Source organism: Mustela nivalis, assembly GCF_964662115.1.
Source record: "Mustela nivalis genome assembly, chromosome: 3".
In the NCBI taxonomy this organism is placed as follows: Eukaryota; Metazoa; Chordata; class Mammalia; order Carnivora; family Mustelidae; genus Mustela; species Mustela nivalis.
In genome coordinates, this window is record NC_139022.1 from 118,090,890 (window position 1) to 118,162,978 (window position 72,089).

The window sequence follows — 72,089 nt, forward strand, 5'->3', positions numbered from 1 at the left end:
GAGCCTACTTCTTGCTAAGGGAATGTTAGTAAAGCTGTGACCCAAGATTCCTGTCTTGCAGCGGGCTCTCAGCCCAACCGGCATCATCTAGCGACAGAAATGATTGTCGGTATAACCCAAGTCCTTCCTTGCGTTTGTCCAGTGTACTGTTACCCCCCGAAGTCTCTGTCCCTTGTTCCTTAGCCCGCTCTCCGGCGTCCAGCTCCCAGCATCTCCAAAAAGCACCTCCCTCTGCCCCTTTTTGTTCTGTGTTTTTTCTCTCCTGTCCCCTCTTCTCCACATCTGTGTTCTGATTTCTTGACTGAAGTGAAACCACAAGGCAAAGCCACGGCGCTCTTTAGTGGCAGGGGCCGATGAAACCCGAGAGTACGCGGGTGTTAATCCTTTTTGTCCCACTCCGGCGTGGCAGGGCTGATTCGATAAAAGGACAATGGCAAATGTCAATATGATCTGAATTTAAATCCCCAATCTGGCAAACGCTAGCTGGGCAGGGTACTTAGCTTCTCTGAACCCCTGAACGCTTATCTGCAAAAGGGGGATCCAAATGCACATTTCACAGGGACACCGAGGATTAAATGAGATCACGAACGCAAATCCCTCGGCAGTGTCCCATCCTAGTGGACACATGGTCACTATCACTAATCGCCACCAATTTGTTAAACAGGCTTGAGTTGGAGGATACCGGCAGAACGCCTCGTGAGTTTTTTTGGTGGTGTCCCTCTACGTTTATCCTTTAGGGCCAGTTCTTTCCCTGTCCCTGGAGGAAATTTGGGACAGACTCCCAAGACTCAATCTGGTCATTCTTAGATCACAAAATTCCTTAAATCCGTCTGCTTGCCCAAACAACCTTGTTACAGTAATTCAAATGCCTGGGTCTGGTGTGGAGATGGAAACTTCTCCCTCTGCTCCGACATCCTAGGCCCCTGCGGTGGGAATCAAAGGACAGATTTCTTTCATCTTGCCTGCTCTATGCTTCTGTGCCTTTCCGGTCTGGCCAAACTAGGCTTCTAGGATGGGACCTAGTAGAGGAGGAAAGAGCAAGAAAGGTATTATTTGACGAGAAAAGTCATGTATCCGCTGCTGTTTCCAACTGACACTGGTTCCCATGATAATTCTTCAGCTCTTCCCCGACCCTGGATGCTGGGAGTCAGTCTTTCCCCAAGATCCAAAGACCTTCTAGGACCTTCCTAAGGGGTAAAGCCTGGAAGCCACAGCCTCGCCTTCATGAATCTAGCAGGTGGCCGCACATGCCCCCCCTGGGCTTCACTCTGGCTTGATCCCCTCTCGTGTCCCCTGGTCCCTCCACTGCCGCCTCACAGAAGTTCCTGGTCTTCCCAGAACAGGAGGGGCTCTTTTTCACACTGGAGGCTGTACACTTGCAGGTGAAGACCCCTCCACCTAGGACCCACTTTTCTCTTTTCTGTACCTGGGAAGGGGCTGCCTTTCCGTGAAAAAAAGGTAAAATTACACACCGTGTTGACAAAGGGGCTATTTCACCAGGGTGGGAATCTTCAATAAATAGTGATAGGGCAGCTGGCTAGCCATTTGAGGGAAAAAAAAAAATATATATATATATATATATATATATATATATATATATATATATAAGTTTCTACCTCACCTCACACCTCAATGGGTGTGAAAATAGTATGTAATAGTGGACTGTTTTGTTTTTCTCTGACTAGGATGTCTTTGCTACTGTGAATAATGCCACAAGGAATGCTGAGTCGTGCAAATATATCTTTGAGACCCTGATTTCATTTCCTTTGGATATATATATACCCAAAGTGGATTTGCTGGATCATAGGGTCGTTCTATTTTTAATTTTTTGAGGACCCTCCATACTGTTTTCTGCAGTGGCAGCCCTGTAATTACTTGCTTGTGATTCTTTAATTCATCAGAGCTGGAGGCTGTCGTAACAGAAAACCCTGCCAAGAAAATAATACTCACCATACGCACAGAGCCCAGCACATTAACAGAAGACCCCAGGACCAGACCCAGAAAAACAGATCAATTAACAGGATCGGGGTGACCCTTAATCCTGGCCATGTGGGAAGTTGTGAAATATGAATTTACCTTTCCTCTTCTACCATCCCTGTCCCCATCCCAGTCCCAGAAATGTTAGAAGAACAAGGTGTCCTAGATGCCGACCACCTACCCATTCCTTGGCCCTGCACAGAGAGGGGGGACAAGTCGAAGAACAGACTCTGTGCCCATTTTCACCTGAAGCATCTTACGTCACAGATCTGGCATTGAAGGAGCAGGAGGCTGGCTGAGGACAAAGCAAAAGCTGGCGCCTTGCACCCCCCCCTTCACCCGCTCCCCTCCATATGTGTAGCATTCCTCAGGCACCCCTGACTGCCATAAAACGATAAATAGTTAACTTGCTGAGATCCTGCAAGACAATCCTGCAAGACAGGAGTCTCCCCTGGTTTGCAAATGTCCTTGAGATTTACAACAAAGAAGTTACCTTATCGATAGCCCTAATGTCACCCTCCCCTCCATAAAAAAAACGAAGGAGGCGGAGGTAGAAGGAAAAGTAAATAAAGTTAAATTTCTTATAAACCTAATTCTCACTAACAAGGATGCTTGATAGCAGGAATGTAACATTCCACCAGGAGACTCCCAATTGTCTTTACTTGATAGTAACCAGGTCTTCAATATCCTGATAGTGCTTTTTTCGCATGCGTGGACTAACCGGCCAGTTCTGCTTCTGTAAGATTGCTTTGTCTGCTTTCGCGCAGGGTCCCCTGACCCAATTCACTGACGCCAAGTATGCCTGTTCAAACTGTCAATCAATCAGCTCAGCCCCACCCGAAACTTGTTTGTACCTGTCTATAAAAACCCTGCACCAACCCAGCTCTGGACCTCTCGGCGTTATCGGCAATGAGCGCCGCAGAGGTCCAGGTTCGAACCTGCAATAAACGACCCTTGCTGATTGGCTTTGACTCACGTCTCTGGTGGTCTTTTAAGGTGGGGGTAATATTCAATTGGCATTTCAGCATGAGTGGGGGTGGGAGGCAATTTTGAACCAGCCATTATATTGGAGTTTTAAAATGGACTGGACTGCGTTTTAATAAAGGTAGGTTACAGAGCAATTATGTCATCTGCCCAAATCCTCTTGCAAACATAACCAGCAGGAAGGGAGACTTAGAGGCTCTCTGAAAAATGACAGCATTTTATTTGCATCCTTCCATTAATTAATATTCTTTTTTTAAAAAAGAGAGAGAGAGAATACAGTGCAAAATGACTAGTTTTCCAGATTTCACAGGCACACCCCAAACTGTGCACAAAAGAAGAAGAGGGATTTTTTTCCTCCTCAGTTATTAAACAGAAATACTAGGCTTCACTCTGATTGGATCAACTCAGATCACTTGCCTAGCCCAGCCTGAAACACCCACTGTTGCAGGGGTGCAGGGAGTGGGGAAGCTTTGCCCTGATTGACTTGAGCTGGTTCTTAATGTCTCTGAGCCAATCACTGTGATGAGGAAGATTGCCTCAGTCCAAAAAAAAAAAAAACCAAAAACCAAAACCAAAACCAAACAAAACAAAAAAATGGTCTTGGCCTGCAAAAGGGGTCGGCTAATGAGGAAAAGAAAGAGGGTCAATAAATAGAATTATCCGCTAACCTTCCTTCTGGTCAATAAGGTGTCCTGCCTTTTCATTTGCATTCAGCGTGAGGCTTGGAGCACATTGTAAATCTCATTGAAATGCTATTTAGAAAGTTGTTTATTTAATCAGTGGGGAAGTCAGCTATTTAGGAGCTAACAACCCAGAAAAACAGCTTCTTTCCCATTCAGATCCAATAAGCCTGCCAAGGGACGCTTCTCTGGGTCCTTAGGCCTTTCTTCCCAGCCCTACCCTGCCCTGCTCTCCGCAGGCAGTGGAGTCTCCGTCTAAGCGATAATAGTAGCAACTCACATCTCTAACCTGCTTTGCAGTTTCCAAAGTGCTTTCCCATCCATGAAGCCATTTAATCCACAAGGGGTGCTGGGGTGGGTGCTGGTTTCCATGCCACTCTGTGCCTTTCATAAGCATGTTGTATGAAGGATGGAGAGGAAGGATTATGAGCCAGAGGCTCTGTGAGGCCAGAGCAGTTTTTGTAAAGAAAACCAAACCAAACCAAACCAAAAAACCACCAAAGGGAACAGAAAAAATAAAAATGGCCCCATATCCCATCCCATCTGTCCCCAGAGAGATGTCAGCAGCCCCAGTTCCAAGAGGCAACACCAACATCGGGGACCCTGACCAGGGCGGGGTCCGGGGAGAGAAAACGAAATCAGCTTTTCTAACCTCCCGGGGGCCCGGTTCCCCCCACCAGCCAAGGGTAGCCCTCGGAGAGGTCTTGGTTTCTGGTCTTGGTCTCTGGTATAAGAAGAGAAAGGTAGGGAGTGAAATACAGGATTTGTGAACATTCACCCTGGGCCACTTCACTTTTAAGAAAGAACTACATTTTAAAAAAGAAAGAAAGAAAGAAAGACCTACATTAGTATAGGTTTTTACTAGGAAAGAAATCCAAAGAGGATTTTGCTTTGTTCAGAAAAGGGGCGAAGCACAGTGTTCTAGGGTTCAGTGTTTCCATTGAGCTTTTTATTCTTATTTTAAGATTGTATTTGTTTATTTATTTGACAGAGATCACAAGTAGGCAGAGAGAGAGAGGGGGAAGCAGTCTCCCTGCTGATCAGAGAGCCCGATGCAGGGCTCGATGCCAGCACCCTGAGATCATGACCTGAGCCGAAGGCAGAGGCTCAACCCACTGAACCACCCAGGGGCCCCTGCAATAAGCCTTTACAAGGGCAGTGAGAGCAGCCCCGCAAGGCTCTTCTCAGGAGCCACACCCCCATCTCAGCACCAGGCTACCACGGTTCTGAGCTGTGTCTGTACTCATCTGTGCTTTATCTCGATTTACTTTGTGCATCTATTAGCAAGATGTGGCCTAAGGTACCAGAAAAGCCTACAAGAGGCTTTTTGGGGGTCAGTCTGGGAATGTTCACATTTTTTCCTTATAGATTAATGGTAATTGTTTCTCCATTTTATGCCAACCTGTATTAAAGGTTTCCTAGGAGCCCTCTACTTTCAGAGAGCAGAGGACAGTCGCATATAGAGAAGTAGAATTTCTGTCCCCGCAACTGGCACTTCTTGTCTGATAACGAAACTAATCTCTTCCAAGAGTGCCATTCTTTACAGTTTACAAAACGCTTTCCCTTTAACCTGCAAGTTGTCTATTGATTTCTGCCTAAAAGAAAGTATCTTCTGATGTGGCAGATTTCCCATCAAGCAGTCCAAAATGCTGGACTTACGGAATTCGCACCCTATGAACCCGACATCTCTCAAAATGTTTTTCTTCTTCAAAAATGATAATTGCATATCATTGCCAGCCAGAATTATTTGGACAGCAATTTGCACATTAATATCTACTCAATTATCATTTCCTGTGGCTATAATCCTAACCCAAAACAAAGCTCAGAAAGATGTATTTTTCTCTCTTCTTAAAATTGGTTCTTTTTGTTGTTGTTTACTTATTTTTCACCTATTTTTACTCCACGTGGATCCATCAAGCTCCAAGAGAGGAGAGTAAGCAAGACCTGGACTAGCTTGCCTAGAACAGAGGTTCATTGCTTTACTTCCGAGCAAAGTGAAGGTCACTACATATGCTAAAGTCACATGCGCAAGGGAGGCTACGTGAGAATTCATGAAAGGAAGGATAAGAGCTCAGCTTCCACTGGAACCCAAACTTTCCTTCTGATCTTCCTCTTCGGGGTGTCAGGGTTGATGTCAATCAACCATGGAGGCTGGGGAATTTCCAAAGCACAGAAGGTACCAAGGAACTAGACTTCTTATCATTAGGAAGGAGAGGCTTGGCCGGGAGATGCTGTTAGGGCAAAGTGAGGGAGGAGACATAGCCCACATGGCCAGTTCTCTCCTCCCACCCCCGCCCAGAACTCACTAACTGGTGCACTTCTCCAACTCTTTCAGCGAAGTGCTACTTATAATTTCATTGCCTTTGGGATGTATTTGGTTTGGGGGAGATGAATGAGAATCGCTTGGAACCAATAGGAGACGACCTCTTTCTGTGTGCATGTCAGCAACATGTCCTTCAGCTGGGATGGTTGGGATCTCTCTTGGGACCTCATGCAAGCATTTCTCTAAGATGGTGATGTCCAGTGTAGTTTTCATTAGGCATAGGTGACTCATGCACTTGAAACATGGCTGGTCTAAAACAGAGATGTGCTGGGAGCACATAAGATGCACTCCCCATCTTGAAGACTTGGTTCAAAGAAAAGAATGCAAAAAAATCTCATTAGTGATTCTTGTAGGCATTACATGGGGAAATGACAATGTTTTTGGATCTACTCTGTTCAATATTGTGAAAAACTCATTTCACCAGTTTTCTTTACTTTTAAAGGTTGCTTCTGGAAAATACTCAATTACAAATATGGCTCACATGTGTGGCTTGCTTTAGATTTCTGTTGGACAGTGATACTCTGGAAGTAGAATTCTTAGATCAGATGCAATTTTAGTTACGGCTGTAATGGGAGGTAGATGACATATTTAAAGGGGGGGTCATCGAGGAGGGTTAGGGAGGATATATTCACCATCGTGGGGCAGAGGTGAGAGAGCCGATCCGGGATGACGAAGAGAGCTGATTGTAACAGGAGTTGCCGGCACCCCCAGACCTGAAGGAAACAGGGAAGAAGCAGCTCCCCAGACCAGGAGTAAGAACTGTGGAAGAGTCCTTCTGGGCAGAAGTGTGGTCTTTAGTAAAAGAATGCAACCACTTCCAGACCTTGTCCAATACAGGGAAGATGGGGGAGGGGGAAATAAGTGTCCTTCTCCAATTCGCATCCCACCTTCAGATTGCTGCTGGAGTCTGTCCTTGCCCAAACTCAACTGGAGTCAAGCAGGCGGTCCCTGATGCACTCCATGTGGGTCAGACCCAGAACAGTGCAGAGTAGAGCAGAGCGGTCTGGGAGGGCAGATGGAAAACATCCAGCATATAAAGATTGGGCCTTGTCAGCTTTACTCCTCAGGGTTAAGATGTTTCCCAAAGTGGTTGAACCAGTTTTCCTCTTGTTAGCATTTGGAAAGGGGACCTGTACCTCCATACTGTTAGGAGCACTTGGTATTGTAGACTTAAACACTTTTTCAATCCAATATTGTGGAAATAGCATGTCATTGATATCTTAATTGGGATTTCTCTGAGTTGATAAACTTGAGTGCATTTTTACATGCCTCTTGGCCATTTGATCTTCCTTTTTGATGAAATATCTGTTCACGTCTCATGCTTATTTTCAACTGGATATTTTGTCCTTTCATTATTGATTTGTGAGCATTTTTTATATTTTCTAAATGTCAACCCTTCGTTACTTATATGTTTGTCTCTATTTGTGGCTTCCATTTTGAAGCTTTTAAACAGCAGATGTCAGTTTTAATATTAAAGAGTTCATCAATCTTTTCCTTCATAGGCTGTGTTTCTAGTGTGTTATTTAACAATGCTGTACCACTTCCAAGGTAAAAATGTGTGTGTGTGTGTTTGTGTGTGTGTGTTTATAACCAATATGTCTTACTGTAAAAAGTATGAAAACCGAGAGATAAACAAAAGATAAAAAGAAAAAAATTACCCAATTAACAGAAATCACCATTGGCATTTTTAAAAAGAATTTAAATTCAAGTTAATTAACATATAGTGTAGTATGGGTTTCCGGACCACAGGTGTTAATTTTCAAGTCCCAGGCTCACAATAAAAAATTTAGGTGGTGCTCATATAATCCTCATTACAAACAAATAAACAAAAAAATCTGTGATCAGCATTACATTCTTTCTAATAATCTCCTGCCAAAACATCTAATCCTATAGCAGTAATATTCAATATTGATTAATTCTTATTTCTTTCCTTGAATTATTGGTTTTTGTTTTCCTCTAACCTAGCTTTGAATCGCAAGGACTCTCTCGCTTTAGGCAGGAAGAAGAAATGTTTGAGTCAAAGGTGAACCAAATGAAGAAAGTCAAATGTTGAGGTATGGCCTCAAGGCATCAGATCACAGTGAAGTCATCTGGAAAGTACCATATGAAAACATAGGCCAGGCCTTCTGCCCAACTCCCACACCATCCACCAAAACTAAACCAGACAGCATCTTGTTTACAGCAAGAGGGAATATTTCTCCCTGCTGTTGAATAAAATCTGTAACTCTTATGGCTACCCTGATTTGATTCTGTGAATGTCACTCTCTTAACTAGTGAAAAGTAATCTTCTAGGTGAAGACTTATCTCATAAAGCAGGTGTCCCACATATTTATTACTATGTAAAATATCAGCCCAGACTTTAGTGACTTGAATTAACAACCATTGTATTGTCTCTCCTGTTTTCTATGGGCCAAGAATTCAGTGAGGGCCTTGGACAAACAGTTCTGGCTCAGAATTGCCCATATGGTTGCAATTAGATCCATAGGCTAGGCATGCAGCTGAGACCTGACCAGAGGTCTCTCTCTCTTTCTCTTCATGTATTCCCAGAGCCTTCTCCTGTGGTCCCTCTCTGTGGTGGTTTCTCTGTGTGGGCTAGTTGGTGCTTTCTACTAGCATGTTGGCTTCAGGGTAGTTGGACTGCTTTTCGAAGAGTGAGTGTCCCAGCACCTAAGGAACACCCAGGCTCAGAAGTCATTTATCAAGTGTTATTTCCACCATTAAATGGTTGCAGAGGCAACCCCCCTTCAATTTCAAGGAAAAAGGCCATAGACTTGACTTCACAAAGGGAAGAGTAAAAAAGAATTAAAGGATATGTTTTTAAGTCACCACAACCAGCCCTTTAGGCAAAAATTATTTGCATACCTCCTACATGTAAAATACATTCACCTCCTCCAAGGACCTCCACCCACAGAAGCTTGACCACATTTCAGCATCAGTCTCAGGCTCATGGTCTGGGATCTCATCAACCATTATCAGGTCTGGGTGCAAGTAACATCATCATGCATGGTTCTTCTCAATCAAAAGATCATGATCTGCAGAGACAAACTATCTGCCTCCCAGGTGGCCACACACCATAGTGGGACAGACATAAGATAAAGCTTGGTGCAACGCCTTGAGTGATGTTCTCCATGAGTCTTGACTTTGACCGCTGGGTTCTTGGTTCTGCTAACTTGCTTTCCTTCCCTTTCACAAGATTAGGCTCATGTTTGCAGACTGCTTCTTATTCTGAAAAGACTGGGGAACCAAAGATCTCTTTTTTCCTTAGGCATTCACTCTCTGTTCCTTTCATTTTAAGATGATGCAATTCCTTTAAAAACTTGGTGGGTTTCCTGCATACCCACTTGCAATCCACTCTATTAAATAGAAGAAACACCCACAAATGTCTTCTAGGGAAACCTTTTTCCTATATTGGGCTTTCTGTGAGGCAAAAACAATAATTCCCTTAAAATTCTTATAAATTCTATTGTTCTATGATTCAACAAAGAGGGCTTGCAAAGCCATATCCGTAAGATTCTTAGGAGCATATTTGTCTGTTCATAAAGGTCTGTAAAGTACCATCTCAGATCCTGGAGGGATCCTAACAAAGGCTTTTACACCATACCCTTATCTTCATCCTTACCTCGAGACCATATTTTCTTGTAGGTGCTCTGGATTTTATCTCTTTCCTGAAGTCTTTCATTTCCTTAAGAGTCCTTTGCTGGCTGGAAAGATCATCCTGATCCCTGTATACTCGTATGTATTCTCCAAAAATAAACTCAAAAATTGAGTATTCTGTTCCTTAATTCATCTCTCTCTTCTCACATTTCACTACAGGCCGCTAGAGGGAGTCAGGTGGCCCCCTTTGACACTCTACCCAGGCACTTCCCCGCTAGATCATCATCAAGTACATTAAGTATATTTTATGTCTTTCCCATTGTGGCAGGTAACAGGCAACAGTATTGCTAAACTTTCCATGTACAGATCAAAGTTCATGGGCAGAGACATGAAGCACCTTAGTGTGGACTTCTCACTCTGCTTGAATGATGGTGACATTCACTAAGACACACAAGAGAAATTAAGATGAGTTCAGTTCAAGAGGCATTGCCATTTTCAGGTGCTACTAAGATATTTGAAGGTAAAGGACCAAGGGGAGCCCTAGGCCCCCTAAAATACAACCTGCTGATGGGCTCCTTCTTTCTCCTGCTTCTTCTTTATCCTAGTCTTACATGCTCCTGCAGGAGACTCAGTAGCTCTCCTACCCTTGGTTGCTCTAGCAGGTACAGGCCAGGACATGAATGAATGCTCTAGAATAAGACCTTAGCTGTGACTAACAAGCTCACCTGAGATAATGACCCAACCTGAGAAACGTAGATTCTACCCTGGAGTGGCTGTAAATAAGTCTCCTGGGCAAACAATGATTCCAACCTATCTACTTGGACATCTCTTCACTGCCTTGGGCTGCCTTGGCCTCTGTGTGGTCAGAGGAGAAAGGTACCATTAAGATCAGCTCCCCCAGGGCTTGCAAACTGGTAGCATGCAGGCTGAAACTGGCTGGCAGAGACTGTTTATTTAAAAATGGAATTAATTGACAACATTAACAAATTGAGAGATTTTACTTCAAGTGTTTGGATTTCAGCTTCTTTTGAAAAACCAGAAGTTTTTTTTTCTTTTTTTTTTCCTTTTTTTTTTTTTTTTTTTTTGCCACCAGGCATAACTTCCCACATGGCAACAGTCACTGGCGCCAAGCGGGGGCTGTGCCTCCAATGTGTCAAGGACTGAGAAGAATGTGGGGAAACCTTCTCATCCCCCCCTGCTGAATTGGTACAGACAATTTGGAGGACAATTTGTAAGTTTCTATTCAAATTAAAAATTTACATTTTACAGAAATACTCAAATGTTGAGCACAGAGTTAGGGTGTACTGTAATATTATTTGTAGTTAAAGAAATGAAAATAACCTTAATTTCTCTCTAAGGAATTGGCTAAGTAGATGAAGATACATATATCCATTCAATTGAATATTATGTAGCCATGGTGGGAAGGGACAGTGAGAAATGAAGTGGTTCTCTAACAAATTGACAGTGAAAGATTCTGAAAATATGTTAGTTTTTTTTTTTTTAAGTCAATCACACGATCATATGGATAGCGTGATCTCATTTAGACTAAACTCAAAATTGTACTGGCAAACAGTGTAGCAAATGGCAAGGTGTAGGGCTTTAGGCTTAGACAACTTGGATGCTGTTGAGCTCTCCAAAATATCACTGAACAACTTGTTAATAAGGCAAAGCTAAATATATAAGAATTCACTGTCAAAACCTTAGTCTCATCCCAGAGGGAAATTGGCGGCATGATCTCTGTAGGACTCCAGAGTCTGGGCTAAAATGGTCTAAGGCATTTTTCAAAGACAGGGGCTGACTTGAATTGGAGAAAGTTGATGATACCATAGCTTAGTTTTGCGGACACAATAAGGGGAGAGCAATAATGTGAGGCTTGGTTGGTAGACTGTGGGCTGGTGAGCAGGGCAATGCTGTCTTCCATAACTCGATCTGCGGAAACTTCCTGAAGCAAATAGTGAAGTTATTCACTAGTGTGCCCTTTCATCTTTCCCAAGCAAAAGTTCTGTTGAACAATCAGCCATCAGGCTGACACAGATGGCCCATATATCTTCCCTTTCCTATGACTAAGTGGGAACTACACAGATCATCTTGGATCTTCTGAGCAGACCTCAGCTCTACATTTTCTAGCTGGGGGAGTTAGGACAATTGATTTAAAGTTTCAGTTTCTTTATCTGTAAGTAAAGGTTGATGATGATAGCAACCCCATGGGGTTAAGGTAAGGACTAAATCCTATTTTAATGCCTAGAATACAGAAAGCTCTCAGATGTCAGCAACTTAAATTACATCTGTATACAAAGGCATAGGGAAAGGGCTAGCATGAGATTTCCCTCCTTAGCACCTACTGGTATTTTGGGCCAGATCATTCTTTGTTGTGGGGGTCCATCCTACACCTTCTAGGGTATGTAGCACCTTTACCCACCAGAAGCCAGAAGCACCGACTCCTCTTATTTGTGACAATCAAAAACATTCTCAGACATTGCAAAGCATCCTTGCTAAGAACCACTGACCTCTAGGCACCCACTGTGTGGGCCCCATAGGGGAGATCATGAGATTAATAACATGAGGGATTACAGCCCATATTGTAGCCTGCTTTCTGTTCCTGGAGTGTTTGTCCTGTCTGCTCAACTAAGTTGTAGGCTACCAGTTGGCAGACTCAGTTATACATCTCTGCAAACACTACTGATGTGCAGACAGTAAGAGCTAGAGAAATATTTGGTGGGATAGAATTTTGGTAGTTGCTTTCAGACTGGGTAAAAGGCTATGCCTACTGACCCATGTATGGGTCTTGGAAAAGAAAAAGGTCAAATCCATTCATTTTAGAGATGAGTTCAATCAAACATTCAAATCTGAAGACGCTTCTTAGCCTGAAATGTTCTGCCTTTAGGCTTCAGATGTGTTCCAGAGAATTCAGAATGACTGCAAATGATCAGAGAGGGCTATGGGCCATGGGAACCTGAGTGGCAAACAGAAATCATTTAAAAGAGCCTCTGTGTGGGAGCTTTGGCCACCATTGTCCCCCACTCAGGGCTGTCAGTCTTTGCCCAGGTCTGGGAGAGATGACGAGAGGCACGTGTGTCCCAATGAACTGGCACCTGCTCTCAGGGCTTCTAGAAAAGTGAGCCACACTCAAGATCCCACTATTGGTTTTTGGTGGCCTTTAGGTAATTTGAGACTGCACGGTGTTTGCAGAACTGTGGACAGGAGGTGAGAAAGCTGGGTCAGCCCTCACTCCTGAAAGTGGTGTGCAGCGGGAACAACGAGGCCAGATGCCTCTTCCCGAAGTACAGTCTGATTTAAGAAGTGGACCAACATAATTCCCTGTACCCGAGGTAGACAATTCTGGGACTGCACATATTTTCTTGGTACCATGCCAAACAAGAAGACCGAGAACAAGAAAAACAAACAAACAAAAACAAAACAAAAGAGAAAAAACAAATAACTTAGCTACCCGCTTCAAGAAGTTCCTGCTCCTAGACTTAGGTATTTGGACATGCATCTTCATGTTATTCCTAACAGCCAAGAGACACAAACAACTCACGTGTTCATTGATGGATGAACAGATAAACGAAACTGTGGTATGTCCATAGAATGGAGTATTATTCACCCTGAAAGAGAAAGCGCATTCTGACACCTGCTACCACGTGGATGAACCTTGAGGACATGACGCCAGGTGAAATAAGCCAGTCACAAAAGGGCAACTTTGTGTTAATTCCACTTCTAGAATTATCAAATTCAGAGACAGGAAGTGAAACACTGGTTACCAGGGGCCAGAGGAGGGAAGGAGTGGAGAATGGGGAGCTGGAGTTTAATAGGGGCTGAGTTTTCATTCGGGGAAGATGAAGAAGTTCTGGGGATGGATGGTGGGATGGCTGCACAGCAATGTGAGCACCCTTGAGGCGACTGAACTCTACACTTAATGACGGTCAAATTGTAAATGTTATGTTATACACATTGTATTACACACACAACACAAAGGAAGAAATATGTGCTTCTAGATGATAAGTCTAGGAACTAACTATAGGAGCTTACTTATAAGAACCAATCGTTTGGTCATCAAGGCTCCCTTCCTGGTCCCCACTGTGCACCTCAACTCAGTCCAAACCTGTTGGGTTGTAAACACTGCCCAGCCTCATCCACTTTCCTTCTTTGCAAGATCCATCTTAAAATCAACCAGCTTGGGCCCTAAAACTATAAACATCCCCACCTCTTCTCTATGTTTAAACACCACCAAGATTTTGTTACCCCACTCTTCCCTTTTAATACAGCAGGCTTAATAAACTCAGCTTTGCTTTGCCCACAAGTTTTTTTTTTTCATATTTTGTGGGAAGTTAACAGTAGATAGGGCATGGATTTCCCTGCTTGAAAATCTTCTGGGATCACTCATCACCAAAATCAGAATTTGCAAATGGGCATCTGGCATGGCCTCCAGATATGTTTTATTCTGCTTGCAACGGGGATCAAAAACAATTTGAATTTTCTGCCAAATGTTCAATAGTGGGAGTTTTCCCAAACAATATGACTTTGTTACTTCTCAGGAAAATTCAGAACAAAATCCACGTGCCATCCTTGTCTCAGACATTTGGGCTGATCCATACAAGAGTTCTCTGAGCAAAGATACAAGACTGAATGTGTCTTGACTCTTGGCATGCCCAGCACAGTGTCAGGTACTGGGTATTTCTTAGTTGTAGGAAAACATCATGTCACTCAGAAGAACTTATTCCAATGAAATGACAAAGGTCTTACAAACTGTGATGTTGGAGAAGGGTGTTACCACTTTGGAGCAAGGTGGAGCCTGCACTCTACCACTTATTTCTAATATGAAATCACACTATCCCCTAGCCTCCACGAGCCTCGATTCCTCCCTTGTAATGTAGAAATAATACACAGTTGGAGAAGACGTACTGAGCTAGTAGATGTCCTGGGACACAGTGAACCCATGGTAGATAGAGGCTGCCGTGATATTATTTTAATGACATGCATGAAGCCTTTTATTTCTGTGAATTCTTTCTCATTTTCCATCCATTTTTGGCAGAAGACAGTTTCAGCCCCACATTCTAATCGCAAAGTGTGACTTGGAGCTTTGAAGACAATGACCGTTACCATGGAAGTGTTTCTAACAAAAGGAAAAAGGAGGGAGCAAATTTCAAAGCTTAGGAGAAACCTTTATCCCGAGTGTCTTTAAATGACTTCTAAGACCCATGCAATTAATTGTTCCAAGATTCTTTGTGGAGAACATTTTTGGCTCTGGGTCTCCATGAGACGCATACGTCGCTGGAAAACATATGGACATGAAGGACTGCAAGCTCAGTGGGAGGTGGGGGTTTCAGAGGGCCCGAGAGTGAACTGCTGACTCTGTTTGCAAAATATTTCTACTCTGGCTATTTCTAACAGAGAGAAAGGGAAAATAACACAATGAGTGCCCTGGTTTTAGCCATATGGTTTTAACACATCTTAGCACTTTATCATTTACTCAGATCTTCTTACTGTTTAAGAAAGAACAGTTTACAGGGCATAATGGAAGCATCTTGTATATCTCTTGCTGATTTCAACTCTTTACTCCTTCCCCAGAGAGAACCACCATTTAGAAATTACTGGGTATCATTTCAAGGCACAATTCTGTACTTCAGCTATGGATAGCATGTAGCTATAAAGAACATACTGCATTGTGTGTGTGTGTGTTTAAACTTCAGATAAATGGCAGGGGACTATAGGTTTTCTCTTGCCATTTTCTTTATATCTCTTATGTAGCTCTGGTTATATCATTTTAAGTGTTTTATAGTCATCCATCACTTTTGATGCTTCAATTACTTTTGATTCATGGCAGATTTGTATCAACCTCAGGAAAAATAGAATGATCACACATCTTGCCTTTCAGGGGCTCTTCGCCCCCTATAGTATGAAGCCCAAATTAAGTCTGGCATTCTAGACTGAAAATCTTGTCTCCCCAGATTACTCCTATTCATCCCTCAAAACCCAGTTGAATTACTGCTATCTCAGGGAACAATTCCCTTTAGAGTAAGTTAGGCAGTGTTTCTTTGGCTTCCCATAGCCATGATTATAATTCTCAACTCATACACTGTCACTTCTCTACTCCCCTCATACATACCTCAGAGTTTCATAACTGATTTATTCATCTGTGTATCACTGACATCGAGCACAGCTCCGGAGGCATAATGGTAGGTGCTCAGAAATGATGGTGGCATTGCAGGAAATGGTGGTGCATGCCCTTTTTGGTGAGAGGGGATCTGCCAGTGCCTGGGAGAAATAACGTTTTGACCTCCTCCTTAATAAGCTTGCTTTGATCATCTCCTCACCTTCCCATTCCTTGATGGCATAAGTTAACCCTTGCCTCTGGGGCTTAACCCACCTTACTCCCCAACAACTCCAAGGAGTCCTTGCATTGTGAGCCAGATACTGAATGTGACGGTGGCCAGAGCTCAGCTCACCACTTGGAGACAGGTCGCACTCAACTTTGGGGGAGAATGGAGAATGTTTTTCAAATGATGGACTCCTTGGATCACAGGTTCTCCAGCTTGGTTCTGCACTGGGAGCCTGTGGGGAACTTTCAAAGGAAGAGATAAGGGTCTCACCCTGACCACCCCAGAGTCTGCTATAGCAGCTCTGGGCAGCTCAGGCCCCAGGGCCTGTTCAAAGCTCCCCGGGCAATTCTTGTCCACAGTGAGTTCGCAGAGCTTTCTAACTCATGTGCCACAATATTTACCCTCACCTCTGGAGCAGCTGGGAGAGGTTGGGGCAGCTGGGGCGCCCCCTTTCTTCACCTCCCCCAGTTACCCTTGGGAAGTCTGTTCTAATGCACTCACTGCTCTGAATTAACACACTTTGTTGCCTGTACTGCATTTTGAAAGTCTGGGACACTCTGCTTCAGAGACCGGGACAAGCCTAAAACAGCCTTGACATTCTTCAAGAGCCCAGGGCTTGGTTCCAATGCAGCTTCTTCCCCTCCGTGATCCTCTGGTCTGTGGAAAACCCACATTCCCCCGGAGACTGGTCTCCAGGGGTTTTCTTCATCATCATCTTACCGAGTCAGCTTCCTAACAAGCCTGGGAGGTCAACTCAACAGCCCCCATCTGACAAGTCAGGACACGGGGTTCTTATCCCAGCAAAGATGTGATATGTGGCAGGCACGGAGACCCTCGCTAAAGGTAGACTCTCCTGGAAGAAAGTGAAGGCGGAAAGGACGGGGGGGGGGGGCTTGAGGGTGTAGCATGTCAAGAGCGTGGCCTGGGGGACGCTCCCGACAGGAGACTTCAGAGTTGGGGATCCTTATAGACGCAGGAGTGTGGGTCACGAGTTCAAACAAGGCTTCAAATCCCTGCACTTCTTCTTACTGTTTTTGTAATTTGGGCCAGGGGTTTGCACCATTTTGTGCCTCCATCGCCTCATGCGGTAGGTGGGGAGAATCACGTGAGAGATTAAATGTCTAGAGCCCGGAGCGCAATGGCGGCCGCCAGCTTCACCTCCAGACTTGTCACTTCCTGACTGTGTGATCTTCGGTGAGAAAGTGCCATCTCTCTGAACCTCAGCTCCCTCATTTGGAAAATGGGTATAGGAATATCCCCCTTGCGGGGCCATAGGAAAACTGGAGAAGGTAGTTCCTGTAGAGTGTTTGGCGTCGTGCCCAGCAACCTGAGTGCTCAGTGGATGGTGGTCACTATTACGACCTGTGGAACCAGGGACAACACATCAGCTCTGCCCATTTACCCGTACGGTCTAGAATTGGTCTCACCTGAAGTCACTCTTCCAACCCTAAGCAAAAATCTGACGGGCCAAGGCAGGTCTCATGAGGTATCACTGTGGGGGTAAATCCTGGGTCAAAGGAAGCCGATTACTTTGGGAAGGCGATCACTTAGGGCGAGTCCATAAAGAGCCTGGGTCTTCCCCTTGGGTAAAATGACCTGTTGGGCTGACGGGTTCAGGAATGGTCTGGCTGAACCTGTAATTCGTTAGACATAGGCACGGTTGTGGTCAGGACCGGACACTCTGGATGCCCAGACCCAGGGTGGGTTCTATGGTCATCATCATGATACCCGCGGTGTGGAACACTCCACATAAGTGATTTCACACAGTTTTTGCATGACCCTGTGAGGTGGGTGTCATTCCATGTGAAATTCCAAAGAGATGAAATTTTCTGGCTGAAGACCCCATGGCCAGGCAGCGACAGCTCTGGAAACTAAACGTGAGTCTGTCTGAGGGTAACCCCTGAGCTCACCGCTGTGCCCCGGCCCCGTTCAGGCTTGCCCCGCTTCTCTGATGACAGAGGAGCACCACAGAGCATCTTGGAGCATGGGGAGCACCATCGCGCTTCTCCTTCCCTTCTGAGTCTTCCTTTCTAAGCCTTCCTATCTAGCTGCCCAGAGCACATTCTGGAAGAAGGCAGAGGATGAATACATCTATTCATCTTTCTTCCCAGCCCTCTGTCCCTCCCTTCCTCCCAGATATGCCCACTTCATCTCCCCCTCCCCGGTCTGTACATCTACGCGCCTACCTGTAGCCCTAGCCTGACTCCTCGCCCAAGTCCGAGCCCTCCAAGTTACTGCAGAATAAAGCAAAATGAAAGAAGGCAGAACAACCCGGCATTCTTTTGAAAGTGCACTTTTGATTTTTGAATTAGAAACAGGATCCTTAGAACCTTCCCACATCCCCAAAGCCGTTTCAGCCTCACGGCAGCCTCCACTGCAAGTTGTCAGGTAGCTCGTTATTACCCTCAGCTGACAAGAAGAGCAAAGCTGGAGAAATGGAGGGGCTGCCTGTTGTCACCCCCGGAAACCCACAGTCTGCTGCCTGCACAAAGGCTCATCTCAAAGAGACACCTACCCCTTGAAGTGATCAAGATAATAAGATTCCACATGTGAGGAGACTTATTTGATATGTTTTTAATTTCCTGTATTACATTCGTTCTAGTTTCTTTTTCTTCCGTTTTTTCATCAGATGAGGAGCCCCCCCCCCACCCTTCTCCTGGCGCTATGGAGAAAACCGCCAGAGATGCTAGGGCCCATTCCAGACAGGTCCATCCGGACCCTACTTCCTCTGCCCGACTCAAAATTCACCCTTCATACCCAGATCTGCCCTCGCCTGTCCCACTTCCCTCCAGGTTTGCCGCTGTCTCCAGTGAGGACGCCTTTCTTGAGCCCCTGTCCACGGCCAGTGTGGGGTTCTGTGAGCCTCGGCTCGCTCCCAACCTCCAGGTGGAGGAGTGAGTCTGCCCAGAATCTGAGTGATGAGTTGAAAGGTAAGTTCACGTGCATGCCCCCAGGGACGAGAAGTAAAGAGACCCAAGGAAGGAAAGCCTTGGAAGAAGACCCATGGCAACAGTGTTGAGATTCAAGCAGGAGGAGAGACTGCGGGGCGGGCTCAGAGAATGGACACCATCCCAAGATCTCCCACGGCACCCAGAAGAAAACTCTGTCATAGTAACAGGCCTCTGCCTGACCCGCCCCCTGCCTGGCTCTCTGTCCTCCTCTCCCACTTCTCTCCCCCAGCCGGAGTCCTGCTTTGACCTCACTATACTCCTCTCCTCTTCAGGACCTTTGTATATTGTCTCCTTTCTGCCTGGGAGTCCCCCATCCCCATCCCAGTTAGTGCATTCTTCAGAAGTCATGTCCCTGGGGGTAATGTGAGGCTTTCCCCACAACCATACCCCAGCTTGTGATTGTCTCTTTATTTGTCTGATTGTTGGTTTAATGGCTCTCTTTCCCCATTAGGATGTAAGCACATTGGGAGTGAATTCTGGGTCTGTCTGTTCACAGCTTTATCCCCAGTGCTGAGCAGAGTCTGGTACACACCAGGAGCTCACATGTATTTAGTGGGTATATGGAAGGATAGATGGATGGATGGATGGGTGGATGGACGGGGGGTGGGGATAGATAGATCAGTGGATAGATGGATTGACCAAAAGACGTTATTCAGAGGAGGGAAATGCCAGATTTGTAATGAACAGTGGTTGCAAAAAAATTTATTTAGAAGGGAAAGTTCTTTTGCCTCCAAACTTCAAAGCTGTCACAAAGCTGTCACAGCTGTGACAAAGCTGTCACAGAGAGGTCTGCTGTGACCTCAGAAGGACTGGAGAGTCTGGCTCTGGAGTCCGTCTGCCCTGGGTCTTTGGCTTTCCAACTCCGCCACCTAGTGGCCAAGTTGTATTCTGCACAGGAAGGGATGTTAACCAGGAACTTGAGCCTGTCCTTAGAACAAAGGCACCCTGTTTTGCAAGAGTCCCTCTTGCCCCTTCATCTCCCGGAACTAGTTTGCACCTAGGGCTCTTAATTCCTACAGTTATCACATCTTCCTGGAAGGCACTTATGAAAATGGAAATGTGTTGCTTTAGAAAAATCGTGGAAATTTAGAAAATGATCATCTTCTAAGTGAGCAGTGATTAACATGGGCCAGTCATTTGGGGGTCGACTTTAAGGACTTAGGTACAGCTGTCCATTAGTACCGAGCGGTAATTCTAAGCGGTAAATGCTAAGCATGTTAACTTGGAGCCAAAGTTGATTGCATGGGCAGTTCAGCATTTTAAAAAATATCCATGAAAATGGGCTGACCCTAATTTCTTCACTAGGTTAGTGAGCTGCGGGGTCCCCCGTGGGAGCCACCTCCTTCCATCCCCACAACATTCCATAACATGTCCTCCGTGCCATCTTTGTGTTGGGTTATGAGAATGGAGAGGAGTAAGGCAGGGACACAGGATAGAGGAGTCTGGAAACCATATGGGACTGAGTGAGAGAGGCCAAGGTTTGGCTCCCAGCATCACTTCCTACCTCAATGACCTTGAGCAGGACCCTTAACTTCCTGGAGACTTGTTTTGCTCATCTATAAAATGAGGACAAACAACATCAGATTTAATGGGACTCTAGATGTCCATTTTACAGCTGCAGTAAAGACCCAAGGAAGGGAAGCTACTGCTGTGTCTGGAGGTAGTCAGGTAGAAAGTGCCAGAGCCAGTAAGGGTGGCTCTTCTGAGTGGCTTCCCAACACCCAAGGGCAGAGCAGGTCCTTTGCACCCTACTCTGCATAATAGATGTGCACATTGTAAGAACGTATGCCTTGTGCATCATTCTAGAAAGAGTGTGCCCTTCTGGTCCGTCTGAATGTCAGCCTCAGCCCCTCCAAGGATTCCCTGCAGCTCCTCAGGGCTGACCTGGAGCTCTTTCCTTTCTCTGAAAGAGGTAAGAGTTTGTTCTTTCTCCAGGTGAAAGAACCTCTTGAAATACCACTTATACTTCCTTCAGAATCCCTGAATCCTTGTGTGGTTCTTTGCCTTTGTAATTCACTTGCCAAGCAATGCTAACGCAGGCAGCCCCATTCTTTGATTTCTTGTTTGTAAGACCCAAATATTTCAGATCCTATTTGTCTTACCTCCGTATCTACATTTCATTTCCTGCTGTTTCTTGCACTGGCTCGTCTGCTTATTTGAAGTCATTCTTATTAGATTTTAAATAATTTAATCAGGAATGAAATGTGGAGGATGCCCTGTTTTCCAGCCCAGATGCCTCCCCCTTTTTTTGTAAACCTATCAAAATGCAAAGTAAAGATAATCTGCAAATTAATATTCTCTGCTCTCTGCACATAAGTTATCATGTGCTCTTTCTAGGCTGCGATCTGGGTATATAATGCCTTCTGCCTCCAGTAGTTCCCAGGCTCATTTTCTCACTCATGCGTTCACTTACTCTCTCATTCATTCATCAAGTATTTATGAGGGCCGACGATGCACTTGGCTGTGTCCCAGACCCTGAACACCCAGAGATGAAGAAGACCCAGAGGAAGCACCAAACAGCAGGAGTTTGCAATCAGACAAATATAGATTTATTTATTTATTTATTTATTTATTTTAAATCTGGGCTTTACCATTTTCTGGCTATATGACCTTAGCAAGTTGCTGACACTGCCGGAGACTTGACACTCTCACTTAGAGAACAGAAGCTGTCGGCATGGTTACATAAGCTATGCAGGGGCAGGGGGGTGTGTTGCTGAATGAACAGAGGGGATGATGCCTAACTTTGTGCAATTGCTCACGGTTTCTGCCTTCAAAGAGCGCAGGTCTAGTAGGGACCACAGATGCGAGCACTTATGGGGGGGCTTGGCCAAGTCTCGTGAGGATGTGGCATGAAGGCTAACTAAGTCCACTTAGGATTCAGAGAGGAGGATGCTTCATTGGTCAGACAAGCTCGCTGGGAAGGGAAGGGAAAATGGCATTGCAAGTAGACAGGACACGTGCAAAGGACCAGAGGCATGGTATGGTATTTCAGAAACAGGAAGACGCTGGTCATTGCTGCGGAGTATGCTGCACAGTAGGGAAGAGTGGCAGAGGAGACTGGGCAGATTAGAAACTGGGCAAAAGGGCCTCAGATGCCACACACAAAGGAGGCTCTCCTGTAGACCCAGAGATGGGATGGGAAAGATGGAGCTCTCTCCTCTCCACCCTTACCCCACCCCAAAACTCCAAACACAACTCTGAAGGGGATTATTTTCCCATCAAAGGAGAAACAAGTCTTGGCATAATTAAGCTACAAAGTCACTCTAGTTTAAATCAAGAAATATTAATCAAGCTTCCCATTTGTACCCCGAGTAGCCTTCCTCCTTGACATGGAAGTGCCTTTAACCCACAGACTTGTATCCTATGTTGTAATTATGTAGTATCTCATGTGTAGCGACGATAGACCATAATATGGGTTAGGGTTAGGGTAGTCTCTTTATCAGGTCTTATCAGATCATAACATTATGCCATACAGGCTGTAGTTTTTTTTTTTTATTAAGACGTATGGTGTAGATTTGAATGTGACACCCCCGTGGACCCCAGCCTGACCCTGTGCTCTCCGTCCGTCTTCAGAGTCGGTCACTGCGGAGGGAATTTATACATTTACTAACTTGTGCATCAATAAATAATACATAAGACTATTTTGCATATTTAAAACTATACAATCAAATAAATTCAAGAAGTGTGATTCTTGGGTTTCTTACCAACTTTTTAAAACATCAATATTTTTATGCCATCTGTTGTTTTAATAAAGTTTTCTGTATTTTTTTTCCCCTTCTGCTAATTGAGAGATTGTAAGTTCTATTCTTTTAGTGGTTACTCTTGCATTTTTCAATTATGCTATTAGCTTCTTTTTTTCTAAAAATGTCAACAGTTAATTCACATATCTATCTTCCTCCTGGCTGAGGCAAACCCTTGTGTGTTATTCAAGGTCCAATCTGGAGATGAGAAGCACACAGGCATTTGGAGGGGGGAGTTTGTGATAAAGAGAAATTGACTCTAATGGGGAATGGAGTCACAAGAGACTGGCCAGCCGGAGGTAGAGAGAACCCTCTTGAATTCCAGATACAGAACATAGCAGCACGGCACACCTTGAAACTTCTCTTCAGAGGCACAGGATGCCTCCAGGCCTCCCACTCCAAGCAAAGAGCCTGGCCTCGCACCTGCCTCGTGGGACAGCTTCAGTCCCTTCATCTCACAGAACTGGAACTCTCAGCCATTTCTTCTTCAGCACGGTCAATACCTCTTTCAGCATCACTCACCCTTTGGACTTTCTCTTCCGTTTTTGGTCCCGTGTTTTTCTTAGACGTTTCTTATATTTGAAGCGGCTATGTTATTTTGTTTTATTTTAGTCTTATCCATGACTGCCCTTTCCATAATGCAGCCTCCTTTGTGTGAGGTCTGTGGACTTCCCGAAATGTACACAGAGACCTTGAAGAAGTTTGCATACACATAGCTCATCGGTGAGAACACAGGTGTTGCAGATGGACGTATAATTGGGCACAATTTTTCTGGAGAACAGTATGGATCTAGAGCCTGAAAGATGTTCTTGCCCTCTCAACATTATGGACTTCTACAAATATAGCCAAGGGGAAGATCTTGGTCTGTTTGTGTTGCTAGACCACATCAGCACAGATGGTGAACAGGGGCGGTGGTGGGGGTAGGGCGGGGGTGGGGAGAGGCTTACACAATAAACATTTACTTCCCACATTTCTGGAGGCTGGGAAATCAAAGACCAAGGGGCCAGGAGGTGTGGAGATGGGTGAGGACCTTCTTAGTTTGCAGACAGCTGTCTTTTCATTGTGTCCTGACACAGCAGAGAGCAGAGAGGAGAACCAGGCTCTTTCCCGTCTTTCATAAGGGCACACGTCGCGTTCCTGAGCACCCCACCCTCATGGCCTCATAAAAAGGCCCCCTCACGTTGGACTCCAACACGTAAATTTTGGGGAGACACAGACATTCAGCCCATTATAGAAATAATTCAGGAAGAGACAGCGTCTTGAACCCAATGATGCTCCCCAAAGCATCATTTTTAAACGTGAGAAAATTTCAGGGAAACCCCCTGAAATTAAGTAAAACCATAAAGGGAGAGAATGAAATATTGTGCAATGACTAAAAACACTTCCTGAAACAACTTGGCAATGACGTGGGCAAATGTTCACTGATGTCACGTTAACTAAAAGTCAGAATTTACAGCTGTATGTGGGATATGTAGTCAAAGTTGTATTTTTAAAAATATATGAGCACGTTGAACACAAAATCTAGGTCACGCTTTTCTCTTTGTTTTTGGGACTGAAGGAAATTTCTGTCTCCTTTGTTTTTTCCAGGATTTTGCATGATTTCTACACAAGAATGCACTTAAGTTTTTTAATTAAGAAAACAAAATCAAAACATCTGAAACATAGTTAACATTCACTATTCTGACCCCTTCTTCTGCGCCAGGGGCTGGAAGAGGAGGTGACCAGTCCTTGAAAAAATATTTTTGGTGGGAGAATCATTTACTCAGATTTTTTCTTTTTTGATGTTATATAGCTATATTTTCTTTTCTTTCTTTCTTTCTTTCTTTCTTTCTTTCTTTCTTTCTTTCTTTCTTTCTTTTTTAAGGAACCCCAAGAGAAGGAGATTATGGAAAATATAGAAATCTGAGGTAACTTGAGATTTTAAGAGTGAAGATAGTCATTCATTCAATACATTTGTGTTGTGGGCTGGCATAGATCAGAAGCAGTCCTGTGGGCTGAGGACAGAGGGAACCAGGACAGACAAACATTGTGTCTAAGGAACGGATACAGTTCTAAGGGGAGAGTGACAGAAACAAACACGTAGCTTCTGAAGAGAGCTGCAGGGGCAGCAGGGTTAGCTGTGACTGGATTCCCCCTGGGGAGGTGACAACTGGGCTAAGAGCCACAGGATGTGAAAGAAAAACCCAGGGCAGGGAATTCCAGGCAGAAGAGTGGCAAGAAGCCACTCTTGTTCCTGTGGTACAAGAAGCATGGGGTGATCAGACCGCTCCACAGCAAACTTGCATGGGGTAGCCCACTGCACCTCTCCGCCCTGCACCAGCTGGGCTGGCACTGGCTGCAGGGATGCCACGCAGGCTGCTCGTGCATTGCCAGTGCCCTTGACCTCTTCCACAGACCAGATGACAAGAGTGCCGGGAGGCTGGTTCCCTGCTGAGACCTCTCGGGGCTGGGACTTTGCAGAACACCTTGCCCAGAGCTGGTTTCCTGCCAGCTGGCTGAGGCTGACAGGATCCTAAACCAGCATGGCCACCACCCCCGTCCCTAGTGGCCACACCGGACTGTTGGGCTCTGGGATAGCGAAGACGTTCTGGGCACGAAGTTGCCCTGTCCCTGCCCTGGATGTCCGTGCCCAGCCTGGCTTTTCAGCCCCAGGCACCCGCCAACATGAATGGTTCACACTGCACTGGTGGGTGTGTTTGCTGCCCATGTTGAGTGGGGGCTCCGGGGCACACAGCCACAGTGTCGCCGGTGTCCTCTCCCCTGGAAGATGCCTGGCCCTTACAGTTTGGTAAGCACCTCCATTGTCTGCCATGTTTCTTTGCATTTTTTGAAAGAAAAAACAACAAAACAAACTTCCATCTGAAGTAAAACAAACAAACAAACAAACAAAAACAAGCTATGTGTCAAAGGAGCTACTTTTAAGGAAGAGGGAATAGAGCGCCCATCCTGCACCAGCCACTCTCCTTGCCAAGTCTCTCTGCCCCTCTTCGCAGGCCCCCCTTACCAGCCTCTGCGCCCAGAGATTGCACACACCGGCTCCTGTGTTCTCCCTTCACTCTGCACTCCTGCCGGCTCTTGCCTGTGCCCCAAGGGCTCTGCTCCCCACTCAGCTCAGCTCCACGGGAGGCACCCGCAGCCTTGGGGTCAGGGCCTCATGTGGGATCAGAGACCCAGATCCTGCTCTTATGTCGTTTAAGTTCAAAACCCAGTGATAAGTACAGAGCAGAACAAGAGCGATGATGCATACTTGGAAATCCAACTTCCCCACTCCCCACACTGCAGGAGACACTGCAGGGGTTGGAGGAAGGCAAGGGAGTGTGAGAATGGCAGCGAGAGGGCTGCAGGGACTGGGGCGCTCCCCCCCAACCAGGACAAGGTCAGGGGATCTCAGGCTCACAGGGGACAGCTGCTGTATGAGGGGACACTGGCCATTCCCTTCACAGTGGTCACTAAGTCTTAGCCACACATGGGGAGGGCCATTAGCTGTCTCCCAGGACAAAGATGGGTCCTAAATGGTGAGAGTGGGAGGGGGGACCAAAAACACAGGATTAAGGAGGGAGAGTACAGTACGAGGTCAAGATCTCCCAGGAGTAGAATGCTCCCCCTCCAATATGCCCACTTTGCAGATCAGAAAAAAAAGGATTCAGAAAAATTAAATGGTGTGTGCAAGGACAGACAGTGAAGTGAGAAGGTCTGAACCCAGGTCTTCTTGACTCCAGGATTCCTGAGCTTTCCACATCACCCAATTACCTGTATCAAGAGGCGGCACTGAGCAAAATCGATTTCCCACCAGTTGCAAATGGCCCTAGTGGTCACTGACGATTCTTCAACAGAACCAAGAATCTAGGGTGCCCAGAGGGATGTGCCTGTGGTTCCTGTATGTGACCACAAGAGGGCACCAGCAGCCCACAGACCCACCCGGTCCCATCCCTAGGGGGGTGGGGGGTGTGTGGCAACGCAGGGCAGGCTTCACTGTAAGCTGAGAGCTTGCGTTTTAACTCCCTTCATGTCTGCATTGCCACCTCTAGCCCACAGCCCACCACACAGGAGGTGTGAGTAAGAGTAAGACTTGCTGGAGAACACAATCCCCACAATTGGTGGAAGTTTTGAGCTTCCAACGACTAGCCAGAAATTAAAATTGAATTGCTCCTAAGTTGGCCTGGAAACACCTTCCCCAGGAGCACCTATGGTGGCCTTTCAATGCAGATTCTCAGGCCCGGCTGGTGTGGGCAGCTGGTAGGACCAGCAGACGGCTGAGCTCTGGTACCAGGGGCCAGGGGAATACCTAAGAAGCAACACCTCTTAAAAAATGAGGCCCTCTTATTCAGGTATTGCTTGCTTCACAGAGCATGACCACAGGACCCCAAGACTGAGGTCCTTTGTGAGGGGATTTTTCTTGACACTTTTCCCAGCCAGACTTCCAGGGTTCCTGAGTTGGGGTTTAGAAATCAAAATAAGTTTTCTTTGGAATCAGAAAAGGGCAAATCAGTAACTGTTCAGTGATGCCCTCCTACTTAGAAAATATACCAACTCCTTAGTGTCCAATGTTCTTTTCTAGAACATTCCAAATGAGCCATTCCTGTTTCTGGCAGCCTTAAGAGAGTTTTAAGAGAGCAGCCTAAATAGGCCACCCCATCCCCAAGAAAACTAGAGGTTAGGTATATTTCGAGCCCCAGATTTACTCTGAACCCTCAGGAGGGGTAAAGCCTTTGATGAAAAGAGTGAGAGGGGTTGAGGTTGAGGGAAGAACGGGAGACCCATGAGCAAAGCGGTGAAGGGGTCTGAGCAGCTCCACAGAATGGGAAGCACCGGGAAACAGACCCCTGCAGGAATGTGGATTCTAGGGCTGTGGTGTCTCCGAGCCCTTTTAACACAGGGGGACATGGGACAGGGAGAGGGAAGGTCATGGAAGCAGAGCCAGGTGTGAGATGCACACACTGGCAGCCATCACCACGAGAAAAGACCCACGGGCTCCCAGGTGCAGCCTTGTTCCTGGGCAGTCAGCCGAGCCAAAGGGCACAGGTGGAAGGGAATTTCTGGGTAGTCTTGTGGCTTGAGTTGGTTCATGCATTTGGCTTGTGCTTCCAGCCAACAGGACATCTCAAAGTGATTGGAATATTCAGGCACCAGAAAACTTTCTTGAGAATCCTTCAAATATCAAAGGGCAGTTAGGCAGGGTTAAGGTGGACTCTGAGGGGCATAAATTAAGGAGAAGCAGATTTAAACTCCAGAAAAGTCAGCTCAACCCAATTCACTGAGCTTCTCTGTAACTCTGTGCTGGGGCTTGGCCCACCACAGATAATGCTGGGGTGACTTGAAAGGGTATGTTGATGAGATGTTTTTAATGGTTACATACTCATTTAATGAAAATTAAAGAAAAATATTATTGCAATCTCAGCCCTGACTAAACAGCAGCAAGACAAAATTTTACTTTTCAATGGATTTGCCTGTATTTTAAAGTTAACTGATTTAATGAAACATTAAGGAAATATATAGAAGGTACACAAAAAATGCAAAAATGTGAAGGCAGTAAAAGACTAATGGATCTGGGGAAACACTGTCCCTTGACATGGATCTGTGAGCAGAGGCGGTCCCTGCAACCAGCTGATGGCTGTGGGACCTGTCCTATTGGTGGCCCCCAGTGAGACACACTCTGAGTATGCACACTTTGGTGCAGCCCTGTGACTTGCCCTCTTCTATAGAATGCAGTCGGAGGGATGCTGGGTCTTTTCCAAGCCCAAGCCTTAGGAAGGCTGGTCAGGTTCCATGTTCAGACTCTTGGGAGTCACAAGCTCCGTAGAAGAAGTCGGGCTAGGCTGGAGAAGACCTGGAGAGACCAGTGAGGAACCACCAGAGAGGCCATGTGCAGAGGGAGAGGTCGTGCTACTAAGTGGAAAAAGAGAGAAACTCTGCATCCCGGCCCCTTCACTGAACGCAGCTCCCAGCCAGCCCCCAGCTGAATGTGCTGAAAGCATGAGTCATCAGCAGGAAGACCCACAGAGGAACTTCCCAGCTAAGTCCTGCTCTAGTGCAGAATTGTGTGCCATTAAAAACGGTTGTTATCCTAAGCCACTAAGTTTTGAAATGGCTTGTTATGCAATCAGAGATACTAACCAAAAGGGTGTTTCGATGCAATGCAGCTTTCTTTCTCCCTTGCAGTAAACTTCAGTGTGGGCTGAGAACTGGGGATGTTGGGTCATTCAGGGATTCAGGATACTTTCGTACCGCAGCTTCTCTGCCCTCTAAGGCCTTGGAGCTCTTACCCAGATCCTTTACACCTGGCCAAAAATAATAAGAGAGGGACAGTGTAAAGGATTGTGCAGGATGTTGGGGGGGTTGCTGAGCCTGAACAGACCCCCACTGAAATTAAAGGGGGCTGGAAAATGTGATTGGACCATGAGCCCAAGATAAAGAGAAGCACCAATGTGGAGAGCCTTACCATGCCTCACATTCATTATTAAACACACACACATCGATCCTAATAACATAGTCCAGTGACTCTTATACTATAATATGAATAAACGGTTTGGAAAAAAGGGCAATTAACTTTGCATGGAGACACATAGCCAGCCAGTAAAATACATGGAGTGGTGGCAGTATATGACTTGGGCTTTGAAGGGTGAATAGGAGTTTACCAGCCAGAAGGGGAAAGTGGATCTAGACAGAGGGCAGAAGGTCATGAAAGAACATATGATGTGCAGAAAGTAGTAAAGGAAACAGAGCCGCCACCAGATGGTTGAGATGGAATTTGGGTGACATAGTTTAGGCCTCTGAGTTTGGCTGCTCTGGAGGATGCCTGAGACTTGTCGTTATGTGAACATGAGGTGTAAGCCATTTTGAGACGGGTCTCTTCATTTGTAAACCAAAGAGGCGTGATGAATAACCCTTCTCAATACGAAACGTCAGGGTTCTTTATTTCTAAGGAAATAAAGTCCCAGGTCAGTTTCCCAAAAGTGTGGCCATATCATAAGCATAAATTCTCCTCCATCCAATCTTCCCCGTGGGTTCCACTGTGAGAGGCCTTGATTAGTTATGTCACTACTTACTTTCCCACATCAAAGTATTTCCATTTCTGAACCTGTATTCCCTCTTCTGTCAAAGGGATCCTAGCAGGTTGCTTTGGACGACCCCCACTCAGTTCCTGCTGGAACGGTCCCATCCCAAGAGCTCCCCCTTCTGGCCACAGACGATTGGAGGAGATGTAGCCATCTGAGCCTTAAAGATCCAGCCGGATTCTTTCCTATGAGGACACAAACTAGGAGACACAAAATGTCCAGGGAGACATTAATAAGCCAGCAGGTGGGATGTGAGATCTATTTTTAACAATGTGCGAGCTGGAAGGGTGACAGTTGGGAATCCATTTTCAGAGAAAGATTGGAGAAGAGAACAGATCAAGCAGAGAAGCCATACAGCCCCTGGATGGGGAGGAAGGAATGTGTGGCCCAATGACTCACTTCCCATGAGAACCAACTCAGTCTCTTGCTTTCACTTGCCATGACACTTCCTCTAAGCTACTGAGAAACCACTTCTTCTTAGATCATTGAGAAGCTTACTATTCTTTGCAGAACAATTAAGTCCTGGCTGAAAGAGGGGAAAAATAGAGGAATTTCTTGGGGCCATTGCAAAAATAATAATAATAATATCGTATCATAATATAGAAGTATGACTGCTAAGCAAATTGAGGATAAAAATATCTTATGGGAATGTTGTGTAGACTAAATGAGATTATTCATGAAATGCATGGTTCCTGACATGTATTAGGTGCCCCCATATGTATGTGTGTATATGTGTGTATCTGTGTGTGTGTGTGTGTGTGTGAATGTGTGTGTGTACTCTGTTATTATTATTCCTCCCACAGCCTCTGGACATAGACATTCATGAGTATGTCAGTTTACTGTGGATTTAATAGAGAAGGGAAATCACCTTGCCTGGTACACTACTGCCAACTTCAAATCCCTATTACACATTCTCTTCTTTTTAGAAAGCTCCTTCCTGGTCATGGCCCTGCAAAGTATGTCTCTCTCTGTCTTCCCCTGAGAAGGCCCCAGATCCATGACCTTTTCTCTCCTTATACAATTCTCATCTCCACCCCAAGTATGCTTACCCAAACCCCTCCAGGTCCTCAGCAGAGCAAAGGGCCCTTCACCAGGAGTGTCCATTAGATGGCACGGCTTGCCTTTTGCCCTACCAGTGGTTACCGTGGTTGAGCATTGAGCAGGCACCGTGCTGGCTCCAGTGACCCAGGGGGTTTGGCAACAGTGTGAAGTTATATGCAGCCTGGCCAAGAGACTGACGGAACCATCAAGGTCTAATTCAGTCTCTTCTTGACAGATGCTGTGTGACTCTGATTGGCTTCCCTTCCTCACTCCTCCCCACCCACACTGCCCTCTCTTTCACCTCCCTTGGCTGTCTGAGGCCTATTGAAGATGTCACATCCGCCAGTGCCAAGTTGTCAGGGAAGGAGGTGGAGTCCTAATGGAGCATTAGGACCAATCAACGGGAGGGGAAGGAGGCCTGAGGCCTGTTCTACAGGGAAGATATTCTGTCTCCAATAATGAGGAGAAGTCTGGCCGGAAAGAGGGAGTGGAGAAGCTCAGCGAAATCCTTCTAATGTACTAGATACGTCCAGACATGTCTAATTCTCCACAAAGATCCAAGACAAGTTAAATGTGCCTGATGAACAGGAAGTGGGCATGGCTGAACGCTGACACCAGGAGGAGCTGCCAGCCCACATCCCAGTTAAACTAAAATGGCACCTCAACGACTGTGGGTCAAATATTTGGGTTCACTTGATTTCGTGCCCACCATCTACAGTTCTACAACACAGACATCCAAACAACTATTTTATTGGCCCCAGGAACCATGACACACATAAGCTTTTAATTTGCTCAATACCATTGCAGACTTTTAAAAAATAGATAAATCACTGATACCGACAGCCACCAATGACCTCAACGTTCATCGTCACCCACGTTGCAAGTTTGAAATTCCAAAAATACTGCCGAGCTGAGGACATCAGAAGGCTGTAGAGCAGAACAAGAAATGTAGTGTAAAAAAGAAACCCAAGCGACTGGCAAGTAAAGAAAATATGCTTGTGTCAATGAAAAGTTAAGTAAATGTAAATTTAAAATACCAAGAAAATATCATTTGCATTCAGCAAACTAGTAAATGCAAAACTTTCAATTATTCTTATTTCTGGAAAGAATGTCGGGAGACAGAAACCCTTACTCTGTTGTCGGGATTGAAAAATTAGTACAACCGTGTTGAAAATATCTTAGCACAATCTGTCCAGATTGTAATGGTGTACACTCTTTGATCCAGCCTTTCTGCTGTTGAGAATTTTCCTACAGCTGTTGGTACATATGTTTGAATTCTAGGGAGTGATCAGAATAAATGAGCTGGATCCATAGGGCAACATGAAATGCTTTCAGAAACATACTGTGCGGGGCATCTGGGTGGCTCAGTCAGTTAAGCATCTGCCTTTGGCTTGGGTCGTGATCCCAACGTCCTTGGATCAAGCCCCCCATTGAGTTCTCTGCTCAGTCGGGAGTCTGCTGCTTCTTCCTCTGCCCACTCCTCTGCCTGCTTGTGTGCTCCCCTCTCTCTCTGTGTGTCAAATAAATAGATAAAGTCTTTAAAAGAAAATACTGTGCATAAAGCATAAGAAAAAGCATGAATTTAAAGCATAACTGAATGACTATAAATACACTAATACCCCAGACAACACAGCATCTTTGAAGCCATGTATATGATGTTCATGAACAGTGAAGGACGGATAGAGAGTGGGTACCTGGGGTGAGAGTAATGGGAATGAGGAAGGAAGGAACTGAGAAACGGTCATAAGACAAAAAAAGAAAAGGTTAAAGAGAGGTTTTATGTGGGCAATAATTACTCTGTGCTGTAAATTAAGGAGCACGGTAGACTCAGTTAGGTACAACTGAGGTCTGAAAAGGGCAAAATTAAAACAGTAACAATAAAATCTCCCAACTATTCTTGCTTAAGGTACAAAATGCAGTATTTCCGCCTGGCTCAGTCAGTGGACCATGTGACTCTTGATCTAGGGGTTGTAAGTTTGAGCCCCATGTTGAGTATAGAGATTACCTTAAAAAATATTTTTTAAAAAGATACAAAATACACAGGCTCAATAATGTTAACTGAGACATTTGTCATAATAGCAGTATGTTCAAAAAATCCTAAATGTCCACTAGTAGGGTAAAGATGAAATAAATTAGCTGGCATCCATTTAACAGCATATTTCAATCCAGCCTTGAAAAATCATGAGGTGATTCTATATGAACTAATATGGAAGTTCTCTAAGATGTGTAATTACATTGGGAAAGCCATATGATCGTATAAAAGGAGACAACCATACATGACTTGAGCCTTTATTCTCTTCATCCTGTTAATAGCTTGGTAAAAATATTGATCCAGTAGGTCTGATCTTAAAGTCAGTGGAAAAAATTAGTTAATTCCAGCTACCGAGTCAAGGAGGTTCCCCATTTCCAAAAAGATTATTTCTTTGACAGTGAAGGTCCCATTTTTACATGATCACCTAGATGTTCCTTGTTCCTCTTTCTCCATAAGTGTGTCAGAATATCCTAGAATACTTGAGAAATATTTTAGTTCCTCTCTTGGATTTCTTCTTAAGGTACCCTTGTCCACTTTTGCCTGGATGAACTTATATGTAACTAGAATCCCAGAAGGAAAAAGAGAGAGCAAACAGAGTAGAATAAATATTGGAAAAAGATGATGGATGATAATTTCTCAAAAATGGTAAAAAGACATCTACCACATGTCTCAAAATCTCAAAGAACTGAAAACAAAATAAATACCCCTGTCACCAAACTCCCCCAAAATGCCTGCTCACACTACCTTCTCTCTCTCATTTTTGAAGATTTCTTTCCTCTGGGAAAAGAATTCTCAGTTGACAGCTTTTTATTTTTGTTTTTTATTTTTTATTTTTTTGCCTTTTATCTCTTTAAAGATACCATTCTATTGTCTTTTGGCTTGCATAGCTTTGATGAAAAGTTTGCTGTAATTCTTGTCCTTTATACTATCTACATAGCATTTTTTTTCTCTTGCTGCCTTTGGGATTTTCTTTGTCTTTAGTTTTGAGCTCTTTCTTTCTTTCTTTTTTAAAAGATTTCATTTATTTATTTGACAGTGAGAGAGTGAGCACAAGCAGGGGGAGCAGGAGAGGGAGAAGCAGGCTCCCCACTGAACAGGGAGCCTGATGTGGGGCTTGATCCCGGGACCCTGGGATCATGACCTGAGCTGAAGGCAGATACCACCCAGGTGCCCCTTGAGAAGTTTCAATATGATGTGCATAGGTATTTGTGGGGAGTTGGCTGGAGACAAAGAGCTGAGAAGCACATGATGAAATTAAACATATAATTTGCTATGGTCTCAATATTTTTGTGCTTCCTCTCCTTCTATCCTCCATTCATATGTTGAAATCCTTATCCCCCATGTGATGGGACTAGATAAGGTCATTGGGAGGTTATTGGGAGGTTATTGGGTCATGAAAGCAGAGCCCTCATGAGTAGGAATCAATCCCTTATAAAAGAGGCCCCAGAGAAAACCTTCATTCCTTCTGCCATGTAAGCACATGGTGAGAAGTAGGTAGTCTCCAACCTGAGGGAGGGCTCTCACCAGAATCTGTCCATGTTGGCACCATGACCCAGGACCTCCCAGCCTCCAGACTGTGAAAAATACCTTTCTGTTGTTTATGGACTTCCTCATCTGTGGTGCTCTGTTATAGCAGTCCTTCTGACACAGACAGAATTACCATATGATCTGGCAATCCCACTTCCGGGTATGTACCCCAAAGAAACAAATGAATACACATGACACAATCTGTTCACAACTGGCAAAGAAACATAATGGAAGGTGAGTCCAAACAGCTGTGTTTAGGCTGTTACCCTCCTTGGCACGTGGTGTTGTGTCAGTAAAACTTATAAGGTGACATTTCAGAATCAAATCACCATTTGTAGTCATTAACAAGCCATTGAAATTCTCTTTCTCATGCCCTTCACGATCCAATCACCACAGAGAATAGGTCAGAGTTGCTTGTGGGAATGCGGCTTCAGCACTATGTTTTCTCTTTGTGGAGCAACAGAAGAGGGACCTTCACTTAATAGCGGGAGTCTGCCAAAGGCCACTTTGCCAGGAACTGGCTAAATTCTTTCTTTGGGTTGGGTCAAACCCTGATGATGCCATAGAGCCCTGTGAAAGGACAATACCCTGTTCCTTCTCTCATGCTTCATCCAGCCCAGAATGCACCACTGGCTGAACCCAGGGCTGTCTAAATGATGCTTGAGGTCAGAGCCCAGGAGGGTCCTTGTCAAAACTCCAGCTTCAGAGAGGATCCAGGCCTGGGTGGGGCAGGTGACCTGATGTGGACGAAGCCACTCGCCTGCAGCAGGACATAGGTAGGTGTTGAGACTGAGACTGAGGGCCTCGGTACTGTGTGCCAGGAGGAGGGGTGAAGTGACACAGTGAGCTGGCCTTTACAAATATTTAAATCAGACAAGGAAAAAGGTGCCACTTTCAAGACACTTGAGATTTTACCAGCACTTGGATCTTTCCAGAAAGCCACTCCCAAAATGAAGGGGCAGCAGGCAGTGGGGATCGTTCTGGGGGAAGGGAGGGATATAAATTATTTAGAACTTGGCTTGTGTGAAAGAGACACTTACTACAAATCAAGGACTAGAGAAGGAACATTCTCCTCTACTCAGTGAGCAAAGAGCTCGGAATCCATTAACCACACATACCAGAATTTTCCCACCAAGGTGTACCCTTTCAGCTTCCCGTTCCACCTTCTTTTGCAAGGAAAATCTCCAGGAGGTGGTAATGCCTTCAGCTCGTCTTAGTTCCTAACCAGCCTCTAACATCTCAACAATCATTTTGTCTTCAAAACACTTCCACTTTCATCATTGCATTTGACCTTCACCACAATAATGGAGGCTGCCATGGTTTGGATCCAGCACTTTTCACAATATTATGCCCCATCTTAAAAATATCTCTGTAAGGTCAATACAGTGGCTACCTTCACTTTACAAACAAGGAGACTGAGTCTCAGCACTAGGGCCACTCGCTCAGTCTGATCCAGAGGGTGCCTGGCAGAGCAGCAATGCAGGCTTGGGCCAGTCCATGCCGAGGCTCTGCTTTGCTGCCTATCCCTGCTGTCCCTTAAACTGAGCTCTATGGACCCCAGGGCACCTGTTGTCATCTTTTGAGGGTCCTGGGATGTCTACCAGGTTCTTAAATTTTGAGTTTTCATTTTGGTGGTGAGTTGCTTAAGATGGACATAATGTAAATTAAGGTGGGAGCTGGCTTTCCAAGTCACTGGGGTGACCAGCATAGAGGGGGAGGCAGCTGTGGGATTCCAGTGCCTGCATTTGCTTCGGGATTTAGAATGCGTTGACTCCAAGGGGCTTCATAGTCCAAAGTCCAAAATCACTTTGGACTTTGGAATTTGGACTGTGAAGCCCCTTGGACATTCGAGGACCAAATGATGGACATTCGAGGACCAAACAATACCATGACCTGCCTGTGAAGAGAATTGCGGTGATATAGAGAGAATGGTGTGATGACTGTGATGCTCCAGACGGCTCACACAGCCAAGCATATGGATCCCTGAGCCACGGCAATCATAGCCCCATCCAAGATCACCGCAGCAAAGCGACAGAATCCGCCACCTGAAATTAGAAGAGTTCATTTAACCTGTATCAAGATTTATAGCTTTATTTATATTCCATTGCAAATTGTATTTTTAGAACTCCATAGTACTCTAAGAAAAAGGTGTTTGATGATATGGTTAATTTCATGGGCCCTGTCATGAGAATGGACAGCTGGGCTCGGGTCCAAGAAGAATGCCTTACAACTGTTGCCCGCAGCGTTCACATGAGATAGACAATGGGTCTTGCTCTCTACAATGGTTTTGCTGCTGAAGGGGTTGGGTGACAAGAGAGAAGTGGTTCTCCAATATCATATGCCTCATCAGGGTTCAAACTGGGACCAGAATCCCAAGTCTTCCAAAGGAGTGAAATAAATAGAGACAAGTAGCAAACCAGTGGTCGGTTGGCCAAATTTCATGCTCATCCTACAATGTATTAAAAAATTAAGATATTTCACATGAATGTGTTCTGGCTTCTCTGGGAAAATCAGGAGATCTAGTAAAGAGGGGCCACATTTCTTACATGATAATCGCTTGCCAGAGCTTGGAGCCGCCATTATGTCAAGTCCCTAGGGAATCCTGTTAGCAGGGACACATTGCCCTCTATTTGTGTTTCTCAGAATACTGTACAAAATGTACTGTACTGTACATTGCTTAGAAAGATTTTGAGGTGAAAGTTCCCTATGATACATGGGGTGGGGAGTGGGGGAACCAGGAGGCAGGAAACGGGACCAGTGACCTTCCCTCCTCCCTCAGGGCCCTGGGAGGGGGCATGGGCACCCACACCTTTTCAAAAGTAACACAGACCCTGGTCAGATTGGGAAGAGGAGAAAGGTAGCTCCTCTCCAGCCCACACTCAGGCTTCTGCTCCCCATCTCCCACCCCCGGGCTGAAGAGACAGCACCAGCAGGTCGCTCCAGACTCCTTCCACTATCCTACTTGGGTAGGGACTATTCAGCTGGCCTTGAGTGGGACCTGAGACTGGTCCAGAGATTCACTGTGGTCTCTTCTACTTCCAACCTCCACTTTTAAAGATCTCTGATTAGTCTAGGCCCATTCAGGTAATCCAGGATAATCTCCATATTTTAAAGTGATATGGCTAGCACCCTTAACGCCATTCGAAACCTTAATTCTGCTTTGCCGTGTAACCAAATGTAGTCACAGATTCTGGAGATTGGAAGTGGACATCTTTGAAAAGCGTTATTCTGCCTGCCACAGTCAGTAAGTATGCATCCTTGTTGCTGTTATTATTGAAGTCAGGTTATTTTCACTTTTTTATGCTGCCCAAAGCATCGATCAAAGTGTCAAAGTCCTTAAAACCCAGTTTCTCCAGCAGGTCGTAATGTCAACTTGGACCCTAATTTGTTTTTTTCAGCTCAAACAGTCGCCAGCTGCTGTCCGGTAGTTTTCCACAGACTGACATGTGCCTTCTTGGTCCCGAAAGGTTCCACAAAGCTAGTGAGCTCCAGTCAAAGCCATTACCAACACAGCAGGTCTCAGACCATCAAGAAGGTCAAGGGTGAACATCTGATTTTAAAGTCAGAGCTAAAACAAGACAGAGCCAGGACAAAGAGCATTTTTCTGAGCAGAAAGATCACCTCTTCCTTCCCTTGAAAGCTGGAGCTGGTCTTGGCCAAGAGAGGAGGCACATAGCCTGGCTTAGTTAATGGAGGTACATAATCGGTTACTGAGAAGCGCCGTAACTGAGACCACATGGGCTCCAGCAAGAAGTACACACAGTGACGGTGGTACCTCACCTGTCGGAGCCTCTTCTTTTCATCTAATCAGAGACAAAGTGCAACGGTATTGACAAGAGTTGTGATGACCTCGAGTACATGGAGTTCTGGAAGAAATCTTGGAAACTGAGCAATAACATAAGGAAACTGTCTTGGGTTTAGGGTTCTGTCTTTTTTTTTTTTTTTTTTTGCTTTTCACTTGTGTTGCTCAAATTCTAGATTACAAGCCAGGAATCTAGAGAATCTTTTTCTCTTTGCAATTCTCCTAAATTCATGTATCTAACACCTGTTTACTGAGAACCTACAATAGGTTATTGAGGTAACCGTGGGAAACAACACTCACATAAGAAAATTCTACGAAAACAAGGTGACTGCAGGTGGCAGCTTTGGGCATTGAAGGCTAAAGAGCATGATGGGGAGGGAGGCGTTTGGGAGGCTCTTGGGGACGGAGACATGTGGGCTGAGATGGGAGTGATGGGCAGGGGTGGGCTGGGAAGAACAGAAGGGCCAGAATTCCAGACACAGGGAAGAGCAAATATAAGGGCCAGGAAGAGAATCAGAACGTAGCCCAAAGACAGGAGCGAGGTCTTTCCCTTGCTCACTGTGGAACTGGACCATGGCACGGCTCCCTAACTGTCCCCTTCTCCCCACAGGCTCTTGGCTCTTCTTTTCTTAGAGGAAAGAGAAGGAGCAAGGGTCCAAGAGAACCCAAGTTTCTACTCAGGCTTCTTCAGTGATAAGCCTTGTGACTCGAGGAGAGGGCTTAACTCCCCAAGGTGTCAGTTTCCCCATCTGCAGAATGGGTATAGGCCCCCCACTCTGCAAGGACTTTGGGACGCCACCAGTACCTGGTGGTACTGACTCGGCCCTGGGTAGTTCCCACTGAAGTCAGATTCTGTGTGCGCAAGAGGCGGGTGTGATCGGTTTCTCTCAGTGGCCGCTCTGGGAGCAGACCCACTGTCCCCAGCAGAAGATCCCTACCCCTGCCTCATTCCCAGTCTCTGCTCGTGCCCCCACCTCACCCCTTTAGCCCCGTCCCAATTCCCAATCCCAGTCTCTCACTCATTCCTGACTCACACCTGCATTTTTTTTTTTTTAAAGATTTGTTCATTTATTTTAGAGAGAAGGGGGCATGCGAGTGAGGGGGAGGGACACAGGGAGAGGGAGAGAAATCCTCAAGCAGACCCCATGCTGAGCACAGAGCCCGACGTGGGGCTCGATCTCACAACCCTAAGATCATGACCTGAATTGGAAGCAAGCATTGGACGCTCAACCATCTGAGCCACCAGGCACCCCTCATACTTGGATTCTGCTGCCTTGGCTCCAACTTTCTTCCCAGACTAAGGAAGCCCTCACAGGGCTTCCCAGACAGCCCTGCTGTGACACGCCTTCGTAAGCTGAGTTATAACACAGCATCTGATTTTCTAAGCTTGAATAATCAGTTCAGCCCAGGTCCTGTTGGTGGGAGAAAGGGGGATTACTGAAGGCTTGAGGCTGTGAAGGGGTACAGCAGTGGGACGGGGGGGCGTGGGGGGGTGTCCTTCCATGGGTGTGGACAGCCAGGAAACACCACTGCATGAAGGCAGCCAGCATGAGGTCGAATGACCTTGGCAGTGAGCACTAGGAACGGAGGAATCTCAGCTCTCCCAGCCAGGAAGGTATCATTCCAACATCATGTTGCACTGACTCGGTGAACTTGGATGGAGGGCAGGTTCAGGCTCTCTCATCGGCCCAGTCACATCCTTACAAGCAAACCAGCTTTTATGAAGCCATGACGTGATGATGATATAAGTATTTATGAAGGAAAGCAAATTTCCACTTTCTGAATTACAGAGCTTTTTTTTTTTTTTTTTTTTTTTTCAGGAAAACCTACCAAAGCAAACCTCTCTAATTACCTTATGTGGTTTACATGATTCCCAGGACCTGTACAGCTAATGGAGGGTCTGCCCGCTCTGTTCAAAGGGAATTATAAGGTGACTACAGGATTTATAGTTTAAAAAACCTTTCTCCTGGCAGATTCACAGGTATAAACTTCCAACTATAAAATACACAGTGGACAAAAAGTACAGCGTAGGGAATATAGCCAACAATATTGTAACAACATGGCGTGAGGACAGAGAGTAACTAGACTTATCATGGAGGTCATCGCATAATGTATAAAATTGTCAAGTCACTATGTTGTGCACCTGAAACTAATATATATTGTACGTCAACTATATTTCAATTAAATAAATTCTCCCAGCACTTTGATATGGCATAGTGTATGCAAGGCGATTAAAACACGAACATGAAGTTTACTTAACAACACTGATACTGAACGAGATGAAACTGAAAACATCGAGTTAATGTTTTACTCTATTAAATTGACCCAGAAATGCTTTTTAGTGAATGATGGTCAATGCCGGTGACGTTATGGTGACGCTTCCCCAGTCATGCCTGACTGCTGCCCCAGAAAACAAGTATGACTTTTGGGAAGCAATTGAATAGTACCCCTCCAGGGTATAAAATGTTCCCATTCTTTTGCTTAGTAGGAACGTCTGAGTGATCTTCACTAAAGGAACAATAATCCCTCAGTATTTGTGGATGCTTACTACAGTGTAATCAGAATGGATAAACTTGGAAACAAGATAAATGCCCAACCGTGGCTGCATGATTCAATAAACTACGATAAATCAACGTTATGTAGTCAAGAAAAGATGGTAATTGTGAGGAATGTGTAGAAACAAGGAAGTGTATTTATGATAAAATGTTCACGAGCGAGCTGAAGATACACCATGGAATGTTCTCTACAATCACATCTGCGTGCATTTGAGCAGAGGGGATCCCAGCGATGAAAAAACAGCGGGGTCAGCTTTGTGCAAGACTTTTCTAAAAATCACAGTTGCCTTTAATATGTTCACACTGTGTTTAGAGCGAAAATAAAAGAAATTGTTGAACTTGTATGTATTAACGCTGAGATGGTTTTAGAGTTTTTCCTCCTGGTGAAGTGTGTCTTTTGTGGCTGGCTTAATCAGCCTTCTGGGCCCCCACAGGAGTGGCTAAGCCTATATTATTCCTTTATCTACCTAAGTGTCCTGGGATAAAAGCCCCAAACTTTCAACACAGCGCCATGGGGGACAGGGCTTGCACCGGTGAATTCAGTAAAACTCAGTGGTGTAATGACTCATCGTTGCCCTAAATCAAAGTGATTTTTCTAAATGAGGCAGTTGTAAACCTAATCCATGCTTTTTGATCCTAGCCAGGCTAGGGGCAGGATAGATGAGCCTTAAAAAATAAAATTAATGAGTTCAGTAAGGATTATGTGCTTGCTTACTGTGCACTCCTGTGTTAAACCATTTAGCACAGGGAAGAAACACCCAGATTCTGGAGTCCATGAACCTGAGTTTGACGCCAGATTGGCCTCCCACCAGCTCTGTGGCCTTTCTTTGATAGGTTACTCAACCACTCTGGACTCTATTATTCATGAATATTCTGTTCCATGTCCGGCATGATGGTGGGCACTGGGGGTACACTGGGTGGTATTGGGGGTTAGACAAGATCCTTGCCCTCCAGGGATTGGCAGTCTCTGTGACTCACAGACACAAAACAAAGAAAAAGTACAAACCAAATAATTACTTCTGGCAATAAGTTGTATAAAAGAAATCAATGGGGGTGGACAGAAGCTAGCATAGAGTTCCTGCTTCAAGTAGAATGTTCTGGAAACTTCTCTTCAAGATAGTGTCATTAAGTTAAGATCTTAAGGGTAAGAAGAATCCAGTCTTTAGAGTAGCCTGGGGAAGAGAGTTCTGGGCATTAGGAGAGAAGCTGGGCATTAGGAAAACACCCATCTGTAGGTCTGTTGTGGGGCCAATATTCCCAAACCTGTTGGCAAAGTTTCTTGCTTGGGGCCCCTCAGGTAACAGCAGCCACTACTGTCACCCCTGTTGTGGCCCCATGCATGATGTCAAGGAGGGACACGCTGCTCCAGGTAAGAAGAGGTGTGGGTCTGCTGTTTACAAGCAGTTACTAGCAGAACACGTTTGGCATGTCCTTCACTCTCGAACCTCAGTTTCCCTATCCACAAGAGGATGTCAGATGTGCAGTGTGTGACGCAGGGTACTCCATAAATAACCATGAGGATGACAGCCGTGACAGTAATGATGCTGGCGGAGATGCTAAGACCACGTAACAGCTCTAAGTGACATTAACCAATAGGGAAGAAGAAGCACTCCTTCTGTGGTTATTCACATTGGTACCTGCAGGTCCTGGCTGTTGCCCAGCATGGAAAAGGTCCTTGTACCTCCAGGGGCGCAAACCCAACACAGCTAAGGTTGTCTGGGGATCTGGACACAAAGGACAAAAATGGGAAGATGTATCTAGGCTGTCCCAGAATATCTCCTGCACACCTCTCTTCATCCCAGCATTTCCTTTCTGCAACAAGCACCTCCCCGTGCAACTTCTACATCTCTCTGGCACGTCTGCCTTGACTCTTGCCCCATGACTACACTCTCTGGCCACAGAGGAGAGGTTAAGCATCTGAAGATGGACAGTCAAGATATCTGCTGTCCCCTGTACAGACTTTGATAAGAACAAAACCTCCTTTGTGTTCTCCAGAAGGAATCCACTTGCTTCAAAAACACCACTGGAGATTTCATAGTGGAAACAGAAAAGATTATGTACCCCACCAAACTCTTTGTAGAGATCCCTGTTTGCAGGCTTCCTGCCCAAACACTGCAAGGGGCTCTCGCTTACCCACCAGCCACCAGCTCAGCTGACGCAGGGCTTCCCTGCTCCCTGACACCTCCCTGTTCTCATGCAGCCTGTCTTGACCTGTTCACCTGCACCCATTGATGAAGTGAAGCAGCAGGGGCTCCCCCAGGCATTCTCCTTGGGGAGCAGGGGGATGAGGGTAGCGCTGCTTCCTTGTCAGGCCACTTATTTATCAAATGGTTCCTTGAGAACCTTTGTCCAATGTTTGTTCCTTCAGAATCATTAGATTGGCAAAATTGGGACAATTTGCTTCGAATATGAAGGAAAAGCATACACCTAGTATCTGGTAAGTAAATTGAAATACGTATCTATGTATATGTCTATGTATTAGATATATTTTGTGTCTACATATCTGTGTGTATATTTCTGTGTATCTGTATTCGTGTGTCTAATATGTCAGGATAAAGAGAGGGGACCAATGATGATGAAGGCAGAGTTTTCACTGAAAAGGGAAAAGCCTCTGGTTGGATGACATGAATTCGTGATGACTTCATCCCATACAAAAAGGGTAAGTGGGTTTTGCTCACAGTTGAATATAAGCTTAACAGGAATACCAAACAAGCCCCAGCAGCTAACACGTCTGTCATCCTTCATCTGGAGAAGGGTCATTGCTGCTGGTCTCTTACAGTTGCCTTTCCTCTGAACCCAGCAAGGATGACGTCAAGGACAAAGTAAGATTTCTGAGTCATCAGCAGCACTGAAGGGCTTGGTGGCCTGATGGGAAAATATTCCTCTCTTGGCTGACCTCTGAAATTATACTTCTAACTCGGGTGCCAAAGTCATACGGGTCACCTTCAGGCTGAGGGTCCTTGAAGCTTATTCAAGGAACTGGCTAAAGGGCTACAATGAGACAAAGGGTTGGAAGAGAAGTCCCAGTTGAGGTGTCTGCTCCACTCTGGAGAGAAAATTCGGTGATTGGGTCATAAATGTACAGTGAGTCCCCATCAGTCTATCCCTAGTGCTTAAGACTGTCACAGGAGTAAATTATGATGTATTCACACTGATCACTTGACTGTAATTAAAAGCCTTCTATGTGCTCCCTGAATAGTCAAGCACCTTGCAAATAAATGCTGGGCTCTGTTATGGGCTCCAGAGAGACAAAGTAACTTATTTTCTAGTGGGGAGACAAGAGTAATACAATAAGCCAATGAATACATATTAGGGTTTTTCTTGGGTGGCCCCAGTTTACACATGTTATTCCAAAGAAATGACCAATAGCACCCTCTTTTGCTTTCAGTGGTATTGGTTTGGAAGATAAATTACATGGTCACCCCACTGATAATTCAAGGAGGCCAAGAGTTGGATATCTCAAAATGGTGACCGTGGCAGCTGCCATTGAAGTGAAATGCTGGGGTAGAAAATCTGGGTGGAGGAGGTTGAAGAAAGAATGGGCAAGGACGTAGTGGGGACTGTGAGTGTGGACAATTCTTTTAAAGGGCTTTGCTCTAGGTGTGCCTGGGTGGCACAGTGGGTTAAAGCCTCTGCCTTCAGCTCAGGTCATGATCCCAAGGTCCTGGGATCGAGCCCAGCACTGCGCTCTCTGCTCAGCAGGGAGCCTGCTTCCCTTTCTCTCTCGATGCCTGCCTCTCTGCCTACTTGTGATCTCTGTCTGTCAAATTAAAAAAAAAAAAAAAAGCGTGGGGGGGGGAGCTTTGCTTTGAAGGGAACAGAAAAATAGTGCAAAAAAATGGAACCCCAAAATGGGGGGTGGTGAGAGAGGTTGTTTTAGTTATGGAATAAATACTAGTATGTTTGTATGTTCATGGGACAGATCGAGGGAGAAGGGAAACTTTGATAATACAATGAAGGAGTGAAGGCTGGAGAGCCATCCTTGAAAAAGAGAGAGGAGAGGAGAGCTAGTGTGAATATGGAGGGAATATTAGGGATCAGAGTGAGCACAAATCATCTGTTGTATGAAGAAGAAAAAGGATGGATGGATGGATGGATGATGGACGGATGGGTGGGTAGGCAGGCAGATAGAAGGTAGATCGATAGATAGATACATACACACATATATACATAGCCACATAGGTTCAAGATAAGATAGGCACAGATTCACATGGTTAACCACACATCGTGGTGGATGTTGGTAGTTTTCTTCATATTGCTCCCATTTTCTCAGCAAAATAAGAGTCAAGACCTTCTTTGGTGAGGAAGCAGTGTTAGAGACTTGAAGAAGGGAAGGTATGACATGGACATCTGGGAGAGCAGGAGAGTAAACAGACCCGGGAAAGATACAGAGATCATCTGACATCTCACATGACTGCTTGAGAGGGGCAAGAGGTGAACTTACGGAAGGATGTCGTAGATCTCGGTAATGACAACAGGGTATGACTGTGGGAGTGAGCAAGTAAGGTGGTCCAGGGCACAAAACCATGAGTAATTAGTGAGTAAGAGACTAAGGGGCTAGGGTATTGGAAGGATGGTCTGATTGTCTAATAGACCATACTACCAATACCCCATGTAGGTCTTGAGGATACTTAGGGGAACAGGACAAATTCCCTGCCTAGGAGCAGATCACAGTCTGATGGGAAAATGGGGCACATAAAGAAATGATGATAGTATGACGTGTAGGTGATATATTCTGAGTTCTCATTAAAAAGTGGGGCATTGGGCAGTACAAGACAGCAGCCTGCCTGGCAAGTCAGCCAGAGCCCAACACCATGTATGGTCCACATCTCTCATCCCAGGACTCATGCAGCCCTTGTGCACATCTGACCTGAAGCCCCAGCTGAAGGGTGAGTTAGAAAGCACATACGGGAAAGATCTTTTCCCATTAAAGGCACTCAATACATATTTGTTTATAACAAGGCAGAAAAGAAGGAGGACAGATGTTTCCCTGGAAGAACCATTCAAATTTGAAAATAAAATGTGGGGAGTAGGGCAAAAGAGGCAATCCAAGTACTTTGGAGAAGTTGAAGCTGGGCAATCGAGTGGACAACGCCATATCGGTGTGATTCCGACATGCCAAGAGTTGAAGTATTGAAGTTCCGTATGTGAACTGATGGTTTGTTGGTGGATCCAACAACTGAAAAACAGACCCACCTCAAAATGCCTGAGCTAAGGGCTATGTGCAGTCTACTTAACTGTGGCTCCCATAAACAGAAATGGCCCTGGGGACAAAGGTCGTAGCCTTATAAAAAAAACACAAAAACTGTAAGTTTTTAAGCTGGTTTACATACAGACAGAAAGATATCCATCAAGCTTTGTTAAAAAGCACTAAAAGTAGATTTTCCTGACAGCCCTTCTGGCAGTGGAGTCTCTAGAGAGAAATGATTCTGTCTGAAAAAACAGCTTTCTCTGTGATTTCTCAAATGGATGGTCAGAGGGCAACGGAGGACTTAATGAACTTCGGTTTTATCAAGTGAAGACTGCCCAGGTGTCTTGGGCTAAGAAACAATAGGAAAAGGAAATTGCTTCGAAAAATAAGCTTAGGGCAGAAGGGAGAAAAAGCATCCGGAGATCTGGAGTTTGGAAAGGAGCATAAAGAATCAAACAAAGTTTCTGAAAACCTTTTCTCTGCAGAGACTCGTCATAACTTAGACACAGAGTAGAATTGACAGGAAGAGTTGATAGGATCTTATGATATCATCAGATGATATAGTCAGCTAGTATTCCATCTCCCTAAGCTTTCAGATATGTCCCTCCATGGTACAGCAAGAAAGTTTATTCTTCCTGACTTCATTTAATTTGGACTATCTTTGAGTTCATCTTGCAGTCACCCAACAAGGAAACCGTGACAGTCATTCCTAGCACCTTGCATTAAAACACCGCATTTGCCATCCCTGCCTAGTGGGCCATTATCTGTCCATTCAGGCTGATCCAACTTCACATTCTTCCATCTTGACCATGCACGGGTTCCTCAGGGTTCTGTCCACATAACTTGGCAAAATCATGCCCATCTTTTCATATGTATCACACCTCATTCCAGATCATACTTTGTACCTCATCTTTTGGGGTTCTGCTAGAATATGAGGCTAGTTATAGATCTGGAAACAAGCAGACGTGTTGGTGGTAGGCCCTAAGGAGGAGCAGCAGTGTCCTTCCTATAAGGACGCTAGTTAGCACAGGATGGAGTGGAAGAGCTGCTTCTACCTGCAAAAGAAGGCTCTCCATGGGATTAAAGGATCCATGGTCCCCAGCTTCATTGGAATCTGTCCATATGTCCCCTGACCTCACAAATGGGACCCTATAGGATTGAGAATTCAATGTGCATCCTAGATCACTCACAGGGCTAAACTTCAGATTTGTTTCCAGAAACTTTGGCCTTGGGGGTTCAGGATAAAAGGGTCGCTTTCAGGAAAGTCATAGAACTTTGTCTTGAGATATTAGATGGTTGCTCTAAAGGCCTTTCTTCTCTTATTCCATGCCTTGGGCTCTCTTGGGGATCCCGTGGTGGGACGGGGATAATTGGCAGGCAAGAAGCTGCTGTTCTAATTTCCCAACAACTTGTATTTACTTCTAACAAGTGTGGTTTCATGGTCAATTCTCAGTATAGATAAAGTCAACCGATTTATCAAATCAGTGAACCAACAGCCTGTAGGTGGTGAGTCCCAGGCTGGGAGGTCCCAGCCTAGAGCTGTTGAGCCTTCCCAGCCCAGGCTCCAAATATGCAAGAGAAGAAGGACCCAGTGTGTCCCCCATTCTAAGGACCTTGGACAGTAACCTCCCGAGGCTATCCACGCCAGAACAGTAGAATGGAGCTGCTCCTGAATTCCTGATCTTGAGGACCCAGAGGTTGTGAATGATGCTTGTTCTAGATCACTGTGTTTCTGATGTTGGTAGGGAAAAGCTTTCTGGAGTCTACTGCTGGGGAATCCTTTTGGTTTGGGGAATACAGAGGGAATCTAAGGTTATGCAGTTCGTGCAAGGCCATGAAGCTAATGGGATCTGAACCCTGCCCCCAACTCTTAAGCTCATGGCCTTGAACCATGTTCGATGTTATGCATCACACCTGCTCTCTGCATGATCTGACCATTAGTCTTCACCGGATTCATCAGTCCCCTGAATGACAAGGCCGTACAGAAGTTTTGCAAACAAGCACATATTCTAAGGAAATCCCAGGATAAGCTGCTGAGGATATCCATTATAACATAGGTTAAGTCAGAGCAAGTTAAATTTCTTAAAAAAAAAAAAAAATCCATACAACCATGGGAAAGGTCTTACTTAGGGAAAGAAAAAGAACTAAGAATGTTGACTACTCCTGTCTTAATAAATAGAGGCTGTGGGTTAAAGATCTCTGTGGAGTCGATACCCACGCCTGAAATGATTTCATTATCGAGAAGTTCTTGTAATATTTATGAGGTATTGACATTGTGGAGTTCTCTCAATATTTCTGATGAGGTAAGCCTCACACTTTTCATCGGGCGCTTTGACATTGAATAGGACCAGATGAGACTGGGCTATGACGCAATTCTTTTAAAGATAATTTTGTTTGGTTGCCACGTAATCGATCAGGTGTTGAGCGAGAAGGCGTTGCTGGGCTCTCATGAGAATATGAGTATTCATCCAGAAGTTTTTGGGTTGGGGGTGGTGACTGCCTCAGTCACGCATGCCTATCTGATACCGGAGAGGACAACAGGATCCTTTCATGCCGTAGAGATCTGTGTCTCTATTGAAGGCTCCATTCAAAGGATGAAAATGTGCAAATCATGGGAGATGAAGCACGGAAAAAATATGAATTTAAGCCCCAAGGACCTACAATTAGGCTGATAATGCCTTTCATTATCGTAATTCTACATTAATCTGCCTTCCGTGCTGTGGGTAATAGTGTTTCTCTCTGGGGTCAGCAGGGTTGGGCTTTCCATGGGGACTTGCTTACTCTGAACAGAAACTCGGCTGCATGGAGGAGAGAAACGTTCCTGTTTTGACAGAATGATCAATGACACTGACGGAGATGGAGGCTTTTCTTTTCTTTCTTTTTTTTTTTTTTTAAAGATTTTATTTATTTATTTGGCAGACAGAGATCACAAGTAGGCAGAGAGGCAGGCAGAGAGAGAGAGGAGGAAGCAGGCTCCCTGCTGAGCAGACAGCCCGATGTGGGACTCGATCCCAGGACCCTGAGATCATGACCTGAGCCGAAAGCAGTGGCTTAACCCACTGAGCCACCCAGGCACCCGATGGAGGCTTTTCAATAGAGGGAGGATGGAAAGTCTCCGTTTGCAGGCTTCCTTCATGCCCTCCATGTGCCGGAATGGGGAGGAGCCTTGCCCCCACATTTCCCGGAGTCTCACGCTGAGAGAACATGAGTGTATGCTTGTCCTCTCTGTGCAGATACTCCACATTAGCCTTCTATATATCCTATGGGAAACAGACACCCCTTGGCATCGGGTAAAATTAGTATCATTTCTTGGATAGGCAGTTTGACAAACTGTAACAACATCAAAAGGCATGAACCCTCAGAATCCAGCTCTTCCACTTTTAGGAATTTCTTCTAGATGTAGACTCATACGTGTAAACAAACACGCAGACACACGAATGCCTGGGGCAGGCTTCACGGTCACAATCCTTTCCCTTCAGGGATGGATGCCTCATCTCTTTTCCTAGATTATATGCATTGCACGCCGCGTGACTTTTCCGCTGAGTCTAACAGAGAGTGGACGGGTCTACACAGCAACGTGTCAGTACATGAAGAGTAATAAGCTTGTGCTAGGGTGGGAACCGGGTTCAAGCTCCAGCTCCAGTCCCAGAGAGCTGCGGTGTGACCGGAGTCAGTCAAGGCTTTAAACCTCTCCAGTGCTGAGGGCTCTGATTAGGAAACAAGGAGGCTGTGCTGGGTACCACAGAGGTACCCCCCACCTTAGCCCCAGCCCTAGTCTTCTGTAATTCACTAGAACAGTGCTTTATCCCGGGACAGCGTGGTCTATGGGCAGCTGCTGTGTTCTCAGCACAACACCCATAGATTTCTGCTCAAATAAATGAAATAATCCTAACTCGATGGAGTCTTTTCCTGAGAGCCGCTAAGTGAGCTGTCAGAGCCTGGGCTGTAATTTGGGAGTTTCACGCCTGTCACCTTGCAAAGCCGCCAACTTTTCTCTTTCCTGTTCTTCCATATTTGTGTTTCTTTGTTGTGTGCAGGTGCCCGAGGCTGGAGGGGCAGAAGTGTAATAAAAGAGGAAGGTAACAGAGGAGCCAGAGAGACAGAAGAAATTCTACGACTGTTCCATGCTGAGTACAGGCAACTGAGGTATAATCGAAATAAAACTCACCGCCACAGCGCAGGGCCTGGTGAACACAGGGCAGGGGCTGGGCTCCCACGGGCACCGGCTCCCCACGAGGGCTCTCCCTAGCTGAGCCGGTTTGCCATTCCACCTGGCTGCTTCGCCTGCCTGTTCCTGGGAAATCTGGAGACTTCCGAGAGATAGAGCAACCGGCGGAGGGCACATAAATAGGAAACCAACGAAGAGAAAGTGGGTGTTCTGTTCCGGCTCATTTGCATTTGCGCCTAACTTGATGATTTTGACCAAAGGATTTGTTTCTGGTCCAGTTGAAACAAATCAGGGTTTCCATCTGCGGCTCACGGGCGAGGGTCAAGAGAAGCTGGTGCTAGTTTCAACTTGCCTTTGAACCATTTTGGAATGGGGAGAGTGTTCAGTAGTGGGTGGGCCATCCCGTAGGGGAGCCTGGAGCACAGGCGAGTGTCAGAAATAGGATCTCCTACCCTGACGTCACTGTGAGCCTGCAAGGGCTCAGCCACAAGTAGCTGATCACTCCTGTCTTTCTGGAATCACTCGCTGAGTTGGATTTAATGGCACCATTGGGCTTTGGGTAAGGCTCACTGTTTCTTCCTTCACTTAGCATTTTGTCTCTGTAGACCTTTTTTATTTAATCTATTATTTAGAATGTTTTCTTTTTTTAAAATTTTTTTTATTTTTTATAAACATAGAATATATTTTTATCCCCAGGGGTACAGGTCTGTGAATCACCAGGTTTACACACTTCACAGCACTCACCATAGCACATACCCTCCCCAATGTCCATAACCCCACCCCCTAAACCCCCCTCCCCCCAGTTTGTTTTGTGAGATTAAGAGTTACTTATGGTTTGTCTCCCTTCCAATCCCATCTTGTTTCATTTATTCTTCTCCTACCCCCTTAACCACCCATGTTGCATCTCCACTTCCTCATATCAGGGAGATCATATGATAGTTGTTTTTCTCTGATTGACTTATTTCGCTAAGCATGATACCCTCTAGTTCCATCCACGTTGTCGCCAATGGCAAGATTTCATTTCTTTTAATGGCTGCATAGTATTCCATTGTGTATATATACCACATCTTCTTTATCCATAGAATGTTTTCTTTTAATAGAATACATTTTAACCTCACCAACACTGAGTAGCATTGTAATGACTGTCACCAAAATTTGAGAAATAGTATCATTGAACAGAAATGGAATGCTGTAATTTGGTCTTTGGAGTTGAAGCCAGAGAGTATACATTTAACTTGCTAACCTTGTGAAGAATGGTGAGCACGAAGGTGACCCTTATTTGAAGAAATAACACTCCCAGAATTAAGCAACAATAAACTTCTTCAATGAAATATTTATTTTGAGTGCTTTCAATGGAATATTTCCGATCAGGCAGAAAAAAGAAAGTCCAGCCAAGTTGACTCTTCGATGGTCTCTCTGACAGCCGCTTACACCAAAGCATTCAAATGTTCCGGATCATTCCCACTAGTCAGCAAGTACAATCGGGAATTACGGTTTCCCGCCCAGGATGATGTGACGGAGTCTGGGTTTTGTGGAGATCCCCCTGGGCCTGGATGGAGCGTTGATGGGGAGGAAAGACAGGAGCAGGCAGGCTGGTTGGAGGTTGTGGAAAAACCCAGGCATCAAGCCACCAAGACAGAATTGTGACAGTGATGATGATTCAGGGCCAAGATGAGAGCAAAGTGGTTGGAGTGCTCCTTCTTGGTTGTACAAGCGCAGGACCGCTGGCCTCTTGAAATACTGGGTTTCAGGTTCCCTTGCCTCATAGCCACGAGGAAACACTGACCTTCAGAAGCCCTGTTTGCCAAAGCTAAGGGCCTTGGGGTATTGTGTTCATTATTACTGACTTTCTTGCACTCAGGAACGCAGAGGGTGAAATGAAAGCAGGGCCGTGGGTTCAAATCCTGGCTCTACTATCACCCCCTCTTACAGTCTCCCCTTTTGGTCATCCACATATGTCAAATAACCAAGGGTTCTGTCCACCTCAGGGCTGCTCCAAGCTTAGTGGAGGCGGAAGCCCATGGCCTTGGTCATAACAGAAACCCTCTCGGTGACACTTGTCTCTTGAGTTTGATGTCTATTTCTTTTGAAAGATCACAAGGCCAATGGAATCTCTTTCCTGACCCACTAAGCTGTGAGTTCCTAGCCTGTAACTCCCACTACTCCTCCCCCACCTTTTTTTTAAAGGGTTGGCCTCAGCTGTCTTATTAAATATGGAAAACATCTGTGCTTGGGGTTTTAGCAAAAATCCCCACATCTGGAAAATATTGGTCAAGAGTCTAATTAACTATGTCAATGACAAATTGTTCTCACAGGAAGTATTTAGGACGAGGAGATAATTGGGATTTAATGCCCTTGGCCTCTGTCTTTGCCTTCTTGTTTACTTACGCCAGCAGGGGTGGGGGAGGCAGACCCCCACACTGACCCTGCCATGCTGGTGCAGGAAAGCCAGACCTACGGATCAGGGGACTGCCCTAAAGCCACACAGCAGTGCTCCCTTGTTGGAACCTCTGTCCACTCCACTCGGGGCTGACATTTCCTGCCAGGCCCATATGCTGTTTGAAGATATAGCTCCATGGAGAATATTTTGTTTTTCTTTCTTGGGCTTTTTACCTCCACCCTTCACAGATTCCCCGGACCCCAGAGGAAATGGAGTCCCTGCCTCTCTCCCACCCCCAGCGGGATAGTATCAACTTCTGAGATAATGAAGCATAATGTACTTTCACCACTGTGCCACCTGCTCTCATGGGAGGAAATTTCTCATCAATAGAGGGCTTTAAGGGCCCTTTCCAACCCCATGAAGCTTCAGAAACACCCTGCATCTCCTCATCCCTGACCCCCTTGGCCTCGGCAAAGGTCCTGACCCAAGATGGCTCCCCAGTCTCTGACAGGGAGACCACCTTGGACAGCAGGCAAAGGCCTCGCTTCAGTCTTGTCAACCAGGAGCAAGACGGCAAACTAGAGAAAAACCATCAAATACTAGCAACTTAACATTTTAAAGCCCCTTTCTGGCCTGGGACGTTGAAGGCTCCTTCCTTCAGGCACCTTCAGGCCTCTTGTGTCTTCAAGTCCACTCCCGAGCGGGGTCCATCAGCTCTCTCTTGCCCATTGCCTCCGGCTTCCACACCCATCACTGAAGTCTTTCCCATCATCCTCTCTTGCCTGGACAATGGCAATGTCTTCCTCAATGGTCTCCTGGCTGCCACCCTGGCCCATTTCTTTCCATTCTTTCCATGGCATCCAGGGTGCTCACTGCTAATGGAAATCAAATAATGTCACCGCCCTTGTTGGCCTCCCATCACAAGGAGAATGCCTCAGTCCCTGGCTCAGTCTCAGGCTTGCCCCATCCAGCCGGTGCCCCCTCTGCCCTTCATAGCTCTTACCACTATCTAAAGTCACTTTCCACAGTCATTTGCTTGTCTTTGAATCTCCAAAGCTCTGTGACTGTAGCAAGTTTGTCTCATTATGATGACACAAGCAAGGCTTCAGGAGCTCCAGAGTAAAGGAGACAGTCACTCTGGAGTGCCAGGATTTGTCCTGTGTGGCCCCAAGCATCAGTGTCTCCTTAAGTTTTGCGCCCTAGCTGCCTCACGTGCCTCACCCAATTCCCAGCCCAGTTCCCAGGGCCATATAAATGCTGACATTCTCTAAGGTTAAAGTTCAAATGAATGGATTCGACATTCTCCACGGATGTAAAATTCACCCAACTTCCAAATTCTGTCCAATACACTCAGAGCCGCCCCCACTCTCCAATCCCACTGCCACTGCCTAGCCCAGACCATCATCTCCCTCAGTGACCCCTGCCCTCCCCCACCTAAGGTCCTTCTGCACCCAGTTGCTCCTCCTCCGGCCCCTGCTGTTGCCTGTTCCTGCAGGCTCCTCCCTCCCAGCTGGTTCTCCCAAGAGCTTGTCACTCTGTCTTCCACACTGTCAAAGGAATTCATCGTATCTGTATCCAAAATGCAGGTTTCATCACATCAACCCCCTGCTGAAAATGCTGGCAAGGTTCCCATCGCCGGTGCCTAGAGTCCAAACTCCACGGGCTGCCATGCGTAAGGCCCAGCATGATCCAAGCCATGTCAGTCTCTCTGCCTCTGTCTCTCTCCCCATCTTGCCCTAACTCTGAGCTCCTGACACTCTAGCCTTCTTCAAGCTCTGGGCACCTGCTTGGCCATTCAAGCAGGGATGGCTGCCTCTGGGAAATCTGTAGTTATCTGTGAGGTCCCCATCGAAGACCACCTTGTCTGTGAAGCCCTTCCAAGGAGAGTTAATTTCCTCTGCTCTGGGCTCCTGCTGATGGGCAATTCTTCGGAGTCTAAGTTGAAACTCCTTTGGCGTTTCTATAGGCTCTTACCTTCAGCCAATAATACTGACCTCCTTGGGCGCATCCCTCCCCTCTGGGAGCCTGGGAGGGAGAGAGACAGAACAATTCATGAGCAGCAGCACGAGGAAGGCGAACATTAGAACCCACAGTTCTGTTCTTGCGTTGACCTCTCCCACATTTCCTTTAAGGCAGCGTTCGCCAAGGGTTGGGGGAACAGAGGGCACAAGGCGGCCACGCACAGAGGAGCTCCCATTAGCGGTGCTGACTTGGCTGGGAGGCTGATTTTCACCTCCACTTAGTCCCAATCATGGTAATCACAACCAGGCCAAGGTACAGGAGACTGGGCTGCGCACACACTGCCAACGCCCCTTTCTAACACAGGGCAGTCCGTAAGTTCCGCACCTTTTCTGGGTAGCAGAATCGGGCTTAAATCAGAAAATCTTGCATGGCTTCTCTTCTCTTTCTTTTTCTATTATCTTTAACTTATGACAGATGATAGGTTTTCCATTTAGACAAGTAAATAAAGAAATGTTTTTTAAATACACCTTTAAGGGGAAACGTGTGAGCCAGGTTAAAGAAACATATGAAGTGACTAGTAGTTCAAGTGGTTTCCAGACGTGGCAAAAATTAGGAAGTAGCAAAAGATCCTTGCTTACTTCCCCTAGCTGAGGATTGCTAGGGGCAGCTGTCCAGCCTCCCTGCAGATAGGAGGAGCCCTGTGAGATAGGAGGAGCCTCCCTGCAGATAGGAGGAGCATGGCTTGGTACACACGGCTTCCAGACTGGCCCTTGAAGGCTCAGAGGGGATGCCTAGGCCCTCATCTCCTGGGTCAAATGGCCACACACAGGGCAGCCTTGGAGTCCTTGGGAGATGCTGGGACCTTTATTTGACTGGATCTCTGAATGAGCTCAGGACCGGGGACTCTATGAAACTTCATATGATAGGAGAATAAATTTCCACTGAGCTAAGACACTAAGATTTCAGGCTGCCTCTTCACAGTAGCTAGCATTATTAAGACCAAAGTCTGAGAAACAGAGTTGGACAGGAGGGGTCCAGGAATCAAGGAAAGCTAGATTTTTAAATATCTGCCGCATGAATGATGTTTCTCAAACCAGACCCTGTCTGTTCTCTCCTTCCCTTCCTTCTTCTTTTCTTTCTCCGCTCCTCTCCTTTCTTTTCTTTTCTCCCTCCTCCTTCCTTCCTTCTTTTCTTATTTCTGCCTTCCTGTATCCAGTGAAACTCTGAAAATTCCAAAGAGCCCCCCAGAACAGAGATGTTCTAGATTTTCTTCCTTCCTTCCTTTCTTTAGTCTCTTTTCCACTTCCTTCATTTATTCCTTTCTTTCTTTTTTCAGCAAGAGGGTGATGTATTTGGATAAAAGCCACCACAGATCCCCAAAATACAGGCCCAAGCCGAGGAAAGAGCAGGATTGCCACGTGGCTCAAGCTGAGGCCTCACGTTTGGGCTTTGACATGATCACCCAGGAGGTTTACACATAGAACACTGGCGGATCTGTGTGTGTGTTAAAAACATCAATTTATTGCAAAAAAGGAAGAAAAACATCAACTTGTTATATACAAACAGTGAAAATATAACAAACATTCTGTGTAACGATCTGCATTCAGAGTGCATGGGAACTGGTCTGAATATTTCACACACAGCACAGGACAGCTATGGGGATGGCGACTGCATGTTTGGTTCTAATTCGATTCAATTAATTTGCCCCGGCAGCTCTGGGTGTCGTGTCTTTGCTCTATCAAATTTACAGATGGCTTCACAGGCTGCCTAATTCCTGCAGAATTCACGGGCCAGTCTTCCTCTCTCAAACCGCTCCTGGGATGCGGCTCATTGAGCGCCCTCTAGTGGCCATGCTCCGGTCTGCGTTCCTCTGATAAGACCATGTTGGGTCAGACAGGCTTCAGAACAGATGCCTTTCTTCATTTCTTCCCGTGGCGCTCCCCCCACCCCCCCCAACACCCCCACGCCCCCCCCACCCTCCACCACCCCCTCCACCTCCACCCCCCAGCCCCTGGGGTGTCTCCTGAAGCCTGGCCTCCCCTCACAGCCTTGATGGTTGATGATGTCCCAACCAAATCCCCATGATCCCTTGCAAATGTCACCGGCTTTGCCCCATTCTCACTCCCGGAAGACACCGTGTTGTTCCGTGCTTCTGGGCCACGGTCAACATTCTCCAGTGGCACAAAGTCCTGCCCTTAACCTGAGGAAAGAAGACAAGCATCATCTGAAGGCCCCCCACAGGCCAGGTGTGGGGCACACAGCGGAATCATCACAACATCAGGTATGCGGTCAGAGTTGTTCCCAAGTGCACTGAGGAGCAAACTCAAGCCCAGGGAGCTGGAATTACTGAAGGTCACCCAATGAGGAAAAACAGTGGCAAAATAAGTCAGCCTCAGCTTCCCTCCTAGATCTTTCTCCCTGATCATCTCAGGATGATGTGTTAAGGGAAAAGGGACAGAAACCACGTGGACCGAGCCCAGTTCAGACGAGGCTGAACAAGAGAGCCACCGTGGTAAAGACCATTTTCTGGCCTCAAGGTCCTAACATTGGCAGGCAGGAGACCGACAGTTTGAACACTCATATAGAGAGAGTCACGGCACAGAAGAGGGCATTCTATGTCAGGGAAGGCCTTCTTGGCAGGGAGGCCGTGGACGAGGGAATGCGGTAAGCAATGGCCTACCCAGTGAGTAAGTTGAAAACAGTGCTAAGTTGTGCTTCCTCAGACTCTGCTAGGCAGGGTGCTCTGTGTACTGGGTTATATAATTCTCATAAACCCTTTCTGGAAGGGTGCAGTTGTGAACCCCCATGGCATAGGCAAAGACCTTGAAGAACACAGAGGTAAAATGATCTTCCCAGAGACACATGTTTTGTCTGTGGTAAAACCAAAATTTGAGATAGACTCACTTCCTGTAGTGCCATGACTTTGAGCCCCTGGACTTGGGCCTCAGCAGAGGAGGACAGTAGAGAGAGGTGGTCATGGGAGCCCTGAGTTTGATAGGATTTTAACCTTGATCTGAATATATTTGCAGAGTTGTGGAGGATTTAGAGTAAAGAAATGCTAACAGACTTCATTTGATAAAGATGGATGGGAGAGGTGGTCTGAAGAAAGGAAACCAATAGGAAGCAGGTTGCAATCATCCAGTTCAAAGAACAGGGAACGCTGGAATGTGCTGATTTGGAGAAGCTGCTGAGACACTCAAGTGGGCAGATCAGACAGGCTACTGGGTGTGTGAGTCCAGAGTTAGGAAAAGAGGTGGGGTGGGTAATAAAGATTTGGGAGTTGTCAGAATGCAAATTCATGCCAAGACTGTGGGTAGGATGCCTCCAGGAGAACCAAGTTGAGAGGTGGGGAGAAGGGCAGAGCAGGTAGATGGGGGATCTGGCAGCTGTGGAGAATGCCAAGGAGCAGCGAGCCAGAGGCGTCGGGTGCTGCCGAGCCAAAGGACTCCAAGCTTCCAGAGGGAAGGAACAGGCTGCACAATGCCTCCTTGGGTCAGGACCCATGGGGACAGAAGGTGTCCATGCTCCTTCCCTCTGATCCTGAGTTTAAGATTGAAAGGAGATTCAGGGAAGTTGTGTTTGGTTCCCGGCAACTCACCCACCACGAATTTCAAAATCTCTCTCCATCTGGAACGCAGAAAATGATTTGCAGTCCTCAGACAGTTACAAGGGCACTGGGTTTTGCCAAGTCACATTATTTGACAGAAATGGGCCGTGAAATGCCTGCTAATTGCTACAAGATTTAACAGGGAGAGAAGGGCCTGAGCAGGAGGAGCCTTGTCAGACTCTCATGTGGGGAGGGGGGAGCCAGGCGGTAACAAGACGTAATGGGCCCGCTTCTCTGAGCTCTGAATTACCAGGATCATTTTGTCCCACTGAAAGAAGGATGAAGCTTTTAAAAATGGGCAATTATGACATATTTTTTCATTGTTGTCGAGAAAGCTAAACCCCAATTATCCCAGCTATTTTGGAGGGCTTTTCAAAAGGCACTCATGCCATTGTTGAGCTCATCATCTCCCCAGGCTCCAGGGAGAGGTTTATCTGCTGTAATAATCCCGGTTGATCCCCCCTCGCCATACCTGACAAGTCCTTGCAGTGCTTTCCCCTCATGTCCTGTTTCTGCCCCGGAGCTGGACCACAGGGCCCTTGAACCAATCAAAGCAAAGAATTTCCAAATAGCCAGCCATGCTTCTGCCCCGTCTGTAAAGGTATTGGAAGTGTTTATAGTCTTACCACACACTCCTCATTCTCTGATCTTCCAGAAGCCCTTCCTTGAATCATGTCATTCCCCTAATCTAAAACCTTCAGTAACTCCTACTGCTTAACAAATTTGGCCCAAAGACTATTTCCTCTGGAATTTGATCCCCAAACTTCTTGTGCTTTCTCATATTTTCCCCCTTCCATCATTCATGTGCTCATTGATTCATTCAACACACATATGGAGCAAGTTGTTGGTGCTGAGCACTGTAACAGGTGCTGGAGGGGTAGGGGAGATGGTCAAGAAGGAAAGAAGTCCTAAGATATTTGGGAGGCTTTGTTGAGTGAGGGTAAAGGACTTTGGACATGGAGATGCACTCTCTGCCCCCAGGGTTTGCACAGGGAAGGCTGGCAGTGGGGGACCGTGCCAGGTGACAACACTTAGACTGAGTGTTGAAGAAAGTAGTCACAGACTGGAGACATATTTAGGTGGCAGTCACAGGAGACTATGGAGAAATGAAGATGATGCTCAGACTTCAAGTTTGGACAGTTGTGTAGAAAGTGGTGCAACTTCTAGGAGAGGAACGCAGGAGAAAAAACGGATTTGACACCTAGGGGAATGAGCTTCTCTGGGGACTCACGGACCGTGGCAAGCCTGTGGATAGCCAAGAGGAGTAGCTGGTGGGTCGTTGTGGATGGAATCTGGAGCACAGTGGGGGTCAGGGCTGGAAAGAGAGAGACATGGGAGCGGCCGTCTCAGAGATGGGCATCATAGCCCTGGGAATGAACGAGACCACATGGGGAGATCGTTCTGGATGAACAGCTGAGGGGTAAGCCAGCCATCAAGGGGCCATGTGGAGGAAGATCAGACTGCAGAGGAAAAGCCAGCTCACTTACGAGCCCTCTGCCTTGAAAGTGCACACCTGTGCTTTCTCCAGGGGGGAGAGGCGCTGAGAAGTGCTGAGGAGGGGCTGAGCGGCCTTAGAAAATGGGGGCAGGATTTGCAGCCACAGTCGTTCTAACTTCCGTGATGCTTCTTCCCCTCTCTTTCATAACACAGAAGCGGCTGGTTGTTATCACGAGTTTCTAGGAGGGAATATCTATGTCTTCAGAGTTTTCTGAGTGATAGGCGTGTCTTTCTTATGCTCCTCAGATCACACCTGCACTTGTGCTAAAGAGATGATGTGTGGCGAGCCCTGGGTGGTTTATGCTAGTGAGAGGACCACAGGATAGGGCTGGCCACATCCCAGAGTCCATCTACATGAGGAGAGGCTTGGGCCTTGAGCCACATGATATCAGCCTGACCTCGGGGGAGAAGAGAGAAGCTGCAGATTGAGTCTTATGGCCAAGGATTAAATCCATCATGCCTGTGTCATGGGACCCCAATAAAATCTATGGACACTGAGGCTTAGGAGAGCTTCCTTGTTTGGCAATACCCCGAGTGTTCTCATGCACTGATGGGCTGGGAGGGTAACGCCTCCTGACTCCCCAGGGAGAAGACAGAAGCTTCACACTTGGGGCCCTTCCAGACTTGGCTTTGTATGTCTCTTCCTTTAGCTGGTTCTGATTTGTATTCTTTATAATAAAACTGTAATCATAAATACAGCACTTTTATGAGCTCTGAGTCATCTAGTGAATTACCAAACTTGAGGGAGTAGTGGAAACTCTTAGATCTGTATGTAGCCAGCTGGTCAGAATGGCAGGCATGTTGGGGACCCCAAAATTGGTAGCCAGTGTCTGAAGGGAGGGCAGTCCTATGAAGTTTGGCACAGTTCCAGGTAGTTGGTGTGCGAAGTCACTATACACCCATTCTCGGTAGTTATATACGTTTCCAAGGAGAGGCATTAGCAATGACAAGTTCTTCCTTTGCGCTAAGTTTCTCACTTCTTCTTAGATACGGAGGTCTGAGGGCAGTTCTAAGTATTATCATCCATGTGCTACAGACAAGGGAACAGGCCAAAAGTTAGCAGTCTTGCCCAAGATCATGCATACCCCTAGGAAGTGGGGGAGACAGAATTAAACCCAAACAACCAAAGCCTATGCTCTTAAGCACTCCACAGACTTCCCCCCAGCAGGCTATTCACCTTCACAGCTGATCTGGAAGATCTAGGAGAGTATTGGAAATGAGTTAATTTATCACCTAACTTATTATATCATATTGATTGAATACCCACTGTATGCCAGGCACTGTGAGATCATCAGTGAATAAAATGATGACCTCTGGAAGTTGAGAGGCAATTTGGGGGGGAGGTTGGGGGGTAGGAAAGGAATAAATGAAGCAAGATGGGACTGGGGAGGGAGACAAACCAAAAGAGACTCTTAATGTCACAAAACAAACTGAGGGTTGCTGGGGGTGAGGGAGTAGGGAGAGGTTGGCTGGGTTATGGACATTGGGGAAGGTATGTGCTATGGCAAGTGCTGTGTAGTGTGTAAACCTGGTGATTCACAGACCTGTAGCCTTGGGGCTAATAATACATTATATGTTAATTTAAAAAATTAAAAAAATTTTAAAAAGTGATGACCTCTGGCTTCGTGGAGCTGGTGTGTGTGTGTGTGTGTGTACATGTGCATGCATGCAGGGGGCTATGTAAGGACTTCTGTTTGTACCCTGAATGAGATGGGGAGCTATTGCACACTTTTGAGTAGGGAAGGAAAAACGTGATCCAATTTATTTTGTAAAAGGATCACGCTGGTTGCTGTGGTGAAAAAAGCCTTGTGGGAACAAGGGTAAAATCGAAGAGACATGTTAGGAAATGAACAAAATCTATCCAGCTCAAAGACAATGGTGGCCTGGACAAGAGTGGAAAGAAGGGAAGGGGATCCAGTTCTGGGAAAAAGTTCAGGGTAGAAGCAGAGTAGCTATAGATTGGACTGGGATGTGACAGAAAAGAAGGAGTGAAGGATGACTGCCTAGCTTGGGACAGAGCAACTGCTAGACTGCTGTCAACTGGGATGGGAGAGCTTCTGAGGGGAACAGTGTGGGGCAGGAGGTAGAGAGGAGATGTCGAGTGGGTGATGAAAACAAGGAGCTAGGGTTAAGGAGAAAAGTCCGACTGGAAGTGGAATGTGGCGGTCATCGGAATATGGCTGGTCTGTGAGGTTGAGATCATCAAGGAAATGAACAGAATCAGAGAAGAAGAATGAATTAAAGACAGAGCCTGGAGCAACTCAACACGGAGTGGTCAGGGAGAAAAGAAAAGAACCAGCAGCTGAGAGTGAGACGATTGGTGTCATAGAGGAAAACCAGGAGAGCAGAATGTCCTGGCCATCAGGGGAAGAATCAACCTCCACAGGGAGGCGCATGCAGTCGGTCCAGTGCTCTGTCAGGTCGGGAGAAAGGAGGGCTGAGGACGGACCATTAGATTCAGCATGTGGGGGACTTCGGAGGGTGTCTGCACGGGAAGAGCAGTTTCAACGCACGGAGATGAATGCCTGGTGGGGACTCAAGGAAAATGGCCCTTGAAAATGCAAGACTGTGAATACTAAGAACTCTCAAGAATTGCTTAAATGACACAGTAGCCAGCAGGGAAAGTGGACTTGGACAAGTTTCTCAGGGCCTTTGGGTTTAAATTAATCAGGGGAAAATAATGATGATTCTAAGGTTCATCTATGGCCCACAAGTTGAAGTGGTCCCTTCCAGAAGTTTTGCTCAACTTCAAGTCCATCAAGACATCCTGGGACAATGCCAGAGCATCCCTGAAATCAGGGTAGAGATGGTACCAGGGGGACAATGGGCCAAGTGCCGGAGCTGGAAGAACGTCAGGGCAGTGCAAAGTTCCATTCAACTTTAGTTCAAGGACGGTGAGTGTCCTCTCCTTCTGTAGTTTGTTGTTAGTGCTCTTTTATTGTTGTTTTTCCCCATTTCACAAGGAGTTCTGGCTGACCGAGCTAGGACACCCTCTGTGTCTTGAATTGACCAGAATAATTTCATTCACAACCTCTGGGGTCACTTCAACACGTCCAAAGAGTTGTTGAAAAGACTCTTTATCACATAACATTTTTTCCTCCAAACTCTTGAGTGCTGCCCCTGGGCTAAGGGGAACCTTGAGCAGGCTCCTTCCCTTTCTGAATGTCAGTTTTCTCATTTCCTAAGAGAATTCATGGGGTGATTCTGTGGCCACTCAGCATGTGAGATGTCTGGTACAAAGTGTGCAAATAGTAGGTGCTCAAACAATGTCGCTTGACTCTGAGATCAGGGAAGTTCCAACCATAAGTTGTTATGGAGCCCACCCAGGCCCTGGGCTCTGAGCTGGGAAGAATCAGATGAACAGGGAGGGATGGCATTGGGCTGTGGAGGCTCAGGGAAGGGTGTTGCTGCTTTAGGGAAGTCCCCTCCTGGGGAAGCAACATTTTAATCTGGGTCTTAAAAGATGAGTAGAAAAGAACAAGGTGTAGGAAAAGACAAGAGGAGGGGCATCTAGACAGAAGGAAGAGAGCTCTGTGACTCCACAGTGGAGTTCTCAAGCTCAACCAAAGCCACCAGGAATAGTTACTGTTTTTTTCCGTCTTCCCACCACATTTTTATCTTGGCTTTTTCTAATCCTCCAGAATTAGACGGTTTGAACATTGCTTCTTCAGAGAGATTTTCCCTTGATCATCTTCTATTTCAACTCTCTGTTTTTTTGTCCTTTCCCATCATCCTGCTCTTTTCTTTCTACCACTTACCACAATTTGCTATTACATATTCATTTGTTTGCTTGAGACTATAGACCTTGGTATGAAGCTTTGTGGGGAAAATCCCAACTCCCACCCCAACCGCATATGTCATCTTAGAGAAGTCATTGTACCTCTCTGGGCCTTCATTTCCTCACGTGCAAATTGAGGTAAAAATTACGCCTACCTCATCAGGTTGTCATAAAGACCCAAAGAGAGAAGTCATCAGAGCCCTTAGGGGCGCCCCTAGAATCACACAGGATTAATTGTTCAGTAAATGTTAGCTATTTTATCACTCTTCACAAAGACTCCAAAGCGGATGTCAAGCTCCATGAAGGTAAGGACCTTGTCTGATTTGTAGGCATTCAATATTTCTTGAATGAATACATTTATGCACAAAACTGGGCTGACTCAAATTAGCTCCAAAATTTGACTCATGCTTGACATAAATGGGCTTGTCTTTCACGCTTCTCTGCGTATCTACGCACATAGAGCGCATAATGAATCTATGTAGTAAATTTGTCATCTACTGTTTTAACTGAAGTCCTAGTTCTCTTGGGAAAGTCAGGCTTCTTGCGTTCAATCATAAATCAACAACATGACATCTGAAACCAGACGGCAGTTCCGTGAAGCCTTGAGCCCTTCACATCTTATCTTATTTTGAGTGTCATTATTTGTGACTCTCTTTAATGGTGAAGCAACAGCTGTAAAAAGGTTGGCCAAGCTCATTTTGAAGAAATGGTCGCTTGGAATGGATGATTCATATCTGATATGGAGTCTTAATCAGATTAGCTGTTCTCCAGAAATAGCAGTAACCTAGTCATTCGACTCAATGCATTGTGGTTGCAAAATGTGATACAATGCGGGTCACTGGCACAGCTGGTTTAATGGACAGATGAACCAAGGTGGCCAAAGGGGAAGCAATTTGTCTGAGGTCAGAACATGAGTTAGGGCTGAAACGCGACCCTCCCCAGGCTCCAGAAACTCAGCCTGAAATGGAAGGAGAGCAGATGGCCCAAGAAAGGGAAGCTTTGCTTCTGCTTCTCATCGCCAGAAGAGGGAGTAGGTCCTCCCGTGCCTGTATTTTTCATTAATTTTAAATTCCACAAGTAATACATGAATATTGCTTCTGTCAAAATAATTTTAAATTATAGAGCTGATGTTCCCTTTGCCCACCATGCTTAAACCCCCTCCCCCCCGAGTCCCCAAAGGTGTCCACAGTCGTTAATTTGATGTGTTTTCTTCTAAAAACTCCTCTGCCTCATTACAAACATATGTGTGAATAGCCATAAAAATAAATTAGGATTGTTTAGTGTGACAAATTTACATGAGTATAGCACCATACCATACCCTGTGTTATTCTGAAAGTGGGGTTTTCTGCCTCATTGCTATGACCTTGAGTCCTTTCTGTAAGAGTGCATATACATGTACCTTTCTTTTTAACTGACATATTGTATTCAACTGTGTGCCTACCTTGTAACGATCTCTTCCCTTCTGGAAGGAGATTTAGGTCTTCCTAGGTTTCTTCTATTAGCAATGCCACCATTCAAATTCTCAAGTCTGCCTCTCGGTGCACACAAGGGAGGCTCTCTCTAGGCAATGATACCAGGCGGAGAATTGCTGGTTACGTTTTTAGTTTTCCTAAAGGCTGTCAGATTGTTCTCTAGAGGAGCTGTTTGAGCACACACTACCCCCCTAGTTTCCAGGAGTGCTTGTCTCTCCACATGCTCACCAACACGCACAGTGTCAAATTCCCTTCTGATGGGAACAACTACTTCCTTGATTTATACTTTCCCAGCTGCTGAGGAGCCCCAGGATCCTATCCTGCTACTCCTATGTAAGGCCTTGTTTGTGAATTGCTTGTTAATATCATTCGCACATTTTTCTATTGCCTTTTTTGACTTTTTTCCCAACCCTACTTAGAAAGAAATTAAAACACTTAAGCCCTGCTGAAATTTGACATGAATCATAGCTCAGAAATCTCAGGCTGCATAAGAGAATGATTTGAAATGTTGTTTTTAGAGGGTGGGGTGATGAGGCTCAGTGGGGAGATGTGGATGACAGACAGATCCAAAATGGAAATAGTCCTCATGGAGACCAGGGGGCAGAATGCAGAGGGTGGGGAGGTCTTGAGTCAAATCTGCAAATCCTTTTGCTGATAATGTAGTGCTGGGGCACTGAGAGCACGCGGGACAGGGGCATGCGGGGACAGGGGCACGCGGGGACAGGGGAAAGCCCTTGTCCACAGAACCAATTAAAAATATTTTATTGAAAATTTTATAATGATGACAAGTTAAAATGGTGCTGTGCCAGATATATTAGGCTAAATGAAATATATTACTAAAATTAATTAATTGTACCTCTTTCTTTTTGTTTAATGTAGCCACCAGAAAATGAGAAATTATTTATGTGGCTCACATGGTATACTTCTCAGATGGTGCTGCGAGATGGGGACAATGAAGTTTCCAGTACCCGTACTTCAATAAGAAATGCCATCTGTTACTTCCCCATCTGGCCCTAACTGACCTTACAGGGATTTACAAACAAAAGTCCAAACTCTGGCATTTTTTCTTCAGTGGAAACTCCAGTATTGATAAGGGTGACACAGTCCACGGCCTGGCTCATACCCATGGAGGGCGGAGCTGTCCCCTTGTCCTGGGTTCATCGAAAAGCAGTTTCAGTTAGAACCGCGGGTTGGATCTTTGCAGCTGCTGTTCCTGTGACAGTCCTTTGCCAGACTTTCCGTGCAAAGAAGCAGGAGGTGTCACCTCTCTCATCGAGGGCCTCGGAGATGCCTCATCATGCTTCTTGCTATTAAGCTGTCATCACCCAGACTGCCGTTTTATTTATCAAACACAATGGTTTGGGACTTCACCAGTTTATCAATGAGGATTCTTCCAAGGCGCAGAAAACACAACTCAAAAAGGCTTAGGGAAAAAAAGACTAAAAGGAGGAAGGATGTTTATGGGCTCCGGGATTATTTGTTCCAGGGCCGTCCTAAGAAATGTAGACTCTCACGGCTCCAGGGGCGGAAGTCTAAAACCAAGGTGTGATCTGGTCCACCCTCCACCCACTCACCCCCACCCCCGGAGGCTTCATGGGAGAATTGGCTCCGTGCCTCTCCCCTCGGCTTAAAGCAGCCTGGGAGCTCCTTGCACCCGGGGTAGGGGGCCGAGGTGGGTGGGGGTGGTGAGGTCCTCTCCAATTTCTGCCTTCATCTTCACGTGGCCTTCATCACTGTGTCTCTGTGTGTTTCTGTTTCTTGTAAGAACACTCTCCTCGGACTTAGGCCCCACCCTTATCCAGTATGAACTCATCTCTATCCTTCACTTAATCATACCTGCAAAGGCCCTATTTGCAAATCAGGCTACATCCTGAGGTTCAAGATGAATGTGCACGGTGGAGGAGGTGGGGAGTCACCATGCAGTCCTTTACCGTTCTGTTCCAAGCAAAATCCAGGATGAACTGGCAGGGACTGGGCTCCCGTTCTCTGTGCTGGTGCGCTCAGCCAGCTTGCTTCCTTGCAAGCATTACTATCGCTCACAGGCTCCACACGGTGGCTGAAGGCAACCACAGACTTCTGTGCTGCCTGGTTCAAGTCTAAGGGCAAAGAGAATTTTCATGAAAGATGAGTAGAAAATCCTCCACGGGAGGGAGTGGTCCTCACAAACCCAGGGGGCTATGATGGTGGCACTTCGGCCTGACTGTGAGCTTCAGGGAAATTGCTGCCCCCAGACTGGAATGATGCTCAAAGGAGAACCAGGAGCTGGAGGCAGGAGGGGAAGATATGTTTGCTGAGGTAGCAGATCCCAAGTATTCACGGCGACCTGGCTCAGTATCAAATTCTCCTTCCTTTCTTCCTTGTGCCTTTCTTTCCCCTGATACAAATGTTTACTAAGTACCAAGTACTTGACAGGGGTCAGGGACCGGAAAAGCAATGTGACAGGGGACCTGCCCCATGAGGGGCCCTGCATGTGGGCTGGCCAGCAGCGTCAAAGGGATGTCACTGGTGCCGTAGTCCAGGAAAGCAGGCTGAGAGAGAACCGGCAGGAAGTTCTGCAGGGATCTCAGAAGACTTCTTCAGACAGATGATCTGGGTGTTGAGAAGGGAAGAGGGCCCCTCTGGCTTGGTGGAGAATGTCAGTCAGGACAGGACGACAGGAAGGGGCGGGGCTGCCCAGGCGCTAGTGGGGAGCCCAAGGGGATGGCAGCCCCGGGACACAGTGAGCGCAGGCTGCACAACTGACAGGGGACAGGAGATGAGGGCCAGGGATAGGCCAGGTTATGCCATGGTGGCACTGTGCCTTGGAAAGATCACTCTGGGAGAGTTTACCGGGGAGAAACAAGGAGGCCAGGGAGGAGGTTGTTGGAGATGAACACAGTCAGGCTTTCCCTAAGACAATTACTGTAGTCATGGATAACATCAAGAGGAGACACATAAGAACAATTGGGTTTGAGAATATTGTTGGAACAGAAAGGGTAAGCCCAGGCCTGTGTGATGGATTCAATATGGGCGTGGGGCGAGTGTCGGGAGGTAATGGAGGATGAGGACGATTTTCAGGTTGGGATGCTGGGTGTCTAAATCTGGGAACATGGAGGGGGACCGAAGAGATACAGGGTGAAGATGGAAAAACTGGGTTTGAACAGAACAAGGTCAAGGTGCCTGAGGGGCATCCAGGTGGAAGGTTTCTAGACCTTTGGAAACACCAGAATATGGGTCTGTGGATGAAAAGAATGGAGGGCTTCTAGGTGTTAGCAGGAGCTGGAGTGAGAAAGAAAGGACAGAAGCGGGGAACCGACAAGGTCATGCGGACTACCAGAATCTCAGGGCAAGACGGACTTCACAGAAGTGGCCAGGAGGTGGACACACTGAGCTTGTCGGAGTTCTCAGCTAAGAGACAGAGCCTGGCTGCTTGGACAAGCACTGATCGGGCTCCTCCCTGCTGCAAAGCACACACGTGGCAAGAGGCGGGGCCTTGGTTCAGTGCGGCTGAGGAGCTCCTCCTGTCATTCAGCACCAAGGCCGCAGAGGCTCCATCTGCTCTTACTTACCTGACCTGCCAACACTCCTGTTGTCCCTTCATCTAGCCTGCCAGAGTTCTAGAAGAGGGAGAGACAAAACTGTGCTCCTCTCTACCTGCAGGTGGTGCTCCTGGGGGGCCTCAGGCTGACTTAGGTCAGGAGGCCATCATCCCTCCTGCTCCCCTCGCTAAGGACACTCAGAGGTCTCCTTGTAGCTTGGCCACTGCCTGATAGTTTCAGAACAATCTGCAAGGGCGGGGACCACAGAGAGGCCATATCCTCAGCTGTCTCTAGCACCCAAGTAGGTGATTCCAGGAGGGGGACTCCAGAAATCACTGGCTGGCCCATGGCTGCTGTCGGCCATCATCTGTACACCTGCCCACAGCTCCCACTCGAGAGTCCTGGCTTCTCCTTCTCCATCTTCAGATCTCCCACAAGTGCTTCTCATCAACATGATCTAATGGGACGATGGCACTCGAATCCAAAAGAAGCCATCCCAGGCTGTAGCCCTCTAGGTACAGAGCAGAGATTAGGAGGGCAGGATGATGCTAAATCTTAACAGACAAACACATCACACACGTTAGGTAGGACTGAAACCCTTCCCAAGAGTCCTACCATCTAACATCATCACATTGGGGATTAAATGTCAACATAATGAATTTTGATGGGGCACACACATTCAGCCCACAGAGCACCCCCACCAAATCCCACTGGCTTACAGCCACAGACATTTATGTTTCGTGCTCATGGGTCTGAGGGTTGCCTAGGGACCAACTCTGCTGGGTTCCTGGGACTCCAGACTGTAGGCTGGATTGATGCCTTCTCCCCGGTGCTCCTCGTCTGGGGCCGCTGGCTGCTTAGGCTTGTGTCCTCTTTGGGGTGGATGGCAGAGAACAAGAGAGCAAACCATAGCACACTTGCGAGCACAGTTAAAGGTCTTTGCTGAGACCACATCTGCTCATGTTCCATTGCCCAAAGCACATAGCCAAAGGCAAGTGGAGAGAAAACGGGGGATGGGGGAGAGCAGGGACAGGCATTCCTGCCAGAGACTGTGACCAGAGCAAGAAGGGATCCGAAATGTATGGACAAGTAGTACAACATATGGCAAAGCTCAAGAGAAGTAACTCGTGGTGTCTGACGGTGGGGCTCTTCCAATGGAACCACCCCATTCATATCACACCGGAGCAGACTTTTGGTCTCGGGACCCCTTCCTATTCTTAAAAACTGTGGAAGACTCCAAGGATATTTTGTTTATGTGGGTTCTATCCATCCATATTGAAAAATCAAAATCAATTAATGCTTTAAATATTTATTAACTCCCTTAAAAATAACAATGAAAACCCATTTTATGCCCAAATAACACGTTTTTATTTAAAATAACCTTTTCCCCCCCAAAGGAAGCAAAAAGTTAGGGAAAAGGGTAGTATTGTTTTTACAGTTTTGCAAATCTCTTTAAAAGTTTAGGTTAATAGGGGCACCTGGGTGGTTCAGTCAGTTAAGTGCCTGCCTTAGGCTCAGGTCATTACCCCAGTGTTCTGGGATCCAGTCCCAGGTCGGACTCACTGCTCAGTGGGGAGCCTGCTTCTCCCGCTCTCTCTGGCCCTCTCCTCTGCTCGTGCTTTCTCTTGTATTCTCTCTCTCTCTCAACTAAATAAAATCTTTAAAGAGATTTTTTTTTTCAAGATTTTTCATTTATTCATTTGACAGACAGAGACCACAAGTAGGCAGAGAGGCAGGCGGGAGGGTGGGGAAGCAGGCTCCCCGCCAAGCAGAGAACCCACCGCGGGGCTGGATCCCAGGACCCTGAAGGCAGAGGCTTTAACCCACTGAGCCATCCAGGTGCCCCAAAATCTTTAAAGAGATATTTTATAAAAAGGTTTAGGTTAGATGACTCACAGACCTGTATACCTTGGCAAAGAATACATTATATGTTAATAAATTAAAAAATAATAATAATAATAAAGCTAGATTATCCTCTATGTTTCTGTACTCAATATGTCATGAAAGATCATTTGAAGTATGGGAAGAAAATCTGGTCTCACAGATATCGAAAAGGACAGAAAAGGAAAACCGAGGAGCGTTTCAACCCCTTTTCCAAACATTAGTGGAAGTTCTTTGGTAACTACATTAAAGGTGTACAAGTAATAGATTCTGAAAGGTTTGTTTCAGTATAGAATCTGAAACTAAACCATCAGACTTTCCACCTTCTCTTGTACTAAAAACTAAATTAAAACTAAAAACTAAACTAAAGATTTTATGTTTAAGTAATCTCTACACTCAATGCAGGGCTTGAACTCACAACACTGAGACCAAGGGTCCCAAGCTCCACCGACATGAGCCAGCCGGGAACCTTGACCCCTCTGGCATTTTAATGGATCTTTTACCAACACACGATCTTTTATTGGTTCACTGAGTCATATGGGCCATCCAAAATGCTGACCCATCTCATTATACGATATCAAACTACCACATTCACTAATAGCCCTGTGGCTCTCGTTGGCAATGTTCAAGAAACTGAGAAGATGGCAAGCCCACGGTGATACATACAAGTTTTCATTATTTTAATTTTTGTTTTAAAGTTTGAATTTTTTTTCAAGATTTTATTTGTCAGAGAGAGAGGAGAGGGCACAAGCAGGGGGAGCAGCAGGCAGAAGGAGAAGCAGGCTCCCTACTCAGTAAGGAGCCTGATGCAGGACTTGTTCTCAGGACCCCGGGATCATGACATGAGGTGAAGGCAGATGCTTAACCGACTGAACCATCCAGGTGAACCTTAAAGCTTGAATGTTATCATTGGCCAAAAAATTGTGTTGTTTTCCTTGAAGTAACAAACTCACTTCGATCATTTGAAATATTTGCCAAATACCTGAGTCTGAATAACCGGAGATTTTCTGCCAGTCATTCTTTTTTTTTTTTTTTTTAAGATTTTATTTATTTATTTGTCAGAGAGAGAGAGAGAGCACACAAATAGGCAGAGCAGCAGGCAGAGGCAGAGAGAGAAGCAGGCTCCCTGCTGAACAAGGAGCCCGATGCGGGACTCCATCCCAGCACCCCGGGATCATGACCTGAGCTGAAAGCAGCGGCTTAACCCACTAAGCCATCCAGGTGTCCCCAGTCATTCTTTCAAATGAAAAGGGGGCTCCATGAAAACCAGGTAGCTTATCAGCTTGCCAGACAGTCATAAAAGTGCTTTTCTGGAGACAACCATCACACTTCGTGTGCAGTAAATGTGCTATGTGCACACTTCCCACTGTCACACAGAGTAGTAAAAATATGTGACTTAAAAGTTGACATTTAATATAACAAATTTTTTTCAGTTTTATGAAGGACATTCCTTTTAAAATTTATTTTATTTTATTCGTTTAAGAATTTTTTATTAACGTATAATGTGTTATTTGCCCCAGGGGTATAGGTCTATGAATCATCAGTCTTACACAATTCACAGCACTCACCATAGCACATACCCTCTCCATTGTCCATCATCCAGCCACCCCATCCCTCCCACCCCCCTCCATTCCAGAAATCCCCAGTTTGTTTCCTGAAGGACATCCTTAAGAAAAACTAGCATTTTATTTCAATTTTGAGCGTGTGGCAGTGAAAAATTCAAAACTAATGTGTACGATGTGGTGCCACTGCCTTGATTTTCACCCCTTGTCTTAGGGTTCTCCAAGAAACAAAACAAATGGAATGTGTCTGGAGAGAGAAAGAGAAATATATCTATGGAATTGGCTCACATGATTATGGAGGCTGGCAAGTCTGAACTCTGCAGGGTGGGCTGGCAGGCTGGAGACCCAAGAGAGTTGATGCTGCAGTTCAAGTTCAAGTCCAAAGCTGTAGAATCAAGAGCTGATAATGTTGCAGATAAGGTTCAAATGTCTGCTGGATAATCCTCTGTCTTGCTCAGAGAGTCTAGTCTTGGGTTTTTGTTCAACTCAGGC